Here is a 72,089-nt window from a genome sequence, read left to right as displayed (position 1 = left end):
AGTTTTTCTCTGTGAAGGACAGTCAGTCCTAAATGATCCAGCATGAGCTCTTGTCACCAGCTTCCTGGACACTGAACTTTCTGTCAGATCTAACAACTAATAATGGAGATTAAAAATGGAAAGGGCTGAGAAAGGGGGAACCCAAGGTCTCCCTGAACGTGTGAGCCACTCAACTGATTCTCCTCAGGGGAGTGGAACTCTGTCTCTGTGATTGCAGGAACCACGGGGAACTAAAGTACACCGGGTCAGAAAAGTGACGGGGCTCTCCTGGGACTTCAGGTGGCAAATAGGATTGAGAATCTTAGCTTTAATGAAGACAACAGAAATCACATAATTAACACGCACTGTTAACACCTCATTAGTCTCCCGGGGCTTAAGTTATGCTAAAAATAATCAACACATTTTGTTTAAATAAGGCTCTGCTACAGGTGGGCACGAAGTCCTCCTTGGCCATAGCAGATCAAGAACATTCCCCTGAATTTACTTCAAATGCTCCCAGAAGGCTTTGTCTTCGTTCCAAGGAGAGGATTATTTAAAATGAATGTGGAAGTATGGGGAGGAAATGAGTGAATTATCGTGAAGTCTCTGTAGCTTGGAGACTATGAAGTCTTACACAATCCAGCATCGAATCCCACAGGCCTGAAGGCAGTTGGTTCTTTCTACTGGAGGTTCGATGCCAGCCATAATGGAAGCTGGAAAGAGGCAGTTTTGTCCAGTACACTCTTGTTTTTGCTGGGGGACACTAAAACCCATGGCATCTGTTTTTCCATTGCCTTCCTCCTGGTCTGAGTTTGGCCTCTGATCAAGAGAATTGTTAGGAAGCGGGATGCTGTTTCTGGGTTTCTGAACTTGGGTATTAGAAGGCCTGGGACCTTTGCAGAACGTTAAGTTGCTAGAGGAGTCATATTTCTTGTTGGGCAGACCAGACCCCAGGAGAGTCTCAGAGGATGAGAGGGCACATGGGAGAGAGCCATGGCTTCTGTTTTCTGAGGCCACAGCCTCTAGCCTATACTCCAGCCTATACAAGACCAAAGCTAGATAAAATGAAGCAAGTGCCTGCTAGAATCTTGAAGAAAGGGGAAAGAATGACTGTTTAGAAGCTGCTGAGCTTGGGGTGACTGTTGTAAGACAAGATTCACCAAGGCACCTCTTCCCTGGCTATTCCCCCTCTTTGCCCTTCACTCACCCGTGACTATTCCCTCAGCTCCTAAGTTCCAAATGAAGGGATTTGGTAGTGAAAACTGTGGAAAGTTACCTGCCCCCCTCAACACCATGACAGAATGTGTCCTTGGGAAAAGAAGAACTACTTCTGTCTGTCACTCAATCACTCAGAAAATGGTACCTGTGAGCTGGAAGAGCCTGTGGTAACACCTTAATCTCAGGCTCAGGATTTTTGAGGAACGAGCATCTATTGCTTAGGCCATGTGGTCTGTGGCCTTGTCCTAGAGTTGGTTGAGCTAAGTCGTCATCTCAGTGCATACTTCCTGTTCCCACAGGATGGAAAACCCCTTCCATTTCTTGGAAAAGTCTGATGGTTACTGGTAGGGTTGGATGGCGGTCCAGACTTCTGTATTTGAGATAAGAGAGAAACGCAATGCTGTTTTAATATTTTCTTTCTTGTTCTTGTGTTCTCTCTGCATGAAATTAGAGACACCGCCCACCCTCCAGGGGGCTCAGCAGCAAAACCCTGTGCTTCAGTGCTGACTGTGCTGGTTAAAGGAAGGAGAGTCACAGTTTAACTATCCATCTCTGAACATCTCACTATCCTATAAGGTTAGAGCTAGCTTTAAAGAGAATTTCCCAAGTAACCCTCAATCAGAAAGCACTGTGCTCATGCGCAAACCACAGCAGATACAGAATGCCTCCACTCGGGTTGAGGACTGCAGCTGTTCGGAACAGAGAAACTACCACATACCCTGATGTAGGGAAAGAAAAATGTCCTTTTGCAAGTACACTGGAGGATGTTTACAAGGACCTGTGCCTTAGCAGTAGTCTAGCAAAAATAAAAAAGTAGTTGTAAGACTGTTGTTTGACTGAATTCAGAAAACTTAAATTGAATGAATAAAGGTGGGGGTTGGGTAGGTGAATGGATGGGTGGATGGATGGATGGATGGATGACTGGGATGGACAGAGAGAAGAGAGAATACAGTGTGCCCCTGTGTTTTGTATATGGCTGAGAACAAGAGGAAGTCTGTAAACGCTGAAGAAGCAGGAAGAATGACAAGGGAAGGTCCAGATAGAAACATTCCCTGGAGCTGCATCTTGCTAAGACTTTTCTCAATGCCTCTCAGAGATCAGGAACACGCACAGCCTGACTTCACTGTCACTGGTGGCACAGGCTGGAGTTTGGGACCTTTCTGTTCTTGGGTAATTATGAGCACTTTAATTCTGCAGGATAAGCTTGTCTATCCCAACTAATCTCACTATCTTTATATGCTCTCAAATTAGAGAACTTTCCAGAATACATTAAAGACCTAAAGGTAAACACCAGCACCAGTGTGGCAGACAGTGCTGGCTGCTTACTTAATATCCTCCCTCCTTCAATCTTAGCAAAGGAACCTCCATTTTGTTTGAGTTCCTGCCAGACCCCATTATTTGTATTGATGCCCTGTGATTAAGTTCTGGCCTTGAGACATCAAAACATCTGGGAAATAGGATATTTCCCTTCCTTTATCCTCCCAGAAATAGAATGCCATATAGGGAAGTGTAAAAGATAGTCACCCTACAGTTACAGGGCCACTCGAGAAAAGCTAAAAGTCTACCTGATGCCACAGTGAGTCCTGCTGGTACTACAGGGTTCACATACTGGCTCCAGACTTTGGTTTTTTTTTGTTTTTGTTTTTTTTGTTTTTTTTGTTTTTTTTTTTCAGTGACAACTGACCAAGTGTCTCAGAAATTTCTTGTCATATTTTCCATTATTTTCAGCCAAAAGCATTTCTGGCAGACATTCTGAGTTGATTCGACTACAGTCTGGGATCTGGTGCCCAGAGTGAGTAAAGAGAAAACCTTTCTGAACAATTCCCCTCCAAAGGCCAGTTCCTCCCAGGCTAAGAAAAATTGTATTCTTTTGGGCCTCAAATCCAGGCTGGAACCAAGTTTTTAAGTCAAATCATAGAGTAGGAAGACCAGAGGGTTAAAAAAAGAAGATACTCAGAAACATCTGGGCTCCAAGTACCTCCTTTCTTCCAGCTCTGGACTCAGGCATCCTACGGGACTGCCTTGTGCCAATTGAACTAGATTCATCAGGGACTTTCCTTGGGGACTCTCTCTACCTCAAGTCCAGTGGTAAAACACAGAGCCTGGAACAAAACATTAGGAGAGAAAGGCAAAGGAAGAACTGTTGAAGTCTGAATCACCCATGTTGTATAAATAATTTCCAAAATGTAAAATGTCCCCAAACATAACAATAATGATGGTGATGAAGTGATGGTGATGAAGATGGTGGTGGTGATGATGGTGATGATGGTGGTAGTGATGATGGTGATGATGATGGTGTTGATGGTGATGGTCCTGGCAAGAGTGGAAGCCGGGGACATTTTTTGGCTGCTGTTTGTGAAAAACAAGGCTTGTTTTTTTTTTTCTCTCTCTCTAGCCAGCTAGCATTTAAGTTTCCAAATGAATGGTTGAATTCATTCATCCTTTTCCACTGGTCTCATAACAGGAAGCAATTAAACCATTTCAAGTGACTCAACAGCCAATGTGAAAAAAATGAAATAGATCATCCGTCCCTGCCTGTGAGCCCTGGAAACCATCTTCGGTGTACCTGAGGGATGTGTTGAGGGAACCTCAAACTCTCAATGGATGGTAAGAAAGAGACTCCAATCTGCAAACTAACAAGATTAAGTTGTGGACCGTCGTCACGAATGGCCCCCTTATTTTCAGAGACGGTGCCTTGCTGAGAACAGCTATTAAAATGGTGGACAGGGCCGGGCGGTGGTGGCGTACGCTTTTAATCCCAGCACTTGGGAGGCAGAGACAGGCGGATTTCTTAGTTCGAGGCCAGCCTGGTCTACAGAGTGAGTTCCAGGACAGCCAGGGATACACAGAGAAACCCTGTCTCAAAAAACCAAAAAAAAAAAAAAAAAAAAAAAAAAAAAAAAAAAAAAAATGGTGGACAGGATCATGTGATCATCAGAGCCTCAGATAAATGAATCACAGTGCATCACAACAAGACAAGGAGAGCCTGGCAGGTCCTTGATACCCCACGAACCTGATTCACTATCAGGAGTGAATTCCCCCTGGGGACATCCATCTGCAGCCTCATAATACAATATGGGAGTCCATGTTGGATGCATAGAGACCACAGCCTGCAGTGTCAGAAGCCACCTGTCCGTCACACAGAAGACAGAGCTGAGCAGACTCTGCATCTTTCTTTGAGGGACATTTGCCATTCCCCTATCTCTGTATGGTCCCTGTGGCACTGGCCTCACAGTTTCCTGGTCAACGTGGTAAGCCTTTGACACACAGCCTAATTTCTTCTTCAGCGATACAAATAGCTTCCAAGACACTTGGCCTAGGGTTGTCAGAATGTGGAGGGTGCAGGGCTATTTAAATAGAAAACCCTAGAGTTTTCTATTATGCAAACCAATGAAATCTCTCTTTTTTGCTGAAGTTAGTATGAGTTTGCCTTTCTAACCCTTGCCCCTTAGCTAACAAAAAACCCCAAAGGTTTAGAGCCTGAAAAGAAGAAACAGACGTCTCTATGGGAATTCACTTTAGATTGTGATGGCCCAGTGGGTAACAGAGCTTGCTGTCTAAGTGAGTGGACCTCAGTTTGGATTTCCAAGCACCCCAAAATCTGGGTGTGGCTGTGCACACTATTACTCCAGCACTGGGCTTCTTTTCATTTGTTCAGAATTTTGGATTGCAGAGGACATTGTAACTCCATGCCTAACTCCATGTTCAGTGAGAGACATTGTCTCAAGGGAATAACAAGGAAAGTGACAGGGCAGGACCCCTGCTGTCCTCTCTGGCCTCCAGGTACCGGAAGTGAGCGCCTGCAGTCACTTTCTATCCCCTTATTTAAAAAAAAAATAAAAAGAAAGAAAAAGTACTGTAATTACACAATTGGTGGTTGCTATGTGCTGTATTTTCTTTTCTTACATACATTAGCTCACTTAATTATAAATTTCTCTCATTATGTTGGTTAATTTGATTACCATCCAGTGGTGGTTTTTTTTTTTTTTTAATGTGTGGGAACAATGTTGGGTGGAGCACATGGATGCTCTGGAGGAACCCACAGACTCGGTGTTGGAATGAGATGGCACCAATAAGTCTCTGGCTTTTGAATAATTGGTCCCCAGATGGTGGCTATTTGGGGAGGATTACACGGGAAGGTGTTGCCTCCTGGGAAGATGTTTGCCTACTGACATGCTTCCTGCCATTATAGGGATAGACTCTGACTCCCCTGGAACTGTAAACCCCAAATAAACCCTTCTAGATGTTTCCGTCATGATGTTTCATCACAACAGTAAAAAGGTAACTAAAACACTGTGTTAATATATGTGTGTATTTATGTATGTATGTGTTCATGAATGCAGGGGTATACCTATGTGATTAGTGTGTGTGCACATGTGTGTACACAGATATGAGGACCAGTGGCTAACCTTTGGTACCATCCTCTAGGATGCTACTCACCTTGTTTGTTTGAGACTGGGACTCCCCCTGGGACCCGGGGCTCACTGATTGGTTAGGCTAACTAGCCAGCAAGTCCCAGGCATCTGTCTATTTCTGCTTCCCCAAAGCAGGGATTTCGAGCATGCTCTATAACACACTGACATTTTATGTGAGCTCTGGGAATCAAACTCAGATCCCAATGCTTATATTGCAAGCACCTTAGTGACTGAGTCATCTCCCCAGCTCTTGATCCCAGACTTTTGTTATCTCTTCCAGAGACCTCTGAAGAGTGAGTCCAGTTGATGGCCTTGGGAACTGGCTAGGGACTCAGCCAGACAGCCATACCACTAATGAATTAGAAGGCTTTGCTCAGTCTAGAAAGAATCCTTCTTCATTGGAAGTCTGATCTCAAATTCTGCAAGACTGAATTTTAAGGGCCAATAGCATATAATGCGGAATTCAATTTGAATAACTTGCCCAGAAAGGATTTGAACTTGAGGTCATCTTCATACCAGTGAGGTCAGTCTAACATCTGCCAATCTTCCTGTTTGGATCATGTTTACAAGATGTCCTGCTCTTCAAATTTTTTGAGGTATAATTTATAAGCAGTGACTTGCATGATCTTTGAGGTGCAAACATTCAAAATGTGGAATACTTCCATATTTCTCTTGCTCCTTTACAACTTCAGACTTCAGACATTCATCTTCTCTCTCTCTCTCTCTCTCTCTCTCTCTCTCTCTCTCTCTCTCTCTCTCATCCATCTATCCATCCATCATCTATCTATCTATCTATCTATCTATCTATCTATCTATCTATCTATCTATCTCCCCCCCTCTCTGTCTCTGTCTCTCCTGCCTCTGTCTCCTTCCCCTAATCCCCTCTTTCTCAGCATCACTCAGAGTAACGTTTGGCCAAGCATTTGAGCACCATGGGCCAGCCAACTGAACATATAACATTAATCTTTACAACTTAGCGACTCTTTGGGAAAGTCCAGCTTCATCTTTCTGGAGTAAAAATGGTTCAGTTTTGTGGTCCCTGGGCCTTTGTGTTTCTCATTTGGTTATAAGAAGACTCACGCCAAAATGTCCCAGCTCCTCCAAATTTGTCATCCATAGCCTTGTTTTGGGTCCCACAGACTTCATTAAAATTAAGGACTACAAGAAGATTGTAAGTCCCATCAAGTAGATGGGCAAGCGTTTGTGGAAATTGTGAAGGTGAGGCAGAGGTTATGAAAATAGTCTCATTTTGCCAGCTACAAGTCAACTCACATTCAGACTGGCCCAGAAGCAGGAGGGCTGTACTTAAAATAAGTTAATCTTTTCTTTTCAGGTAAGGAAGATCTTGGCATTAAAAGGGGAGGCAGGGTATATAGACTTCCTCATTTATGGGCTGCATGGAGAAAGGCAGGCTGTGTGGGGTCTCTTCTCCTAGCTTCTTTGTTCGTGGAGGAGGCATGTAGACTGAGCTGTCCCAGCATGGAGACATGGAGATACCTGAGTTAAAGTGTGTTACTCTTCTATCCTCATCCTAGCTAAAGTTCTGGGGTTCCAGAGCTACAGAATACTTTTTAAGTCCTGTCAGGGGTGACAAGAAGAGGCCACCTGTGCAGACCATAGGTATGGCATGTGCAGGGATGTAGCATGTAGTTTTGTCTACACCACTTTGTGTTCCAGCTGATTGCATGCATGCACCTGCCCAGGAGCTATCTCAGATCCACGGATAAAAGACATACACATCAGCTGTTTTTTAAATAGCTTATTGACTCTGCTGCCAGGCTCTTCTAAGCCTTCTAAGCATGCCCTTACCTTCACTCCTAGCTTAACACTTTTAAATCTGCCCTCAACTTAGTTGCCCAGTTCACCTTCTGTGAAGCTCATTGGTTTTGCTGCCCAAGACTCTTTTGGAACCCTTTCCCTTTCCACTTATGGTTTGGAAGATCTCACCTGTAGCTCCGAGTTGGTTCTGTCCCTCTCCCCCTAAGTATTTTGAGTCTCTTCTAGCCCGAGGGAACCTAAAGTCCCTCCTCTTTCTTTCCGCCAGCCATGGTCACTGACATCTTTATTGAGACATCAAAAACTGATTGGGAATGAGGACCTTCAGCATCAGTAAACATAGATTCTAGATCAAAGCATCAGAACCACACCCCAACACAGGGAAGACCAGTATGTACCGGTATCCAGGTACTGTGCTTGGGGAGACATTGGCATATTTCTCTACCGGTTGGTAAATACTCATATTTATCATAACATAGTCTTGCTTTCCTCTCACCAGCTCTTTACCCCCTTGGGCATGCCACAGGCTTTCCCAGGATCTAGAATCTAAGAAGTTAATTCCTGGCATAGTAGGTCATTCAGAACGATCCTCTCTGTTGCCTTGACTAAGATCCTCAGATGCAAGACTCAAAGTTCAGAAAGATTGGTCACAAAAAGAGTTTTCTCACATTTGATAGAAAGGGATCCATAGCGGGCTGGAAAAGTGATGGACAACCAACCACCTTCTGCTTCTCTCCTTTACAAAAGGACTGTGGAAATTTCCCAGGTCATCAGCAAAGGGACTCAGCTTCAGCACCAGAGTCAGCTACACTATTTTGGATGGACTCTTAGCCTTCACATAGTGATCCTTGAATCTGTGCTCCATCAAGTTCCATCCCCAACTCTTCCTTGGGACATCCAGTGTCCCCCAGATATTTCTATCCTGAACCTGCCATCTCTCAAAGACTCGGGTTATGTCATATATACCTGTTCACCTTTCTGTCTGTACGCTGTGGCCTTCTGTTATGGATTGATGCCCACAATCTGTCTGACCTCCAAGAAAGGAGGGCTGGTCTCCTTATAACTATTTAATCCGAAACCATAGGCATGTCAATCTTCCCCATTCATCAGTTCAGTGAGATCCAGACCTGGGATCATGCAGGTACAGTGCAGATGATCCCTGAGTCCCACTTACCACAAGACTATGCGGTTTGTCCCATTGAGATCTAGATAATAGCTAGGTCATCGCTTAACTCAGTGCACCTAGCTTGAAAGTTCCAAAGCCTTGGGGCTAGACAACTAGAAAAATCCCCTAGCTGTTAATCATTACACAAAGCACTTTTCTCGGGGATTCTGGAAGGTTCTGAGAAACCTCAATCATGAACAAATACATTGGAAAAGAGCAAAAGGTGTGTGGAGCTTGTGAGTTGAGTACAAAGCTAAGTTTGGAGGGCCTTGAGGGCTCTCGTGCTGCATTAGACAGAGTTCTTTAGAAAAACAGACCAATGCAAATACACATGTATACGATGGAAGGGGATTTGTTGGACTCGTTTACATGACAGGATGATTGATAGACCAGCAGTGGCTGTGTGTATGCTGGAGACACAGGGATCATTGTAGAGGCTCATTTATGAAGCCATATGCATTAGCAGTTCTAATCCAGTGCTGAGACTCTTGGAAACTCCCTGGAGTGGTTCTGGCACTGAATCCATGTTGAAAGCCCAAAGGAGGTGGAATCCACAGCTGTTGTAGGCATGTCCAGAAGGAATTGGGGCTTGTACATTTGCTTAACACGTCCTTTCTCTTTCTCCAGCCCATTGGATGATGCCCCCCACCCCCCCACACACTGCTTAGGTCAGGTTTCTCCCCATGCTCAATCTTACATGTTATCTTAGTTCTATTGCTGTGATAAGACACCCCCGATCAAAGCAGCTTATAGAAGTAAGAATTATCTAGAACTTACAGTTTCAGAGGGTTAGAGTCCATGACTATTATGTCAGGGGGAATGGCAGCAAGCAGGTATGGCACTGAAACAGTAGCTGGGTACTTACATTTTGATCCACAAAGGGTTGGAGAGAGAGAGAGAGAGAGAGAGAGAGAGAGAGAGAGAGAGAGAGAGAGAGAGAGAAGGAACGGCATAAGCCTCAAATCCAGTCCCCAGTTTCACCAACTGGGGACCATTTATTCAAATAGATGAGCCTATGGGGGAGTTCGACATTCTCATTTCATTACACATGTTAATCTTCACAAACACTCACATTTCTAAATCAAAGGCTTAGTTGACAACCAAGACCAACCATCACACATATGAAGCAAGTCAGAGAGCAAAGAAGCCTGCAGAAGGATCCCTTGGAGCGATGCATTTGAACTTCCCCAGTCACCTTCTTTATTGTCTACTCTGCAGTGTCTAGACAGACAGCTTCAGGCCCAACACGAATGTGTCCAAGTTCTTCAATTGTAGGCTTCTGCTGACATTGCTTTCGTGTGGTACGGAAGGTCAGCAAGCCCAGATGTGATGGCCTTGGACCACTCAGTGTGTTTCTCAAGACTTCCAACTTCCCTGTTGCCTTTTTTTTTTTCTTTCTGCTGGATTTCATTTCTTTCACTTAATTATTTTCCCTGATGACCTTATTAAGTCAGATTTATCCTTTCGGAGTCATTTTGCTTTTCTCTGTTTAAATCTAGCCATTATATTCCTTTGGTGGCACATATATATTAACCTGGAATAATAAAGAGAACATCAACGTGGCCTCTTCCTAGGATGGCACACACAAATTTGTAAAGAACTGCATTTTATGTATCCATGTAAAAATTAATTAAAACACAAATCTAACCAACAGTTGAGTCAATAAACCAGTCCTCTGATTTACTTGCCAGCACCACAAAAAAAAAAAAAAAAAAAAAAAAAAAAAAAAAAAAAAAAAAAAAAAGCCTCTGCATGTTCTAAGTAATCTCTTTCACCTTCCTTATTGGTGAGAAGCTATTCCTGTGACAGATCCTTTGAGATCAGAGAACACGTGAGCATCATTGTTCCCTTGTCTACCAGCGTATGCCTCACTGCAGACATCCAGGGATTCCTCTACCATTCACTTTAAACCCACCCATGGCAACGCTGGACCATTCCCACTTATCTCTGCTGTGCAGAGACAGAGAGAAGCAAACCATTCTCACCCAAGAAACCAATCTTTATTTCTGTGAATTTCAATTATGAGTCTTTTCAATGCTTCTTTCAATGGGCAAGAATACAAAAGTGTCTTTTCAAAAACTTTCATCTTGCTACTCATAGAAGGCAGTGCTATACGGACTGAATACTGTCAACACATTCATGGGCTTGGAGGTTTACCTTTTCAAAGACAATCCATTGGTCTGCCTACCATGGCCAAGAAAGAATTGACTGTCATATAACGTCTGGTGCTAGAAAGCAGAGAAATGCTCTGTAGCTGCTGAGGGCATATCAAAGGAACAGCAGAGTGGCTTGGAGGGCTATGTAGGAGTCTGCTTGGGCTGCCATGACGAAACACTCGGACTGGATAGACGAAGCCAAGGGATTTATTTTGTCACAGCCATGGCAGATGGAAATCCAAATAAGATGTCAACAAAGTTGGTTTCTCCTGAGGCCTCTCTCCTCAGCCTGTAGAGGGCTACCTTCTAGTGTCCTTACATGGCCTGAATGTGTGCCTGAGAAAGACTGACAGACAGATATTTTGACTCTCTTTTTTGTAATTGTTTATATGAGCAGTAGGAGTTATTGGTGGGAGTAAGGATGGGAAGTTCCCATCCTCTGAGGGTTCAAAGCCAGCCCTTTCCAGGGCATCATTCTTAGGAGCCAGTATGGCCTTATAAACACAGACAACCCAGATCCATTCCTCAGAGCCCTGTCCTCTGTTGGCTTGCCTGTTTTGAGACAGAATCTAATCATCCATTCCAGGCTGACTCAGAAGTCACTATCCACCTATTCTCCTGTCTCCCAAGTGCTGACGTTACAAATGTGTACCACTAAGACCATGTAATCAATCGGCTGGCCTTTGTGGGCATCCTTGGTAAAACCCCATTTCAAGATGTGGGAACTTGAATCAGGCCCCTTGTGGAGCATCTGTCACATGCTCCTGCTCCTGTGGCTTTCTGTGGATAGCTGTGTGTTGGTGGAAACAGAGGTCATCATGCTCTCAGGCTTCCCAGAGGCATCCCAGTACCCTACATATCAGGCAGAGCTTCGATTAGGAACAGCATGAGATCAGATATGTGAGCACCCACTGGGAGGGGCTGTCTCCAAGGTGGGTTGGGACAACCTGCACAAGGAGCAGGGTGGTATATTGTTGAACAGGCTACTGTTTGCAGCTGTTGCACTCTTGGGTCCTACAAGAAAGACAGCCGGTATAAGAGTCTGTTGTCTTCCTCATCTTATAGTGATACCAGGGCTATAAGATTATGGTCCCAGGCATACAAGCACACTTATCCTTAATAACCTCTGAAAATGAATCATCTTTAAATAAGTCATATTAGGTTGAGGGTTCCAGCATGTAAACATGGGGCCCACGGTGCAGGCCATGATAGGCTTCTGTTCTGTGTTGTTACCCAAGGCTTGTTATATAAGCAAAAACAGGTCACTAAAGCACTCTGGATGTCACAGTATGGAGAGAAAAGTAGGTGACTGTTGGCATATATAATGACACACATAGCTGGCTTTGACTCCTTGTTGCCTCGGGGGGCTGAATGTAAGCACATTCTGTTCAGACAGGTTGGCCTTCCTGTCCAGTTTTATTGTTTGACCTATTTCTCCTGTTAATTGTTTCATAAAGCAAGCAGGGCTGGAGGGCAGCAGAGTGTGGTGGTGCTTTGCAGGTCCTGATCCTGCAGGCAAGTAGAGCCCACCTTTGGGCTTCTTCCTGACCCTTAAGGAGATAGTCCTTTCAAGTGTTGTGTCACAGCCTTCAGTCCCAAGGGGAATCCATTCCCATTAGGGACAGGGCTACCTCCATGTCCCAACATGTGAATTCTCAGTGCTTTGTGGCACTCCAAAAGCTGAATCCCCAAAGCTAACTTGAAAGGATTCAAATTCTGTGTTACTAAAGATAACACAGAAAATGGAGCCTGGGTGATAAATCAAAAATATAGAATCCCTAAGGCATGCATTTTCTTTGACCTTTCTTTTTCTTTTTTCTTTTCTTTTTTAATTATAAAACAAGCAGAGAAAATTATCCACAACAAAAATTTCTTTTTTTTCTCTCACTCTATTTTTTCCTCTCTCTCCCCCTCTCTCTACTTTCATTCCTTGTTCCCTATTCTCCTATCCATATGTATCATTTCAACAGAAGATACATAAGAATCTGTTCTGCTTCTGCTACTTAATCTTGGTTGTATGAATTCTTGAGAGATGATATTTATGCCCCTTACCCATGAAGCTAGGATGACTTGTGACAACTCTGTAACTAATACCACACAGCGGAGAGATGCCATTCAATTTTCAAAAGTAAGCCAGAAAATGCCACCAAGTTTCAATCTGATCTTTGGGGATGTTAGTTCCAGGGGAGACTAGCATTGTGGAAGAAGGCCAGTTGCTCTGAGACTGCCTAGCCACAGAGTCTGCATTCCGGCAGAGAGATGGGCAGCCCAGCCAGGCTCGTCACTGACAGCCAGCATCCAATCCTGACTGTAGGAGTGAGCCATCTCCCATTGCCAGTCCCATCAGCTCAGCTGATATTTGCAGTCCCAGCTGACATCTTGCTCCCACTGCATAAATGACCTCAACGGAGAGAGGCTTGGCTGAGCCCTTTGCAAATTTCTGAAGCTCAAAATTGCCAGCAAAATAAAATGGTTGTTTAAAGACACTTACATCTAGAGACAAATTTTTTTTTCACACAGCGATAATAACCAAAGTAAATTTTGGTGAACGCAAATGAGGGGTTGCTACAATAAAAATTTAAAGCACATGGCAGCGTCTTTGAGATCAGACTGCAGACAGCGGCTGAAAGAGCTGACATCTGAGAGCAGTTGGGGTGGTAGTCAGGGAGGAAATCTGGGAAAGCCAGAGAAACATCACAAGAGTTGTAGGCAAAGATCTTTGTTATATAATGGGGGAAAGCTCAACAAAAGTATCACCTGTAGTGTGGGAAGTAGAAAATGTACCAAATGAACTCTGTGAGCTCCTAAAGGAAATCTCCAGGCAGCATGTGGAAGATGCCAACAATAAAAGGAGAAAGGAGAGGCCAGCAAGATGGCTCAGTGGGGAGAGGGGCTTGCCACCAAGTCTGGTGACCTGAATGTGGTCCTCAGGACCCCTCTTGGTCCAAGGAAATAACTTTGAGTTTTGTCCTCTGACTTCCAGTGCCCGCGTGCACACACACACATGCACACGCACACGCACAAATGGCACATGCACATGCATGCAGGTTCCCTGCAGAGATCAGAAGAGGGTATTAATTTTTTTAGAGCTGAAGTTTCAGGAGGCTGTGAGCCTCTGGATGCAAATACTGGGTTACTATCTGGACATAGTCTTTTTGGGTTCAGCCTGCTCTCTAGTCCCACCTTAGCAATGATCGAAAAGGCCTTGTGTCCCCTTGCCAGTCTTCCCACTGGCCAGTGAAGTTTGCCCTCTTCTTGAGTTTTGGCCAGGCTTAGTGACACACCTGTGACTAGAAGAACATAATGTGACTAGAAGAACGATGTCCTTGCAGCAGCAGCTCTAGGAGAAACCTGGATAAGTAAAATCAGAAATTCTGGATAAGTGAGCACCCTGAAGCTGCCACATCAGAGAGGCTGACGGTAGGGGTTCTGACCCACATCTTAGCTAAGACTGCAGATAACAGCTATCCAGCTGAAACATGTGAGCCACTGTGAACCCGGAACCAGGTCAAGCCACTGATGACCTTAGCCATGTGACAATCTAAGCATGGTTCAAGACTGACTTCAAGCAGAAGCTTGGTATCTTAGTCATGGTTTCTACTCCTGCACAAACATCATGACCAAGAAGCAAGTTAGGGAGGAAAGGGTTTATTCAGTGTACACTTCCACATTGCTGTTCATCACCAAAGGAAGTCAGGACAGGAACTCACACAAGGTAGGAACTTGGAGGCAGGAGCTGACGCAGAGGCCATGGAGGGGTGCTGCCTACTGGCTTGCTTCCCCTGGCTTGCCCAGCTTGTTTTCTTATAGAACCAAGACTACCTGCCCAGGGATGGCACCACCCACAATGGTCCCTCCCACCCTTGATCACTAACTAAAAAAAGGCCTTACACCTGGTTCTCCTGGAGGCATTTCCTCAAGGGAGGCTCCTTCCTCTGTGATAACCACAGCTGTGTCAAGTTGACACACAAAATCAGCCAGTACCCTTGGACTCTTTCTGAGTTCTTGATTTTAAAAAAAAAAAAAAACTGTGAGCAAAGCAAAATGATTGTTTCAAGCTGCTATGTTTTGAGGTAATTTTGTTATGTACTGAGCAACTGGGACAAGTTGCTTCACAGACCTTCTTAAATATTCTTTAAGTTACTACAGCTGATTTCAGGGGAAGGGTTCCCCTCCAACATGGGTGATCAAAGCAACCATTTCCCTCCTTTTCCTTCAGTGAGGACAATCAGGACAAAGTGAAAAAGAACAAATATTTTTCTTACTTCTAATCCGCATGGCCAAATTACCTTTGAGAGAGATAGTACTGGAAGCTTATGGGCATAGCAGTTTGATTACGACTGTGCCAGCTTTGGGTATTGTAATTTTAAGCCGTACTTAAAAGCATCACAAATTCAAAACCCGTTCTTATGCAGCTGCTGTAAAATTCTATTACTCTGACCCTAGGAGGGAATCCATTCAAGCTAGAGGCGGAGCCTCTCCAGCTCAGGCTAACCCTGCCACTGCCCCCACCCCTCCCTTAAATCTGGTTAGCGCATTTGTTTCTTCCAACAACATTTTCCTGTTGCATTCCCTGCCTATTCTGAAAAGTCAGACAAAGCGACAGTGTTTTAATGTCCCCTACAAATAATCCTGACTTAGGTAGTTGGGCTTTGTCCATCCTGACACCAATTTACCATTGATGGCGAGCATGCTTTGTGACATCACAGATGACCTCGTTGACTCTCTTTACCACTGTGCAAGTTAGTTTTTGAAAATGTTCTCTCTCTCTCTCTCTCTCTCTCTCTCTCTGTCTCTCTCTCTGTTTCTCTCTCTGTCTCTGTCTCTCTCTCTCTCTCCCTCTCTTTCTCCCTTCCTCCCTCCCTCGCCCACCTTCCTTTCCTCTGTGTGTATATATGCATGCATGTGTGGTATATGGGCACAGGTATATGTAGTGTATGTTATAGGCCAGAGGTTGACTGTAGGTATTTCTCTCAATTGTTCTCTACCTTATGTTAGGCAGAGTCTGTCACTAAACCCAAAGCACCCTAATTCCAATTGCTACACTGAGTAGTCAGTGAGCCTTGGTGATCTTCCTGTCTCTGTTTCCCCAGCACTGGGATTCCAGACCCACTGTGTTGGCATTGGAGCCTACAGCCTCCAAATCCAGTGATGACATCAAGTCATCCATAGGTGACAAGGACTTGAGTGCCTGTTGCCATGGCAACTGCCATACATTCCCAGCATCCACCTGCCTGCACCTTACCTGTGTGAGGTGGTGCGTGTGATTACATCATGGCCCAAATAAAAGGCAGAGCCCCCTGACTTTCGCTCTCTCTTTTCTTCTTCTTCATCCCCCTCTTTGTCCTTTTCTCTTCTCCCCCAATAAACCTCTCCCATGGAGCTGTATTAGCCCGGTTTGATCTGTCCCCTGTACAAACCACCATTCTAACACAACATACACCATCTTGCCAGGCTTTCTTTAACAACATGGATACTGCAGATAGGACTCAGGTCAACATGCTTGTCTGGCAAGTAGCTTATCAACTGAGCCACCTCCCCAGCCCCACAAGGAAGATCCTTATCCCCTATTTTGCAATTAAGGTACTAAACCTTAGCGATATGAAGCAACTAGGCCAGTGACCTGCCTTGTGACTGATGCAAGGAGGATCTGGCTCTTGCTTTGACCCCTGGACTTCGCTCCTCTCCTAGATCATGAGTCCACAGTGTATTGAATTCCCACTTACTTAGATTCCCAAGAAGAAACTAGTAAGTGCAGGAAATCCCTGTTGGCTCCTTTCAGTTATTGCCTGCGTCTTCCAAACACTGTCCTGACTTCAGTTTTTTTTTTTAAACCACTGCAATTCAAGAATCAATGTCTAAGTTATGACTGCTTCCAGACTTCTATGTGACAGTAGCGTTAAAGTAGTCTTGATGGATACTTAGTTAGCAATTGTTTGGAAGAAATAAAAGTGACTATGTCTGAATTCACATAAAAACAGCATTAGAAAAAATGTAATCGTTTCAGAATTTTTGTTATATTTCTTAAATAACATGAGAAGAAAAATATTTTGAGTTTAAAGTTAAGTTCACTTTTCTCTGGTTCTTCTTAGGTCTTCTTCCTTGGGGGGGGGGCGGGAAATCAAAGTAAAAAGAAGATACCTTGGAGAGACTAGAGAGCAAGCTGTAAGCATGACTTCAGTTCTCTAAAATGGAAGAGAGGACTTTCTCCCTTGGTGTATGCTTAGTACTTCAACAGCCTCTGGAACACATATTTGTGGAATGAATGCATAAACTCTTTAGCTTCCTACCCACCCACCTCTGATTTCTACAGGTAAGATCATTTGTCCTGCAATTCAGACTCAGCTTCTTGTGGGACCAATTGTATGCTTTTATTTATTTATTTATTTATTTTAGTTTTATTTTTTTGTTTTTCCCCCCTTCCTTGTATGCTCTTAATAGTCAAAGCCTGGCTCCCAGGCTAGAGCTTGGGTACCTCAGACTGTACGCCACATCCATAGGACCAGATTCTTCATTTTAATAGACTCTCAACATTTAAGTTTTCACATGGCTGCCAAGGCTAGGGTGGACCCTGCATCAGCATCATCTGTACCCAGCATCGTTATCTGGGACCCTGCTAGAATATTGATTGCATCAAAGATTCTCGGCTCAGGTCCAGGGACATATACTTGTAGCCTCTAGGTGTTCTGATGCCTAGTAATGTTTGAAAACCACCTTTCCAAGTTCAACCACAACCTACTTGGCTCTTGGATTTGGGCTTTTGGTTGCAATAAGTGAGCTGTTTTCTTACCTCCTGTGACCTGAGCCTCTCCAGTATGGGGGAAATCACTTTCTCTTAAACCTTTATACTCAAAATTTGAGTAGCTCTGAAAATTCTTCCCTGCTAACTTTATGCTGTAGGATATACTCTAAGCATAATGGGTAGTCTCATCCTTCTGACGTAACCTTAAAGAGCCCAGATGTAGCATTCTGGTAATGAATTCCAGAACATATGAACAGATCCTGTCATTGTTATCAGTGGCTGTAAATATAGCTATCCCTCATCAAAGGTGCCCAGCAGCAGGAGCACAGAAATCTGAGAAGCAATGAGTTCTCTACTTCCCCAGCAGTTTATTCACAGAACTGCCTTTGGCAGGATTTTTCTAACTGACCTCTATGGTTTTATGAGTATATCTTGGAGTTTCAAGGGCTTCCCAGTACTCCAAACCTGTGAAATCAAACCTCTAAATATTCTTGAGGAAAGGAATGCTCAGAATTTACCTGGGCACTCTACAGTTAGGATTTGTGTTGTTGGCTTTTTCTGAATGGAAAACATGGATTTGTGATTACAGGTTACAACCTGGAAAAGAAGTGTTGAGTTTAATTTTTAAAATAGTAAGTGAGCAAATCCTTTCATATACATGCATGCAACTATCCAGCCATTACCATCCCACCACTTGCTGATATAAATGCTTGTAATTATCTCCACACTGATGCATCCTTTGACTGGGATTATAAGGCAATAGCCTATTTCCAGGCAACCTTTGGGAAACGTGTATGTTTTCTGTATCAGGATATGGAACTAAAATGTGTCTTCTTGTGGGTTTTCTCAGTTGACCCTAGACTCATCTCTGGGAGCAGAGAACAAACTTTATCCTTCTGCCATGCATATATCCTGCCGAAGTTTGTGTCTATATCCCTCGGCACCTCTGCTACTTCCTCTCTAAAGCTAATGTTCTCCCATTGTCAATCAAATGAGAGCATCCTTTGCCACCTTGACTGCTCTCTTGACAGCATGATTATAGCCTGTAAAATGTGGGGTGTAAAATCATGACATAATTAAAGATTTGTTTGTATTTGTGTGTGTGTGTGTGTGTGTGCGCGCGCGCTACACATGTATACAGGTACTCACATAGTCCAGAAGAGGTCCTAATCAGATACCCTAGGGCTGGAGTTTCAGGCAGTTGTAAACTACCTAATGTGGGTGCTGGGAACCAACTGTAGTCCTTTGTAACAGCAATGAGTGTTCTTAACCACTGAGCCATCTTTCCAACCCTGAGACATGATTGTTGAATGACTTGAAAAGATTGAAACACAGAAACCATGACTGCTTCCTTATGGTTTGGAGAAAATACGGACATGTTGAAGGCTTGGTCCCCAGCATGCAGCATTAAAAGGTGGGAGCTTTAACAGAAAGAGTTTCAGGTGAGGTCATTGGAGGGCTCCAGATTGTTCTCATTGGACCCTTGAATTTGTTCTCACATTGTTTATTGTTATAAACAGTGATCCAGGCCTTTGAATCTCTCTCTAGCTTCCTACCTAGCCAAGGACATTTTCCATCTCACATTATGCCCCTGTCCTTGTGATGCAACTTGTCTCAGTGACGTTATCCACCCTGAGACATGAGCAGAAGCCAGCAGCATATCCTTAAACACCTAGACTTGAACAAAATGAGACTTCTCCTTTGCCAACAGCCAGCTTTAAGTATTTTTGTTATAGCAACCAAAATGCACTAATACAGGGTTTCATTAAATACAGTCACATACTTAACAGCAGGGATGCGTCTATTAATGCTGCTTGGTAGGCCAGCTTGATGAGTTTATGAGTCGTGTCCTGTTGCTGGTCCAAAGCAAACAAAAGCCAAAAATTGTTGCGATACACAAATCAATAGAGAAGCCATTGCTACCCAGCTCTCTTTTGAATTGTCCTATGCACCACAGACTTCTGGGACTTCCCCTTTTAACCCCCTTTCTAGAAAAGATGGTCAGCAGCCACATCTCACCACGTCCACATTCCCAGGTCCTGTCACAATCCTTTTCCACGACAGTGCAGGACACCCTTTCTAGCTATTGCTGGCTGCTTATTTGCCAGCAGACTTGAAAACGGGATTTTTTTTAACAAGAGCTACAAAAAAGCCACGCTATGTATGAGGAAATCTGGTGATGATGATTTGTTATTATTACTACTATTCCCAGCCCAGATGGTTCTCCAGATGAAATGGATAAAAACTGGAGTCTCTTTGTGGCTGGTGACAGGTGCAGACTTGGCCCCTCCGGTGGGATTTCATCGGGAATGCAGCTCACCACTGGGGCAGGAGCTTCCCACAGGCCTGTGTGTGTGTGTTGTAGCAGTCCCGAAAACTGTCAAGTGAGTAATTGGCCTCTTATCTGTTGTCTTTAGAAGATTCCCTTCTGCACACCCTTTGAAAAGCCACATCCGTCAGTCCCTTTGTTTGCAAGCAACAGAAATAGGCTCTAGTTAACTTGAACAGGAAAGGCATTTATTGGGTAGACATGGGGGTCCTTCCAGAACTGATGAAAGACCAGAGAGCCAGGCTTTGAACACATAGAGAATCGGGAGAGCCCTTACAAGGGAGGAAGCAGGAGGACATTTAGAATCTTGCCAGGGGGCAGGGGGGGCGGGGGGGGGGGGGAGAAGTACAACCTCTTATTTTCTGTCTTGAATCATTCCCTAACAAGATTTTTAAGTTGTGGCAACAGGCACTTGATGGCTTAGCTTTGACTTAGGTTTGTTCTCAGGCTGCAACAGGATAGGGCCTGTGGTTGGCAGAGCTGCCAAATAGCATGAGAGAGAGTCTTAAGGATGAAACGACACTGAAGAAGGAAGACTTCCTAGAAAGTAGGGGAGGAGCTCGGCAAATGTGTCTCCAAAAACACAACTCCGAAACTGAGCAAGACTGACCAAGCCAATAATTTCAGAACACTGAAAATTAACCAAAGGCGTAAAACAACCTTTTCTTCAAGAAACCTGCGGACTCTTGCCTGAGAGTGGTGGGACTCTACAAAGCTCTAGCCCAGCGATTCTTCATCATGTCGGTTACATGAGCATGGTAGGTGTAGCAGGGCATGGTGTGCTATGAAACACAACAGCTTGGTGTGGGGAGATGGCTTCATGGTTAAAGTGCTTCAGATCCTTGGCACACACATAAGAGTGGGCATTGAGGTATATGATGCATCTGTAGCTCAGTTCTGGGGAAGTGGAGACAGACATCCAGGTTCAGCGAGAGATCGTCTCAAAAAAATAAGGTGGAGAGCAATAGAAAAAGATATTGTGTGTGTGTGTTGTGTGTACACATACCACACACATACTCACACACATAGCAGCAGATTTTCTACCTAAAGAGGCTGACTTGACTTGGAGTAGACCATAGAAGAAACCCATGCTTCCAGATATCAAACCCTCACACACTGCATAGACTGCCCTAGCAGCGAGCCACAATTGGGTAACAAAAACCAGTAGAAGTGGATCGCCCCATTGTCTCACTATTCTGGAGGGCAGAAGGCCAACATTAATGTGTTTTCTGGAAATTTCTTCCTAAAGAGTGTTCTGAAAAGAATGTGTTCCAGGCCTTTCTCTAAGTTTCTGGTTTGAGTAAGTTTTGGTTTTCCTCGGTGTTACAGCCATGTTATCTTAGCCCCTCCTTCTGACATCTCAGTCATGGGCCACCATGTCCAAATACTCCTTCTATAAGGACCTGAGTTATGTTGTCTTGAGAACATAGTCTGCTCTGGGAATGCCTCGCTTTAACTAAGTGTGTCAGTAATAAAGCCATCCCAAACAACATTAGGATTTCGAGCACCCAGCATTAGGACTTAAGTATATATTTTGGGAGGCACAGTCCAAACTCACAACACATCAAGGCAAATCAAGTGTCATGGTTAATTTTACATGACAATATAGGGGCCCCAAGATATTTAGCCAATCATTATCCTGGTGTTTCTGTCCAGTCTCTTTGGTCAAGATTGACATGTGAATAGTTACACCGAGATCTCGTATGGGAGGTCCTCATCCAATCAAAGACCTGATGACTAACTGACCTTCTCATGATGAAGAATCATTCTTATCTGCCTGTAAACGGGAACACTTGCTTTTTTTCCCCATCCATCTGACTCTGACTGGAACACGGACCCTCCAAGAGTCTAGAGGCTGCTGTTCTTGGATTTGGAGCTTTCCCTTCCAGCTTCCCTGACTCTCAGGCCTTCAATCAGAGACTGGGGGTAAAGCCACAACTCACCTGGGTCTCTTTGCTGATCTGAGAGTTTAACTTATTACCTTGCCAGTAGCCAATGTCAGGTAATACATACATACATACTGACAAACACATGTAAGCCGATATCACTCTCATGTAACATATACACAATACTCATACTTACACATACTCACAGAAAGCAATTCTCTCTCTCTCTCTCTCTCTCTCTCTCTCTCTCTCTCTCACACACACACACACACACACACACACACAGAGTCATGCCTTTGCTTGCTAAGGTCATCTGAGTATCTTTCACCTACTTTTTGTAAACATAAGAAAACCTGTATAAAAGGTATTCTAATTGGCCACATATGCAGAGTGAGTGAGATACAACAATTGTTTTAGAGCACGGGTTCACAACCTTCCTAATGCATAAACCCTTTAATACAGTTCCTCATGCTGTGGTGACCCCCCCCCAACTATAAAATTATTTTGTTGCTACTTCATAGCTGTACTTTTGCTGCTGTTATGAATCATAATGTAAATATCTGATATGCAGGATATCTGATATGTAATTCCCAAGGGGACCCACACTGCCTTAGCACAATCTGAATGTATCCAAGGAGATGTGGATCCAGGAACAAAATTAGGACTACTAGCATGGAAGAAGGGAGAAAGGGTCAGCAGTCACCTTGTGGCAGAGGGTGTGGTCTGGGGCTAGACTGCCAGGCAGGTAGCAGTGACAGGACTAGTGAGCTGGTGAGGCCTTTCCCTGAGTGGCTGGTGTGGCACTTGAGCCTTTTGGAATCTCTAGATGTGTGCATGGGGGGAGACGCCAAAGACAGATCCTGCCATTTAGTCCTAACAGAAACAGACATTTCTCCCCCCCCCACAGAAATAGAGGGGTGCCTAGGTTTTGCCTAATCATGTCAGTCCCACAATTCATTGCTCCCCTCCAAACAAGCCCAGAGGTGCTCTTGCTGTCTGGGAAGTGAAAGGCAGACACACTATTGGTCTCTACGAGACCTGAGAGATGGCTACAGAGCTGAGTTATCATAGGAGATAAATCCAGTGTCTAGGCTGGATTTGAGATCAATGGGAAACACACAGCCTTGTTCCCTCAGGACTTTATATTATGCTGTACCAGAAAAACAAGACTATAGGCAGGAAAACATCCTCAATGCTGGGTTCTGTGCTCACAGCCTGGCCTCTTGCTGTCCCTTATGCCTACAACGCAGTGACTGACATCGATATGCGTATTCTCTTGTTCTCCCCATCATCCCTCCCTCCCTCTCTCCCTCGTACTACAGTTCCTCCTTCCTTTCCCCTTCTTTCTCTTTCCCTCCCTCCCCCATAACTTATTCAAGCTAATGTAAATAGCCCTAGACTTACATCTGGCTCTATTGGACACCAAGCCCTGTGTCCTTGCCCTCAGTGTATGGGAAGGACACATCTGTTGGGCTGTGTGAGACAGACTTGTTGGAGAGAGGGGCAAACAGCAAAGATCTTCTGGAAGGAGACAGACGGCTCATGGAAGCTCACCTTGAGCCGTGCGTAGAATTTATTATACGCCTTCTTTCCTTTCTCAGAGCCAAATAGAGAGGCACAGGACAGGGACAATGAATCTTTCAAGGTCATGTACAAGTCACCAGTCAAGCCTGGCCTGTCACTCAAAGTTCTAAATTCCCCGTTACTGAGCTCAGCCAAGGAAGCATCATGGTGGAGCTTTGTCAGCACAGGTCTGGAATAAGGCTGCTACCTGCGGTCTTTCCCTTCTACCTCCCGCTGTGCCCCCTGTCCCCACTGCAAACAGCCCTCTCTTTACCCCTCCTGCCAATCCATAAACCGACCCTGGAAATGCCAGGATGGGAACATAACGTTGGCCATGAGGGACTCGGTCAACTTCTTTGCCTTCTGGCTGTTCTAAACAAACAAAGGGCAGTGCACAAGTTATTAGTAAATACCAAGGCTTAGTTTATTGTATAAAACTTCAATCCAACAAATAAATGAGCCATCAAGTTTGAATTTATGTAGCATTCAAAACACATTAAAGCCATTTGACCATGACAAAGGCCTTTTCCTGCTTTGAATGATGAAGCCAGCTCCGCAAATACCCTTTGGATGAGACATTAAGCAGGTCCTTTCAGTTTGTCTCCCGGGACTGTCAAGGTGGAAAGGAAAGGTCCTGGCATTCTTTCTAAAGGATTCTTTAGGGAAAATCCCATCCTGGCAACATCTCCTTTCTGCAGAAAAGGGTTTGTAAACCCGTAACAGTCAGAACAATGACAGCTACTTGACTAGGGGCATCCAGCTGGCCGCCACCTCCCTGCTATTAACCTTGAGATACCCCAGAAGTCACTAGAGATACCTGAATTCTCATGAAGCATGAAAAGAACTCATGCCAGGAGGTTCTGCATGCTTTTGTGGTCTATCTTCGAGCATTTTCTCCATCTGCAAATCGGCTATGATGATCCCTTGGAGGAGGCCGTGAGAAAGGAGGTGACAATACAGAAAAGAGCCCTGTTCAGTTCAAAGTGCACACTACCTACAAGGATAACACACAAGGATAACAGCTCCTCCCCACTTTTCTCATTTTTGCTACAAACTATACAAAGTTCCACATTTTGCTGATGCCACTCCTTGTTCCAGGAACTCTTGGGGGATGGAAGCTCCAGTGATGGAGGATAAGATCTGGCTCTCAGGAATCGAGCTCCATCTGATCAAGGACCAAGGCACAATCTAAACAGGAAATCCTTTAACAGGAATGCCTAGAGACACACAGAGCTTAAGAGAGAGATTTTGCTTGCTTCCCAGTGTGCCTCAAGTCCCCTACTTAAATGAAGAGCAAAGAAAACTGGTAAAAACTGTTCCTCTGAGAAACACCATCAGAAGTCAAGTGTAGGGCTGGCAAGATGGCTCAGTGGGTAAAGGCATTCACCACATGAGTATGGAAATCCTAAATTTGATCTCCACAATCCACATGAAGGTGGATAGAGAGAGCTGACTCCCGAAGTTGTCATCTGGCCTCCACAGTCTCAGTAGCACATACATCGTCACATATATTATGGAAACATACATGGTAATAAGAAATACATTTTTAGAAAGGAGATGTGCAATGAGTCTGAGAGGGGGTGGGGTTAGGAGGAATATATTCACTGACAAAAAGAGCGTCTGACTAGCCAATGCACTAGTGTGGTGTTAGCTACTGAGTACCAAAAATAGGTAACACTGGGCCCTTGTTCCCTCAGAGAGCCATAAACAGAGCAAGCATTGTGGTGAACAGTTTGATAGGCAAAGTCCAGTCTACTCCCTTTGTTTAAAGAGCTGCAGAGTTAGGACTGATCTGTGTGTCCAAGTTTCTGGTCATTTAAATAATGAATTCACTTGTGTATATAAGTGTAGTATACATATATGTGTGTATATTTATGCAGGTACAAATGCATGCATGTGTGAGAGTGGAGGCAGGAGGTTGACACTGAGTGTCTTCCTCAGCTGCCCTCCACTGTATACATCAGAACAGCTTATCCTAGTTGAGCCCAGAGCTCACCGGTTAGGCTAGTCTAGCTAACCAGCTTGCTCTGGGGATTCCCTGTCTCTGCTCATGAGCTGGAGTGCAGCTGGGCTGCCATTCCCACCCCAGCATTTATAGGGGTTTTGGGGATCCAAATTTTGGTCTTCGTGTTTGTACAGCAAATGTGTTACCCACTGCACCATCTCCCCAGCTCCTTTGGTCATATGTCTTCCTTCTACCTGGAGGACCCTAGGTCACAGCCTCCTCAACGTCAACTCTGATGACTGACCTCCATGGAGATGTACCATGTACCACAAGGGCACCACATGCAATTCTCTATTCTAAGGAACATTGGGTGACACGAGAGAGCTAAAGGGGCCAAGTGCTGGAGGAAGAAGATGGCAAAGTAAGAGAACAAATCTAGACCCTGGCTTCTGGTCTGGGCCAGAGCACTGAGCAGATCTTGGGTGGCAGCTCTGCCCCCAACCTCCAAGAACCCAGAGGAAGCGGGGATCCCAGGCGCTCTAACTTGGACAGTGTCTTAGGTAAGCAGACAGCAGGGCCCCCCCTAAACAGGGAGTAACTGGGACCCACAAGGACCCAGGAAGTCACTCCTGGCCCAGAACACTGGTTCCTTCCGGTCTGGGCCAGAGCACTGAGCAGATCTTGGGTGGCAGCTCTGTCCCCAACCTCCAAGAACCCAGAGGAAGCAGGGATCCCAGGCACTCTAACTTGGACAGTGTCTTAGAAACTAGTTCTCGGATTTGAGGCCTGGATCAGACCTCTGCCAGGTCTGCTGTTGTGTGGACCCCAGATTCCACCTGAAACATACTGGAAGGTCCACTCAACCCAGAGCCACAGAGAAACAACTGAACTCAGAGCGTCAGACAACATATCCTGAGATATTCTAGAGGAGACACTGCACCCAGAACAGCAGACACCTAGCTGGACTGCTACCTTGGAGGCACCATATCCTGAGGCATCCTAGAGGTACCACTGTAATCAGTACAGCTGGAAAAGATCACAGAGACATCTGGACCCCTAGGAGATCAGACACAAGCTAGATAACTGGAAAGGCAGGCTTCAGTCAGAGACAGCAAGTACAGGCAGCACTAGAGTTAACCAGATGGCAAAAGGCAAGAGCAAGAACGTAAGCAACAGAAACCAAAGTTACATGACATCATCAGAACCCAGCTCCCCCATCAGAGCAAGCCCTGAACACCCCATCACACTAGAAAAGCAGGATTCAGAATTAAAATCACTTTTCATGATAATGATAGAGGGCTTAAAGAAAGACATAAATAACACTCTCAAAGAACTTAAGGAGACCACTGGTAGACAGATAGAAACCCTTAAAGAGGAAACACAAAAATCCCTTAAGGAATTTCAAGAAAATGCAACCAAACGGGAGAAGGAATTAAACAAAACCATGCAGGATCTAAAAATGGAAGTAGAAACAATAAAGAAATCACAAAGGGACAATACCCTGGAGATAGAAAACCTAAAAAAAAGATCAGGAGTCATAAACACAAGTATCACCAACAGAATACAAGAGATGGAAGAGAGAATCTCATGTGCAGAAGATACCATGGAAAGCATTGACACAACTGTCAAAGAAAATGCAAAGTACAAAAAGCTACTAACCCAAAATATACAAGAAATCCAAGACACAATGAGAAGGCCAAACCTAAGGATAATAGGTATAGATGAGGGGGAAGACTCCCAACTTAAAGGACCAGTAAATATCCTCAACAAAATTATAGAGGAAAACTTCCCTAACCTAAAGAAAGAGATGTCCATAAATATACAAGAAGCCTACAGAACTCCAAATAGTTTAGACCAGAAAAGAAATACTTCCCGCCATATAATAGCCAAAACATCAAATGCACAAAACAAAGAAAAAATTACTAAAAGCAGTAAGGGAAAAAGGCAAAGTATCATATAAAGGCAGACCTATAAGAATTACACCAGACTTCTCACCAGAGACCATAAAAGCCAGAAGATCCTGGACCAATATCATACAGACCCTAAGAGAACACAAATGCCAGCCCAGACTACTATACCCAGCAAAACTGTCAATCATTATTGATGGAGAAACCAAAATATTTCATGACAAATCCAAATTTACACAGTATCTCAACACAAATCCAGCACTTCAAAGAATAATTGGTAGAAAACTCCAACACAAGGAGGGAAACTATAATTTAGAAAAAGCAAGAAAGTAATCTTCCAAAAACCCCAAAAGAAGATAGTTACACAAACATATCTCCACGGATGTTAGCCCAAAAGCTTGGATTAGTGAAGACTCAACCCGCAGACCACATGAAGCTCATGAAGAAGGAAGACCAAGAGGGGATGCCTCAGTTCTACTTAGAATGAGAAACAAAAATGCTCAAGGGAGCAAATAGGGAAACAAAACATGGAACAGAAACTGAAGGAGGGGCCTTCAGGAGACCATTCCACCTGGGTATTCATCCCATGTACAGCCACCTAAGCTAAACACTGTTGTGGATGGCTGGAAGTGCATAATGTGAGGAACATGATATAGCTGTCTCCTTAGAGGTCTGCCAAAGACTAACACACTCAGAGGACGATGCTCACAGTTAACCACTGATATGATCAGGAGTTTCCCAATGGAGAACTTAGTGAGAGGACTGAAGGAGCAGAAAGGGTTATTGACCCCAGGTGGAAAGCAACAATACCAAACAACCAGAGCCCCTCAGGGTCTAAACCACCAGCCTGGGAACACATAGGGAGGGACCCAAGACTCCAGAGGTATATGTAGGGGAGGATGGCCTTGTTGGACATAGGTGGGAGAGGAGTTTCTTGGTCCCATAAAAAATAAAAAAATAAAATAAAAAAAAAAATGAACACAGAGTGGGGGGGAATGTGAGGGCAGGGAGGGGATAGTGAGGGGGGTAGGTGCGGTCACTGCCTCATAGAAGCATGAGGAGGGGGATGGGATAGGAGGTTTCTGGGTGGTGGGAGGAAGTAGGGTAAGCGGATCTGAAACGTAAATACTACAACCAATTTTAACAAGCGGGGAAAAAAAAAAGTTGTCAGAACCAACATCTTTAAAAAAAAAGTCAGCCCCCTTGGGGGGGGGAGAATTTTTTTTTCTTGATACTAAAACTTGTTCTGAGAATTGCATATTGCAGAATACACAGCCTTGGTGTATCTACTCATCAAGCATACTGAGCAGGCCTGCCCAAACCTCCGATGTCCTGGAAATCCATCTGGATTCAGTGAAGACACAGCGTCAGAGGCTTATCAACTTACTCTTCCCCCCACCCCTCTTCTAATATCTCATCGCCCTTAATCAGCTTGAAGAAGTTAAAGAAGAGTCAGTGCTCCTATTCCCTGGGCTTGGGGACTAAGGTGGTTAATATTGGTCTGTCTTTCTAGGGAAAAGTAGTGGTTTTGTTGGAACAGGGGGGATTATCTAGGACTTATTGCATAGCCATAACCTATTGGTAGAAATCTGTATAATTATTATCAAGATGAAGTTATAATTTCTTAAATGGTACAAAATTTACTTTGATTTCAAATTTAAGGTTTTCATTGGTATGAGCCTCTTATTAATATAAAAATGAGATGAATATTGATACCCTCATGGGCATTGTGCCTGTATAACACATTTAGGAATACAAGGCCTAGACCCAGCCCTTTTTTAACTTTTTTAACTCATTTGGGATGGTTAACCTATGAGTTAAGGGACTATAGCAAATTCATGGTTTTGAGTTTATTGTTAGGGTGTTTTCCATATTTTATTTAGAAATAGCTGAGAGGAGTGAACAGACAACAGTCCAGGTTACCTTACATGGATAGTTGGTTTTCAAAACATCAGAAGTCCATAGAACTGACGCTACAAATATTTGTATATTAATGTTCATTTTGATTAGAGACCTGTCTGCTCCTGACAGCTTCCTGTCGTGGATTCTAAGAAGAAATTGAGCATCCTCGGAGTTACTCCTGTTGTGTGGTGATAGCCACTCGGCAAGAATTGCCTCTCTCCATCTACAGACAAATTACTGTCCAGAAAAGGACACACATGCAGAATAGTCGACTGATTATATCTGCCTAGACAGAGTAATCAGCCCTTAATAATCCTGCATCACTAAGGTCTGTCAGATGATTCTGGGCCAGAAGGCTGATGATTTGATGCTCCAACGTTCGGTAGTATAGGGGCTTTTCAGGTGTTCAGCGGTCTCTATAAATTGGCTAAGTTTTAGAAGTTATGTTTAGTGCTTCCCATAACTTCAGTTAACTCAGTCATTCTGGATTTCTGATGGGGTTGAAGACCTATAGTCTTATAGCCAATCCTGGCTATTTACTTTGAGAGAAAAGATCTGAGTAGGTGGTTTTCAGCTGACATTCATTCTAAAGCCAAAAAAGCCAGGATCAAAAGTAAGTGTTTTAGTTAGGATAGATGACAGAGGTTCTGGTTAGTCAACAAAATGATGGACTGGGTATTAGGACTATCTTGTACCTCACTGGTACAATTAGGAATAAGTATGCTCTAATTGTATTTTGAGAGAAAAGTTTTACTTTAACAGGAAGAGTGATATGTAGGAGGAGCTAAGTGGGAAGGAGTACTGAAAGGAAGAGATGGAGCAAGGAGAGAAGATGAAGAAGAGGAGAAGCTAGGTGATGAGAGAGAGAAAGAGAGAGGGGGCATGGAGGTAGATGTTCACATGTCTCTACCAGTCAAAGATAGTTTTTATTTCTAGGTTGGGTATTGGGTTATGCTTCTGATTGAGCATTACCAAACTTATAAATCCTTTGATTAACATTTTTAAAAAAATCATATAAAAGCAAAAAGGAAAGGGGGAGGGCATGGGACAGGGGTTTTCTAGGGAGGGGAAATGTGGAAAGGGGATGGCATCTTAAATGTAAATAAAATATAAGATAAAATTAAAAAAAAAAATCTAGACCCTGGTTTCCAGAGTCCTGAACCTCTAGGGGAAAGCTGAGAAAAATTATAGTTTTCTAAATTTGGGGGCTCACTATCAACTGTGTTTCACCATTACAACCACCCTGAGAAACAAACACTCACATCCTCAGTTTTCAATGCAAGTAAAGGAGGGTCAGAGTAAGCACCTTTTCCAAGATCCAGTACTTACAAAGTCAGGATTTAACACCAGACGTTGTCCATGCAGCAAAGCTTTCCAAGACATCACTTATGACGACTGGTGCTTAAAGTACTCATAAAAACTTAGAGAGGAAGGGTTAAAAAAGTAAAACATTTTAAGTGTGTAAAAGATGTTATCTTAGGTATATACAACATGGATGGAGGCGCCTTCTAGAGAGCAATCAAGGAAGGAGCCTGTTTGGTCCTAAATGGCCACAGAAAGCCGATCTGAAGAGAGACCAACTTAAAATATCCTTGAAGGAGCCATTGAGGTGGCTCAGCAGGAAAAGTACAAGTGACTCCCACAACTTTTCTTGTGACTTCCTCATGCACAGTTGGCACACACACACACACACACACACACACACACACGCGCGCGCGCACACACACACACAAGAGAAGGGACAGACTTAGAAGAGGGATTTGAGACCCACTATTCACAGAGCTCCCCTGTGGTGTCAGCAGTTAGGTCTCAACCAAAGCTGAGGAAAAGGATTAGTGAATGATTCTCCTTATGTTGTTGTTCAGAGTCTGCGTCTTTTGGCTCCTAACAGTAGCCCTAGAGAGATGTTACTCAAAGGAGATAGATCAAAAACAAGGATAGCCATAGGACCAGACAAGTGGCCACTGTCTATATTCTTCCCAAATTCCCCATGAAATGCATTACATGTAAACACTCAGAGTGGACCTGGAGACCTTGTAGGGACTGACCACCATGCAGTGACCTCCAGTTAGCCTGTTTCCCAAAGCCCCCAAAAAGAGTTCTACTGCTATTTACAGCTTAGTGTAAATCAAACTAGCTCCAACCAACAAGGCTGTGTAAACTTGTGTTTAATGTCAGTTTTATATTAATATTTACTTTAACAAGATTGATCGTTTACATAACAATGCATACGTAAAGTCTGGGCTACGTTTGGGTTTACACACATTTGCATAGTGTTTACAGATTGATTGATTAGCCCGACTGTGCATAAATCCGAGTAAACTGCTAGTTGTTTGTTTATTTTTCCCCCCACTGGGCTTGGTAGCCTATATCTTAATAAATGGCTAAACTGAGCCCAAGTCCTCTATTATAACCTTCACAGAAGATTAATAATTTTAAAAAGTAATTTTCCCTGAAAAAAAGAATGAGATGAAATGGGGGGGGGAGGGTATTTTTCCCCCTTAATCTTGAATAGTTCAAAAGGAGAATACCAGCTTAAACTGGATCTAACAGAGATAAAACCAGGCTAGAGGAAAATCTAGAGTCAAGGCTGACCTTGACCATGGCTGGGGGTTTCTCAGGGAAGATTGGCTTTGACCATGGCCATGACAAGAGCTCTGCATTGCTGAGGGAGGTGAAGCCAGGGGCTGCTGCTTTCTTCTGAAACACCCCCGTCACTTCCACTTGACTGCAGGTGAATCTCGAGACAGTTCGAGCACATGGCAGCCTGAAAACAGGAAAGAGTAGAAGAAAACTGGGAAGTAATGAAGACAGAAGCTCTGCTCTGAACACCTATGAGAGTTTGGTCAATCTCATGCTATGTGACACGTGACCCGCCTGGGTATATGCAGGACTCTGATCTCTGTTTTCCATTCCAGTTCCCTCCCATCCACCAAGGGGTGCCACCCATCTGTGCCCAACCCATCTTCGCAGAGAGGGTAGGGATAAACACTTACCAAATGAGAAGAAGAAATACTTTTTTGTTCAGAGCATGCTAGAGCAAGGGAGGCAGCTATTGTTGACTTTTTTAAGGCTCAAAGGCAGACAGAAGGTTGGAAATCTTCACAGTAGCGAAAGGGTCTTCTGACTGGGATTCTTGGGCTGGGGAGTTGCAGGCAGTCTTACCAGACACAGAACATCCTAGTCACCCACCTTCTTTCAGTTTTGTTAAAAAAAAAACAAAACTTTTATTATTGTATATAATAATATATGATTGGCTCTGAGGAGGTTTTTGGCCCTGAATGGGAAATAGGACAAAATCGTGAAAGTTGCCAGTGACTGATAGATCTGGATAGTTGGGGCCATTTGTTATCCAAGTTGCTCAGCTTCTTGGATCCATTGTGCGAACAGCAACTGGGTTTCCTGCAAGTCCAACATAGAACTATTTGGCATTCTGGGATGACTGTTGAAGTCCAGGGATTGGTTTACAGGTGACTGCAGGCTGAGAGTCATAGTTCTGTTTGTACCTCTACTTCAACCTTTGTTTGTGTGTGTACTCAATTTCTCAAGATAAGAAATGCCTTACCAAATATGTCATGTTTTCTGTGGGTGTATGTTTTAAGTTTACTGAACAGTATTGTGCTAAAAACATCTTGGCAGTCTCAGCTGGTATTTTTTTTTTCTTAACTCAGTTTTATTAGTTAAGAGTGCATCTGGAATATTGTATATAAACAGTGTGTTGCCTTTGGGGCTACATGTGCTTCATAGCATGCAGCACTGGCACCCATCTCTGTCCCCATGGGTCACATCAAGTTGTCTCCAGTTTCTAGTACTCCTAACAAGACTGAGGGAGGCATTCCCAGGTCTGTTTAATTAAAGGATATCTTGGCAGAGCTCTCCGTTCAGACAGTACCCACAGAGACCAGAAGAGGGCATCGGATCTCCTAGAGCTGAAGTCACACACTCACAGTTGTGAGTCACTCAGCGTGAGTGCTGAGACCCAAACCCAGGTCCTTTGCAAGAGTAACAAGAGCTCTTAACCACTAAGCCACCTCTCCAGCCCTTATTTTTAACATTAAAGTTTATTATTTTATGTATATGAGTGTTTTGCCTGTATATGTCCGTGCAGTGTGTTCATGGAGGTCCTAAAGAGGTCAAAAAAAGGGTTTTGTGTCCCTTAGAGCTAAAGTTAATGACATTCATGAGCTGCTACATGAATGCTGGGAATGGCACCCAGGTCATCCACTCAAACACAGCAAACGCTCAGAATGGCTGATCCATCTCTCCAGCCCCCAAACTTCTAAAATTTAATATAGTTATTTTCATCGATTCTTTGAGTATTCGAATGCCACTATGTTAAGAGATTCTCCTTTAGCTTTAAGAAGCCAAAAACAATCCTCTCAACCTCTATAACCTTTATCAGAAGGTTGTTTTGTTTATCTAACTGGACGGCATTGACCTAGAAGCGAAGGGGGTCAGTCAACTTGGGCTGACAAACAATTACATTTCAGTTTTAACCAAGTTCCAGTAGACATTATTTCTTTTTTAGTATACAGACAGGCACCAAATCATAGCAGTATTAACAGACTGTTGAATTTGTCACCCAAACAAGCTAAGTGTATTTATACTTTAGGTCTACGGTTCGTGGCGATATCTTACATTGTTTGTTTTGGCTCGTCATGATTTTTAAACTGCTGTAGTTTTTTTTTTTTTTTTTTTTTTTCAGATTTCATAGTAGGTCTTATCAGTTCATGTTTTAGTTTAAAGAGCATATATTTTGCCCAGCATTAAAATTTCTACATAATTGGTTTCCTTGGTAATCGTGTTTCCTTTTACGCATTTACGAGTTACTCTGAGAAGGAGTATGTAGGTGTCTTTAGATTGTCAAAGAGAACCCTGATGTGGAGCTGTATCTGCTCACTTGGGTCTATATCTGCATTCACCTCTGTGGGTGGCTTGAATCGGATCCCCGACTCACCATAGCCCAACACCTTTTACAGAATAACGTTATCTCTTCCTTGCTGGGTTTGACAGTCATTATTACAACATAGTTTTATACATGCCACAACTTCTTTTGAGTTTATGTTTACTCCATCAATCTTCAATCCAAGGTAAGAGTTTAAAATATAAGATCAGGAGTCAGAACAAGTGTGCTATGTCCCAGGAAGTTTTGTTTTTGAGGTTTTAGCTTAATTTTTTCTTTTTTATTATCACATGCTAATTCACCCTAGAGCAGTGTCTCTCAACCTTCCTAATGCTGTGACCCTTTAATACAGTTTCTCATGGTGTGGTGACCCTCAACCATAAAACTCTGTCATTGCTACTTCATGTCTGTAATTATACTACCTTTATGAATCATTGGGAAATATCTGATATGCAGCCACCAAAAGGGTCATGACATACAGGCTGAGAACCTTTGCCCTAGAGTTTAGTCTAGTATGCTAATATTATTTTACTATTTAAGTAAGGCTACTGTCCTCATTTGATAGCCCAGTGTTAATTATATGACTTGCTAATTTTTTTTACTCTGAATAGCCAGTGGCAAAGGATAACATTAGGAAAACCATGGCAAATCCAATAATGCAACTGTGGATGAAAAGACGTGCCTAAGGCTGTCGGGTTTGGCTGAGATCCTTTGCCTTCTTTACCAGGAATTGACAAAGTTATTTCTGTAAGCTTTGTTCATTGTTTGTTTTTAGACAGGGCTTCTCTGTGGAGCCCTGGCTGCCCTGGAACTCGCTCTGTAGACTAGGCTGGCCTCCAACTCAAATCTGCCTGCCTCTGCCTCCCAAGTGCCAGGATTAAAGGGCATGCACTATCACTGCTGGACTCCACAAAGTATTTTTAATAAAGGGTCAGATAGCAAAGAAAGGTTTCACAGACCTGACCCGCACAGTTCTGTCCATGAAGGAAAGCAGTCATTGATGACATAGGAGCAAGAGAATGTAGCTGCATTCCAGTAACGTTTACTTCCCAAAACAGGCTGGCCACTTAGCCAGCCTCTGTTCTGTGCCACTCGGAGTCTTCCTCACCCTGTATAAGAATGAGAAACTAAATAAAATTAGATTCTTTCAATAAGTGATCTGAACACACTGTTCTCATTTGATAGCCCAGTGCTAATTATAATATACGACTCGCTAAATTTTTTTTTTTTTTTTTTACTCTAAAGAGCCGGTGGTAAAGGATATCATTAGGAAAGCCACGGCAAATCCAATAATGCAATATGGCACAGCCACTTAAGATGTGAATGGAAATTATTAACGATGCACACATGCTTGTAATATAATTGTGACTTAAAATTAGAATAAACGTAATGCACGTAAGGTATGACGTGTAGAGTTATGGATGGATAGAGATGCGGGCATGGCCGTGTACGCCTGGAATCTCGACAGTCAGGGTGTGACTTGGAGGCTAGCCTGGGCTACACAGTGAGACTCTGTCTAAAACACTGAACCGAACTGAAATAAGGGCCTAAGAGGGAATGAACTGCTGCTGTTGTGTGTCAACACACTTGAGCAAACACAGGTTAAAGTGGTTTTTATTTTCCCCTGAATACTTGTCCATGTTCTCTATAATTTCTCCAATGGGACTGTGTTGTTTTCTGTTGGAAATGGATCTAGGGTCTCAAAAAGTGGCCACCCAGTCTACAGTATTTATGCAAAGCAAAAAGGTTTATTTCTGCAGAAGACTGCATAGCTCTGCTAAATAAAGCAAATCGACACGCCCAGTGGGAGTTTCTGTTGGGTTTTTATTCCTAAAGCAGAGAGGTCCTGTGCCTCTCTCTGAGTGGTCAGAGCTCAACCCCACATTCTCATAGGACTGCCTAATGCAGAGGTACAGTGTCCAGGGAGAAATGAAACTTGCGAATTTATTTTGATTTCAGGAAGTGCTGACCCTGGAGGAATTTGAATTTTTGCCAAGTGCCTTCCCTCCGAATTTTTTTTTTAAAGAATGGAATTTTGTGTTATTTAACCCTTTGATATACAAAAAGTATAGATGTTTAAATTTCCCACAGTTTTAACTAAAAAACAAAGTCTAAAATTGTTTAAAGAATCGCATTTTTGGAACAGTCTGCAACTGTCCCCTTAACCTAGGGAAGCATCCAGGAGATAGGACAGCGGAAGCTGTCACTTCCTTGTGATTCAAAACCCAGGATAATTGGGGATAAAGCAAAGTCATTTGTGACTTTAATCTCTGAATGGAAAACAGCAGATTATCATTAACGGATAAATATCCTGCAGACTAGGCTCTTGTCAGGACAGTGCATAGGATGTAAGAATTTGCCAGGAGCTCTCCAGATAAGCTCTATAATAGCTAAATGTATACCACCGTCGTCGATATCCCCATTTTATAGATCAGAAAACCAAGGCTCACAGTTCCTTAGGAGGTTGTTCAAGCTCCACATATCCAGGAAATAATGAAGACTCAATGCAAAGCTGAGACACTTCTCTTGCCTGAAAATCACTGGGTAGGATCTTTCGGTTTCCATTTGCTGATGCTCTAGCATTCATGAGGTCTTAGGTTCAAGCTCCAGGACTGAATGAAGAGAGAGAGAGAGAGAGAGAGAGAGAGAGAGAGAGAGAGAGAGAGAAGTGGTTATGCTCATTCACTGAAGCAGTTCTCAGGAAATCCTCTATCAGTCAGAGTCCATGTGTCTCGGCTTCTACCCAGTTCTGAATGGGCTGTGTTTCCTTTAAACAGTCTCACGGTACGTATTTCACTAGCATAGACAACCCTGTCCTTCCTCTGTGGAGAGGGGGCCCTCTCTGCCTAATTCTCCATTCCTGAGCTTGTATCTTCCTGCAAAGCACTGTGATGGTTGTCTGGGAGCTTTGACCTTGAGAGGGCTTCCTGTAGAAGGTACCTGCTGTCCCTAAGGTGTATGAGTGGTCCCCGTCTTTCTCTTCAGCATCACTGATCGCTTTCAGGTTCCTCCAACATGGCTCCTTAGCCCTCACCTTACGTCATTTGCACTGACTGTTTTCTCCTAGAATATTCCAAAGGCTGAGTTCTCATGTTTCAGACTTCCTAACCCGATAACATTCCCACCTCAACAGGCCCCACCAATAATCATATCTACCTTTGTTCTGACTAGTTTTAAATCAGCTTGACACAAGCTAAAGTCAGCTGAAAGGAGGAAACTTCAATTGAGAAAATGCCTTCCTAAGATCCGGCTGTGGGGCATTTTCTTAATTAGTGACCAATGGAGGATGGCCCAGCCCACTGTGGGTGGTGCCATCCCCTGGGAGTTGGACCTGGCTTCTATAAGAGAGCAGGCCGAGTAAGCCAATAAACAGCACTCCTCCATGGCCTCTGTATCAGCTCCTGCCTCCGGGTTCCTACCCTGTTGGAGTTCCTGTCCTGACTTCCTTTGATGATGGACTACAATGTGAAATTATAAACCAATTAAACTTATCTTTCCTCTCCCAAATTGCTTTTTGGTTGTGGTGTTTCATAGCAGCAATAGAAACTCTCAGGCAGGTTGGTACCAGTGTGGGGTCAGAAAGCCATGTGACTGGGGAGTGGGTCAGGAGTAAGAGGTTAAGACATGTCCAAACCCCGAAAATCTCATCCTGAGACTGGCAGAAGTAGGACTGCTTCCTCCCTGCTCTGGGCCTGCATGCCCTAGCACATATAAGCCTTACTATCCCCGACGCCCACCACCCTTGAGGTAGTCACATAGCCAGATTACAGGTTAAACTTCCTGTCTCATTACAAGGACATGTCCAGCAAGCACTCAAAATTCCTCTTTATGTAAATGAAGCATTCTCAGCACCTCAGCTCCTCCCCCCCCACCAATGATGTACGCTCACCTTGAAAACCCCTACCCACTTCCCAAAGTTTGTATAGCCCTTGTTCCCCCCAAATAAAGAGAGCAGTTTCACTGAAAACCATCTCTGGACAAGGCTGTTTCTCACGAATTTACACTGGCTAAGATTCATTCTCTCTCTCTTTCTCTCTCTCTCTCTCTCTCTCTCTCTCTCTCTCTCTCTCCTGAAAGCTAAACAATGAACCCCAAGTCCCACATCTAAAACCTGGGGAGTGTAGACGGGGTTTGTTGTTTGCCTATATTATTTAATGACCTCCAACTGAATTTGTTGGTGAGGGAAAAATTCTCCACCTACATGGGGCAGTGGACTGGACCATGCCACCAGACAATACAACCAGCAAGGTAGTAGCAAGTTCAGAACCCTGGTAAATCTCATAATTGAGAACAGCTGAAGTTCAAACTAGCTCCCTGTCCTGGAGCATGTGACCATGACACCCCACCAAGAGGACCATGACAACTGGTCTTGTAGCACAGAGCCTAGAGTTCTCCATACTAACGAGATATCTAGATAGACCTCTGAGTGTTTAGCCAATGAGCCTCCCTTCCTGGGCATCCCTTCCTGCAAAAAGGTATTTAATCTCTGGTTCACCCTAAGTAAGTTGTATGCACCCTCATCCTCCATGAATAAAGTAGTTTGGGCAAGCAAAGACTGCCTCCTTCATCAAGGACCCCTGGGGTGGGAGGCCTTCATCATACAGAGCAGCGCCTAAGTCTCCCATAGAAGAAGCCCCTCTGTACTCTTGGCACTCACTAAGCAGTGCCCCCCTCCACCCCTGCCCCACAATCCAGGGTCATGGTTGGTTCCCAGAGTTACCTGGGTTCCCAGGGATTTGAGTACCACAGCCTTTCTACCCCAGACTGTGTTCTGCCTTCCCTGAGCAACAATTTAACACACTCTGGTCCACAGCAGCAAGGTAGGTATGCAGCCCGGTGCCTCTGCGTTTCACCTCCCTGAGCCACACATATCAGTGGAGTTCTGACAACCCAGCAGCGAGGCAGAAACACAGACCCACATACCTAGGGCTTAGGGACTGGGAGATACTTGATACCTGATACTGAACCGAGTGGTTTATTATCAAAGGCGGGTGTTTAAAGGGAGGAAGAACTTACTGCCTGTGATAGTTGACATTCTCTTGTCTAAATTTGGAATCACCTATGTAGGAGACACAGCCCTCTGAGGGAAATCCAGCGTAGCTTAACTAAGGACCCTTCTGGAATGTGGGTAAAACCATCCCATGAGCAAGGGTCTCAGACTGAATAAAAGGGCAGAGAGGTTAAAGAGAAGCCAGAACAGCGTTCATCTGCTTCCTTACTGCAGACTGGTGGCAGCTAGGCCTTCTTATCAACATGGTAAGAAGCACTGGACCACACAACCCTTCCTTAAGCCTTTTTTGGTAGGTATTTTGTGACAGCGGCAGGTACAGATACACTGCCCTGTACCAGTTTCCATAAGGACTGCAACGTAAAACAGTGAGCTACCGGATTTACCGCATGAGGATAAGGTGGTGCCCTCATTCTCATGAGATGATATGGTCGGCTTGTTTAGATAATTCTGCAGACTAATAAGAGAAGGAAACTTGAGATTCAGGGACAAGCCAGAACTCTACTTGCTTTATTTCATGAGAAAGTTGCTAGGGGGGACCTTATCAGTGGAAGCGGGATACCAAGGGGAACCTGTCGTTTGGTTTGAGGCCCTTTGTATTTCACCAGCCACCACAAGACACACTGTGTTGGGGCTCAATTTTGGGCCTCACACCACTCATTAAACACTATTGAATGGAGGACATAAAAACCAGTAGCCTGAGATTCGGTAGGCAAGTTGACCAAGATGACCTGAAGTGAAAAGGGTTAGCCAGCATCCTTTGAATGAAGAGCCTGCCTCTGTCCAAACCGCTTGGCAATCCTCAGGAGAGGCCTTCTTATTCCAAGGCACTGCAGGGCTGACAGAGCCAGCTTGTCTAGGAAGAGCCTCAAGGGCAGTGTTTTAGGGCAGTCAAGCTGATGAGGAAAATGAATGTTGGCAGCCTGGTGTCCTGCAGTCACGTCAGCACCTCCCTACAAAGGCAGTGTGTTTTGCTAGTGTGATTTTAAACGCCCATAAAAATCACACTGTGATAGGGAGAATATAATATTCTCTTGGAAGGGGGCCCTGTTTAGGGCAAAGAGCATTGAGACAGTGTTCCAACCAGAGATGACTGACACAGGAGTCCTCCAAGATCATGTGCCCTTGAATAACAACTCGGCTGAAGAGTTCATTGAAAACAGTGTGCTCACATCTTTAATTCTAGTATGGAGGAAACCAACGCAGGAGGACTGATGAAGTTACAGAGTGGCATCCTTTCTCAAAAACAACAAACCCCAGCATGTTTGGCCTCTGGCATCTAAGTCGAGCCTTATGTGTCTTTGCTTAGATTTGTGGTTGTGCCAAACATTAAGTCCTTCTTTTTTTTTTTTTTTTTTTGCAACACGTTTATTGTCATTGGTATTTCTTAATTTCCATGTTCTTGAGGTTCAATGCCTTCTGTTTTCTTACCTGACCCTGTAAGAGAGAGGACAGTACTCTCAGAGCTACCTGGCTGGGGAAGTATGTAGATCAACTCCCCCTCTGTCAGAAAGCATCTCCTGTAATAGTTTTCTCCTCCCTTGCTTGTTTGTACAACACTGACATTTGCAGGAGGCTCCTTTTACTGCTGGCCCCTCCTTCCTCACATCAATCTTGTGGAGCCCACACAGGCTGGTTCACCACAATTCCTTCACGGCCTTCGTTTCCTCCTGTTTGGCTTTATCCTTGTGCTTTCTCCTCTCCCCATTCCACACTGGCCTTCTCAGCTGGCTCACCTACACTCAACACGGAACACTGCCCTTCCTCTTCTAATGTCCTCCAAGCTTGAGGGCTCCCTGAACCTGAGCAGACAGCAGGACAGACAGCAGGACAGACTGCAGCACTGAGAGGGCCACACCTGTCTATTTCGTTTCTTGCTTGTTTTAATATCTCTCCCTTCAACCTCATCCCCTTCACCTACGTTCAGACTAGCTCTGGGACTCCACCACATCTCTTCTGTCTAGTCTAATCAGGGAACAGGGAGCATCCTGGCCTTGAGTTCTTTGATGGTTAATTTTGATTGTCACCTTGATTGAATTGAGAAGAGCTTGGGAGACTGGAAAAGCACACATCTGTATGTGTCCTTGGGGGACATTTCTAGGATGGATTGATTAAAGAAAGGAGAATAGGGGCCCAATATCATAGAGGCTGAGGCTCTCTCTGTATGAAAGAGCTGGCTAGGCAGGCAGTTGTTTTCTCTAGTCACTGTGGCGTGAGCTGCTCCATTTGGATCTGTCCTTCTCCGTGATGTACTGACACCTCTGAAACTGTGAGATGAAGTTAGTGTTTCCTCTCTTTAAGTTGTTTATGCTATGTAACCGGCCATGAAAAAACCCACACAGCTTCTTTTCTGGTTTCTGCACTGGAAAGGAAACAGTTCTGACTCCCTGGAGCTACATGTCTGCTCATAAGACCCTAAGTTGATCCATTGAGTGGCTGCTCCCACCCAAGCCCATTGATGACCCTTCCTTCTCACCTGACCCTCCTTCAGACAATTCTAGACCAGGATCTAGACATACTGGATCCTGCATCTCTCTGTGCCTTCTAGCCCTGTACAGGTCTCTTCTGAAGATGGAGCTTTGGCCAGGCCTGCAATGTTGTCAAAGGATGGCCTCTCACCTAAGAATGGGACTTAGACAAAGCTGGCTGGAGGCTGAGGAGATGTATACACACAGTCAGGAAGTCGAGAGATAAATGCTGGTCCTTGTCTCAATGTTTTCTTTTTATCCAGTCTGAGACCCTAGTCCATAAAACTGTACAGTCCACATTCAGTGGTGATCTCAGTCAATCTACTCTGGAAACATCAGTACATATACCCAGAGGTGTATCTCCTAGGTAACTTTAAATCAAGTCAACTTGACAATAAAGATTGATCAATACTGGGGGTTGGCGGGGGGGTGGGGTGGGGGTGGGGAGGGAATTAGAGCAGATGACTGGCTATAGGTCCTGGAGGTAGAGGGCAGGCCTGAGATCGATCCCAGTCTCACCTCAAAGGACCTCACATTGCCATCTGATCTCCTGAGCCTGTACTGTGGAACACAGGAAGATCCCTCCCTGTGCTTTGGCTTCAGTGTGTCTCCTTGGTTCCCATATTTGAATTATGGACTTACTAAATAATACATCCCTTTAGTGGATAACACTCCACACTTTCTTGCTGTCTCTTTGTCTTTTTGATCCGTGTTACTCATTAGACAATTATGCTGCCACTTACAGGAGGCAACATAACTTGCCTCTTATTCTTTTCACTCCTGGGATCAGACCTGGCACAGAGTAGACACTTGGGAGAAATGGGCAGGAGCAGGCGAGCTGTGTTTCTGCTGGTGGGACTGGTAGCACCTCTGAGAGCAATCTTGCCTCCACTGTGCTGCTCTGAAAAAAGCTTCTGAGAGGTCTCTGACCTGGCTGGGTTTGAGAAAAAAGAACAGTACACAGTGAGTAGCCAGGAACACTAGCCTGGAAAAAAAAACAAGAACAAGCCCAGGTTGCAGGTTTCTGCGGAGTTGGAAGCTGTAGATAAGGATGCAAAGGCAGGCTGTAGATTGATTTTCAAACACGCAGAGAAACATCTTTAGAGCTCCCTGTCTATGGGTTTCCACTAGGCCTTTTTCTATCAAGAGAAAAATATGACCCCAGTGTGAACCCAAGCTAAGGCATCAACAGAGATGAACAACCTGGCTCCACCTCTGATGACCCATACCACAGGTTAGCAAGCATTCTCTGCTTAGGAGCAGAAAGTAAACATTTTAGCCTTCAAAAGCATCCACAACTCGACTTGGCTTTTGCAGCACAAGAGGGGCCACAAGCAATGTGGAACCCAGTGGCCGTGGCTGTGAGCCCGTAAATATTTACAGATAGGCCAGGTGTGGCTGCACAACACATCTTTAACGCTTGCATAAAGGAGAAAGAGGCAGGTGGATCTCTGTAGATTCAAGGCCAGCCTGGTCTACATAACAAGTTCAAACCAGCTAGAACTACATAGTGAGACTCTGTCTCACAAAAAAAAAAAAAAAAAAAAAAAACTAATTAAAAAATTTATTGACAAAAACAAATAGTAGGGCCAAATGGGTCCATAGGCCGTATTTTTTACCATTTCTTAACATCTGTCATTTCCTTTTGAAAAAATGGGAATTCTAGTGTATACCTCAATATCAACAGAAAAATGTTACATGAAGTTGCCTTAAGAAACAAAAGCACTGGAGGTGTGTATATGAGGAATAGCCGCTCCCATTGGCACAGCACATTCATTAAGCGCCCATGATATACTGATTAGCTAATTTTCTCATGTCCATGACAGTACCTGACAGAAGCAACTTGAAGGACGGGTTTATGTTAACTCACTTGGCACATTCAGTCCATCATGGCTGAGGAGGCACAGATGCAGGAGTTCGCTTGGGGCAGCTGCTCACACCGCCTCAGAGTTAAGGAGGAGAGGGAGATGCAGGCTGCTGCTTGAACTCACTCTTTCCCTTTATATCCAGTCCAGGACCCCACCCTATGGAATAGCGCTGCCCACAGTGAGAGTGGATCTTCCTACCTCAGTTAATGTAATCTTAGGAATCCCTCACAGAAGTTTGTCTCCTAGGTGATGCTAGATCTTGTAAACTGACAACCAATATTACCATAGTTTACAATTGCCTGTAACTCTAGCTCAAGAGGATCCAATGCCTCTCTCTCTCTCTCTCTCTCTCTCTCTCTCTCTCTCTGTCTCTGTCTCTCTCTCTCTCTGTCTGTCTTACACACACACACACACACACACTTTGAAAATCAAATAAACATTAAACTAAAAAAAAAAATTACTTACTAATGTACTGCTGTGGTCCACAGGTTACACAGACAGGCAAGGGGTGACTGATGTCCATGTCTTCCAGCAGCTTCTGGATCTAAATGAGCAGCCTCACAGAAACCACACAAGTGCAGGCAGGGTAGAAATAAAAGAAACAATGAACATTTGGGTATAAACAGATTGGCCCCAGGGTGTTCAGACAATAAGCAGGACCAACACAATCCTCTCTTTACTCTGTTAGCTTTGGTATCTGGTGACTCTTTGCTGGAAGAGATGGGCTTTTCCTGGGTGAATGCCCAAATCTAAGTCCTAAACAAGACCAGCCCTCAACAACAGGCTCTGCCAGAGGTGGAAGGAGGACATTCTCTACAAGAGAGTGCCTGAGTCATGCGGCAACCTTCCAGAACTTTCTGGGCCTGCCTAAAAACAGGCCTCAGGCCCACAGAGTGACTGGAGCAGCCAGCACTACTTCATCTGAGAATTTCCTGCCTCTAGGAGGCCAGATTTAGCAATCTGTCATCCGCAGCTGGCCTCACAGTGACACTGGGCTCAGAGAGGCAGGCAACATGGCAAGCAGCAAAGCATCTGCCCATGTTGCTGTGTGGACAGAGATTAGAGAGGGTTCGGGGGATAATGGCAGGCAGTGGCTTTCCTGTAAAGTTCACGCCAGGAGGAAAGGATTAAGGTAATTGCAGAAATCCCTGGCACTCCATCAGAGGGGTAGTGAGCAATTGCTTTGTCTTGCATGTCACTGGTTTTGGACAGCCCAGTAGAGGTGACCTGCCCACGACTTTACTCTATCCATCTGCAGCAACTCTGCCACCCTGCAGAATTGAGGGAGAGGAACCGAAAAACAAGAGCATGTAAGGGGTGATCCGGCAGTACCTGTCATTTTCAACGCTTACATAAAGTCTCCATGCAAGACAATGCACGGAGCTTCTCCATGCAAGAGAAAGACAGCTGATTCTTTTCAAGGTTTCCTATAATTGTACATGTGCAGCGTGACAGATGAGATAAAGGACACCTAGCTCAAGTACTGCCCTGGGACAGGTGGCGGGCACATGCTCACAAGCTCACCTGTCTTTTTTCTTTATCTCTCAGGAACATCAGCTGGCACTCCCCAAGCACACAAGGTATGCAAAAAAAAAAAAAAAAAAAAAAAGGACCAGCTCCAGGTCATTTGTTACCATTTCTCCTGTACGCAGCACTGCCCTGTCTGTGCCCCAAACACCTCCCAAACTAAAACCAAATAGAAAGACAGACCTTTGTCTTCACCCATACATGAAAGCTGTACTTTCTTATCAATTTTGTGAGATCCCCAATGACAGATATTGGAATTATTGTGGACAGACTTAGAAAAGAAGTAAAAAAAAAAATCAGAACGGTTGTCCTCATCATACATCAAAGCATTCTATTACATATGCCCAACGAGTAGACATTTGTTTCTATCCAGAGAAAATATCATATCTGCAAATGGTGACCAGCTGTGGAATCTTTGCCACAATGAGCGAGCTCTCCAGCTGCTTGCAAGATGGATGGCCACAGGAAGTCTAGAAATATTTGGTCCAGCTTAGGGCTGGAAACCTGGCTACATTCTCTGTCCCTTCCTAAAAGCGTTCCCACACTGGTAATTAACACACCAAAATTTCCTCATCTGTGTGATAAGGAACAAAGCTCCATACAGCATAGTGTGTTTGCGGTGTGTCCCACTACACGAGACACATCCAAGGGCAGTGTCTACCAGGCAGTTGGCACACCATGTAGACACCAGCACCAACTCCACTTTGTTAGCACTTTCGTCATCTACCAGGAAGGCATCAGATAGGACCTTAGTCAGCATTCTCCAGGGAAACTTCAATAGGACATGTGTGTATTTGCTATTACTAATGACATAGATCCACAAAGAAAGATTCACTTTAAGGAACTGGCCCACAGAATTATGGAAGTCAGTGAGTGTAAAATACTGACAACTGACCTAACTCATCCAACTCTTGGATCCAAAGTCTGTCTGAAGGGAGAATTCCTTCGCCTCTAGAAGAGCTCTCGCTCTCTCTCTCTTTCTCTCCCTCCCTCCCTCCCTCCCTCCTTCCCTCCCTCTGTTTGTATGTGTGTATGTATGATGTATACATGTATATATGTTTTTTGTTGGTGTGTCCACATGTGTATGAGAGGTGTACATGTGTGTGTGCACATGTGTAAAAGCCAGACATTGTCTTCCTCATTTCTCTCTACCTCACTTTTTAAAGAAAAGTTCTCTTGCTGAACCTGGATCTCCTGGATTCAGCTAGACTGGCTGGCTGCTAAACTCCAGGGATCCACCTGTTGCTGCTTCCTGTACTCTGGGCCTAGAAATTCTTGGCATGGTTCAAAAATCAAGTTCCCATGCTTACATGGCATTATTGGGGTTGGGTACAAAATGTCCACCACTGGCTCTTGTGTTTGTGTCTTGTGATCACTTGGTGCCCAGTTGGTGGCGCCACATGAGAAGGTTGTGGAACCTTTAGGAAGAGCCTTATTTAGGAAGTGGATGGCTGGGGGTGGTCTTAGAACCTTTATAGTCCTGACCCCCTATTCATGCTCTGCTTCCTGACCTCTCATGCAATGTAACCAACTAGCCTTCTACTCCCCATACCATCCCCTCCCTGTCGTGATAGACCCCCCTAGGAACCAGAAACCAAAAGAAAGCCTTCCCTATTTTGTTGTTTGGTCAAATATTTTTGTCACATGAAGAAGGAAAATAACTAACATACAACATGGTAAGTGTGTGACTGACTGGGTCTCCTCCCCACACCCTCTGTCTTTTTTTCCTTAAGGCTTTCCACTGATTAGTTTGAGATTAGGAAAGGCTGAAAGTCTGCTGATTTAAATGTTAATCCCAGATAATAGGCACTATCACCACAACATCTGCACTGGTAATTGACAGAACAGCTGGCACCATGGCCTTGACAAGATGACACATAAAATTAACCTTCTCTTACTATAGGGAAAATCTGCTTTGCCAAGACAATGAGTGCAGAATAACTCTTAAATTAACTGTACACTATTAAGCCCTCTCCTGCTAGGTTCATGAGGTAGCTTAGTGGGTAAGGCTGCTTGTCACCAAGCCTGAGGACCTGGGTTCTATCCCCAGAACTCATGTAGGAAACAAGAAGACCTAAATTGTTCTCTGACCTTCTCAAGTGCACTGTGGTATACAAACACACACACACACACACACACACACACACACACAAACACACGCATATGCACACGCACTCCTACACCAAATTAAACGTTCAATAAAATCTCCAAAAGATGTTTTTAAAGACCAAAAACAACCTAACACCACAAAAAAAAAAAAAAAAAAAAAAAAAAAAAAAAAAAAGGCACAACTACCTGTGTAACCCCTCAGAACCTACCAGAATCACAAGGAGGAGACATGATGAGAAACATTCCCTGCTAAAAGCTGGAATCCCAGGTTCAACTCCCCACTGCTCTTCTGTTAGTATGTGGCTTTTGGCAGAACCTGAAGAGGTACAAGCTTCCTCAGTTACACCTCACAGTAAATGTGTCCGCCTTTGGGCAGCACAGGGGAAATATGAGGGTCTCAGAAAAACCATTGTTGAAGGGTTTTGAGAGTAAACTTTGAAGCATCTTCACAAAAGGCATTATCTAGAGGCACGCAATGCTTTACACAGACTGAATTCAATTATTCCTACCAAAGCAAAGAGAAGGAAACTCCACTATCCCTTAAGTTTGACCTTACCCTGATCGCACAATCATTAATATTTTCAATTAGAATTAATTTTCTAGCCTGCTTGGGATTTAGAGTGGCTTTTTAAGATGTGAATTAAATGACTAAGTTGTCTGAACACTAACCCTTTTTTCCCCTTTCTATCAATATAACTCACATACAAATCATTTTGTTTCATTTGCGCAGGGCTCAGCACAGCAGGCCCAGCTAATATTTGCTGCAAATAATTCATTTGTTACAGGAATATCCATGGAGCCCTTGCCACACAGTTAGTATTGCTCCAGCCATGGAAGGGAAGGGCAGTGGTGGGGTTTGATGCAAAATGTCCTTCATGTGCTCATGTGTTTGTACACTTGGCCCACTGTTAGTGACACTGTTTGGGAAGGTTCTGGAGCCTTGCTAGAGGAAGTAAGGCACCAGGGGCAGGTGTTGAGACTTGATATTATGTTTCTACTTTGTGATCTTTCTCTACTTCCTCACTGTGAGTACAAAGGTGAACAGCCAGCCTCCAGCTCAAGCTGCTGTGCCTTCCCCACCATACTCGAACGAGCCCCTCAAACTGTGAGCCAGAATAAACCCTACTCCCATAGAATGCTTTTTTGAGGTTATTACAGCAGCCACAAAAACATTACTAACACAAATGGGGACCTTCAGCTCTGAACCTGGACAGAGGAAGTGTGTAACAGATGCTCAATGTTTAGCATATGGTCACACTATTAAGGAACCATGTATGGCCAGGTGTGGCGTACATTTTAGTCTCCCAAGACTTGGGAGACAGAGACAGGAAGATCTTCATGGGTTCAAAGACAGCCTGGCCTACATAGTAAGTTCTGGGACAGCTAGGCCTACCTAGAGTGACTCTGTCTCTGAAAACAAAACAGATAAACTATTGCTGTTGTTGTTTTTGCTGCTTATTGATTTATTTTTGCATGTAATACAGATAAACCCTGGGATAATCCAAACAGAAAGTCAACTAGAAATGGTGGCAGAATGCTTACTTTTAAAAATTAGTATGTGGGGGCAGAACGGGTGCTCCAGTCCCCCTACCCACACCTAGAGACAGCTTGATTCCCAGGAGGTCTGCCACAACCAGACTCAAGTGAGACCCCTACCCAACCCCAATGACTGGCCTAACTAGGATCCTCATGGGGCCCAGAGGACACAGAACCTATCTGCCCTTCCAATCTACAACTGTGCCTGGGGGCAGATTAGGTGCTCCAGCACCCCTCTGCCCACATTTCCTACCCACACTCAGAGATAGCTTGACTTCCAGGAGGTCCATCATAACCAGGCTCACAGGAAGGACAGGCTCCAGTCAGAGATAGCAAGGCCAGTTACCACCAGAGATAACCAGATGTTGAGATGCAAGAACAAGAACATAAGCAATGAAACCAATGCCACTTGGCATCATCAGAACCCAGTTCTCCCTCCATAGCAGCCCTAGATATCCTAGATACACTTGAAAAGCAAGATTCTGACCTAAAATCCCATCTCATGAACATGATAGAGGACCTTAAGGAGGGCATAAATAACTCCCTTTAAAAATTACAAGAGAACACAGGTTAACAAGTAGAAGCCCTTAGAGAGAAAACACACAGATCCTTTAAAGAAATACAGAAAAACACAATCAAACAGGTGACGGAATCTAACAAAACAATTCAGGATCTAAAAGTGGAAATAGAAACAATAAAGAAATTACAAAGGGAGGCAACCCTGGAGATGGAAAACCTAGGAAAGAGATCAGGAATTACAGATGCAAGTATCACCAACAGAATAAGAGAGAAAAGATACCAAAGAAGATATTGACACAACAGTCAAAGAAAATACAAAGTGCAAAAAGCTCCTCATCCAAAACAACCAGGAAATTCAGGACACAATGAAAAGACCAAACCTAAGGATAATAGGAATAGAAGAGAGTGAAGATTTCCAATTCAAAGGGCCAGAAAACATCTTCAACAAAATCATAGAATGAAACTTTCCTAATCTAAAGAAAGGGATGGCCATACATGTACAAGAAACCTATAGAACGCAAATAGATTGGACCAGAAAAGAAATTCCTTCTGTCACATCATAATCAAAACATTAAATACACAGAACAAAGAAAGAATATTAAAAGCAGTAAGGGAAAAGGGCCAAATAACATATAAAGGCAGACCTATCAGAATTACAACAGACTTCTCAACACAGACTTTTAAAACCAAAAGATGTTGGACAGATGTCACGCAGAACCTGAGAGAACACAAATGTCAGCCCAGGCTATTATACCCAGCAAAACTCTCAATCACTATAGATGGAGAAACCAATATATTCCATGACAAAACCAAATTTACACAATACATTCCCACTAATCCAGCCCTACAGAGGATACTAGAAGGAAAACTCCAACACAAGGAGAGAAACTATACCCAAGAAAAACCAAGAAATTAATCATCTCACAACAAACCCAAAATAAGAGAACCACACAAACATACTACCACCTCTAACAACAAAGATAACAAGAACCAACAACCACTGGTCTTTAATATCTCTGAACATTAATGAACTCATTTCCCCAATAAAAAGACATAGGCTATCAGAGTGGATACATAAACACAACCCAGCATTTTGCTGCATACAGGAAACACACATCAGTGACAAAGACAAATACTACCTCAGAGTAAAAGGCTGGAAAAAAAAATTTCCAAGCAAATGGCCCCAAGAAACAAGCTGGAGTAGCCATTCTAATATTTAATAAAATAGACTTTGAACCAAGGTTAAATTAGGCCCCAATAAACTATCTAAACAGTCCCATAACCCCTAAGGAAATAGAAGCAGTCATTAAAAGTCTCCCAACAACAACAACAACAACAAAAAGCAAGCCCAGGGCCAGATGTTTTTAGTGCAGAATTCTATCAAACCTTCAAAGAAGACCTACTATCAATACCATGTGGTGTAGGAGGAAGCTTCTCTGATGATGGCTGAACAAGGCACTGTTCTATGAGTAAAGAAGAATCTCACTGGGAGTCATTTTATCACTATATTTGTGTTTGTTTTTTTTTTTTTTTTAGACCAACAGTATTTGGTTTTAGCCTAGGCCCCTGTGTTATCTAATCTTGGGTTCTTGGTCACCTAAGCAGTGTCTCGTATGGTTCCATCTCATGGAGTAGGCCTCAAGTTAAAATTTGGTTGGTTACTCCCACAAGTTTTGTGCCACCATTGCCCGAGGATTTCTCAGGCAGGACACCATTGTTGACCTAGGGGTTTGTGGCTCCGTTGGTGTTTATATTTCTCTTTTGGTAGTGTGCAGAGTTCATCCTTACTGAAGATGCTAGAACAGAGGGGTGAAGGCTGTGTGGAGACACCAGCTCTACTTCTCCATGTTCAATGAGTTGTGTAGGTGTTGTCTTCAGCAATGGGGTCTTACCATCAGTTTATAGAGAATAACCTATAGTCCTGGCAACTGTCTGGGTTGTTCAGGATTTCCACGGGACCCCTTTGGCCAACAAGTCAGTTAAATGTATCCCAGGACCCAAAGCTGCATTTGGTGAAAAGAGATGGCCAGTTATTAATTAGTTATAAATTAGTTTACCTTCATATATGAATATACTTTGGGAAGCTTCTGCTATATTAGGTTTTTATAGTACCTGACCTACTGGCCTCAATTTTAGCTGACTTTTCCTGTATTCCCTCTCTCATTCCAATCTCCCCACACTTGATCTTCTCACTCCAGGTCACTCCACCCCCACCCCACCCCCATTCATTCATCCATAACATCTGCATTCTTCCTTCTAATGAGATCTGTCTCCGCTAGGGTCTTATTCTATACCTAGCCGCTGTGCTTCTATTCATTGCAGCCGAGCTATCATTGACTTCGCAAGTAATACCCACATATGTGCTAATACATACCACACTTGTCTTTCTGGGTCTGGAATACCTCTCACTTTGGATGACTCTTTTTCTAATTACAGCCATTTACCCGCAAATTTCATGAGTTTGGTTTTTTAAGGGTTGAGTTACTCTGTTGTTTAAATGTACCCCATTTTCTTTATTCATTCATCTGTTGAGGGACACCTAGGTTGTTTGCACTTCTGGCTATCATGAATAGAGCAGCAATGATCATGATTGAGCAAGTGTCTCTGTGGGAGGAGGAAGTGTCCTTCAGGCATATGCCCAAGTGTGGTAGAGCTGGATCAATTTTTTGAGGAGCAACCACACTGCTTTCTATACTGGCTGTACATGTTTGCACTCCAGCCATCAGTGTATGAGTGTTCACCTTGATACACATTCTTGCCAGCATAAGCAGTCACATTGTGTTATTAATCTTAGCCATTCTGACAGGTGTGATATGACATCTCAAAGCAGTTTTGATTTGTATTTCTCTGATAACTGAGGATGTTGAACATTTCTTCCTGGCCGTGTGAGTTTCCTGTATTGAGAATTCTCTGTGTAGATCTGGACTCTGTTTAAATTGGGTTATTTGTTTTCTTGGTGTCCAGTTTTTTGAGTTCTTTATATATTTTGAACATTAGTCCTCTATCAAAAGTGTAGTTGGTAAAAAAAAAAAAAATACTTTTCCCATTCTATTGGCTGCTGCAGTGTCTGAATGATGATATCCCTTGCCATGCAAAAGCTTTTCAGTTTTATGAGGTCCCATTTATTAATTGTTGATCTTAGTGCCTGTGTTAATGATATTCTGTTCAGAAAGTATTCTCCTGTGCCAATGAATTCAAGGCTACTTCACACTTTCTTTTCTATCAGGTTCAGTGTATTGAGTTTTATGTTGTGGTTTATCCATTTGGAGTTGAGTTTCCTGCAGGATGGTAAGAATGGATTTATTCAGGTTCTTTTACATGTTGTCATGCTGTTGACAAGCACTATGTGTTGAAGATGCACATTTTTTTTGTCCAGTGTGTATTTCTGTCTTCTTTATCAAAAGTCAGGTGTCCATAGGTGTGAACTTATGTCTGGATCTTCAGTTTGACTCCCTTGATCAACATGTCGGTTTTAGTGCCACTACTGTTAGCATTCTGTCTAAACTCCACCCCACAGTTACCTGGCAACAGCCAGGTAGGCCTGACCCACTATAAAAGGGGCTGCTTGCCCCTCCTCTTTCTCTTGTTCTCTTGTTCTTTTTCTTCCCTTCTTGCTTCCCTTCTCCCCTCTTTCCCCAGTCCCTTCCCACATCTCTCTTCATGTGCTCATGGCAGGCCTCTACTCCTTTATTCATTCTCTCTCTCTCTCTCTCTCTCTCTCTCTCTCTCTCTCTCTCTCTCTCTCTCTCTGCCTTTCTCTGCTTCTACTGCCCTCTTAACTCCCCTCCCCATGGTCTGAATAAACTGTTTTTATTACTATAGCTCTGTAGTACAATGTGAAGTTGGGGATAATGATATATCCAGCAGCTCTTTCATTATTTAGAATTATTTTAGCTATGCTGGTGTGTGCGTGTGTGTGTGTGTGCGTGTGTGTTTCATAGGAAGCTGAAAAGTATCCTTCCAAAATCTGTGAAGAACTGTGTTGGGATTTTTATGGGGATTTCACTGAATCTATAGATTGCTTTTTGTAGAATGGACTATGCTAATCTTATAGATCCATGAGCAAGGGGATCTTTCATTTTCTGCTATCTTCTTAAATTCTGTCCCATAAGTTTGCAGTATGTTATGTATTCATTTCCATTCACTTCCATTCATTTTTTTTTCAAATCCATTCTGTTAGTCTGTGTTGTCGTCTTCTTCTTCTTCTTCTTCTTCTTCTTCTTCTTCTTCTTCTTCTTCTTCTTCTTCTTCTTCTTCTTCTTCTTCTTCTTCTTCTTCTTCTTCTTCTACTCCTTCTCCTCCTCCTCCTCCTCCTCCTCCTCCTCCTACTTCTCCTTCTCCTTTTCTTCTTCTTCTTGAGACAGGGTTTCTTTGTATAGCTTTGGCTGTCCTGGAACTCACTCTGTAGACCAAGCTAGGCTTGAACTCAAAAATCCGCCTGCCTCTGCCTCCCAAGTGCTGGGATTAAAGGCGAGCGCCACCACTGCCCGGCGTCTGTGTCTTCTTATTAGAGAATTGAGACTTTTGTTGTTGAGCCATATTGATGAGTGGTGTTAAATTCCTGTTATTTTGTTTTGGTGTGGTGTATGTGTGTTCCCCTCTTTGGATTTTCTGGTCTAGAATTATTTATTCCTTGTGTTTTCTTGGGTGCAGTTAACTGCTTTTGTAGTTTTTCTTCTAGTAACTTCAGTAGGGCTGAATTTTAAATTTGATTTTACCATGGAATTTTTTTTTCTCCATCTATTGTGATTGAAAGTTTTTCTGGGTTTAGTAGTCTGGGTCCTTAACATCTGTGGTTCTTTAGAGTCTTTAGGCCCTCTATTCAGACCCTCATGGCTTCTAGTGTCTCCGCTGAGAAGTCAAGATTTACTCTGATAAGTCTACCTTCATATATTACTTGCTCATTTTCCCTTGCAACTTTTAATATTCTTTCCTTGTTCTGTACATTTAATACTCCTATTATTATGTGCCATGGGAACGTTCTTCTCTGGTCCAATATATTTGGTGTCCTGTATGCTTCTTATACCTTAACCAGCATTTCCTCCTTTTCATTACAGAAATGTTCTTCTACGATTTTGTTGAAAATATTTTCTGTGCCTTTGACCTGGGTGTCTTCTCCTTCCTCTACTTTTATTATTCTTAGGTTTGGTCTTTGCATACTGTCCCAGATTTCCTGGATGTTTTTCAGCAGGAGTTTTTTTTTTTAGAATTTTATTGGACCAAGGTATCCATTTCTTCTTATTAGGTCTTCAGTGACTGAGATTCTCTCTTTCATCTCTTGTATTCTGTTGATGAGACCTTCCTCTCATGTTTCTGTTGGATTCCCTAAATTTTTCATTTCTAGATTTCCCCCAGTTTGGTTTTCTGTTATTGATTTTATTTCAACTCTCAGATCTTAAACTGTTTTATCCATTTTCTTCAATTGTTTGTGTTTTCCTAGATTTCTTTATGGGATTTATTCCTTTCCTCTTTAAGTAGCTCTATTGCATTCACTAAAGGCTATTTTAAGGTGGTTGTCTCATGCTCCAGCTCTGTTGGAATTCTCAGGGCCTACTGCTGTAGGGTTTCTGGGCTGTAGTGGAGACATATTGTTCTAGCTATTATTGATTGTGTTTTTATGCTGGAGTCTAGGCATCTGGGTTTGGGAAGATTGTTATTATAGATGCTGATATCTTATCTTGTCCTTGCTGGGTGGGTGTTTTATTCCTTGATTTCTGTTTTCCTCTCTCTTTCTTGGAGAGTGTGGTAGATGTGTGTTTTGAGATCATGATAAGTGTGGCCACTAGGGGTTCCAGATAAAATATGTTTCTACATATTAGGAGCTGACACTTAGGGAATGGGGGGCAGGGGATATGGGGTGCAGGAGGGAGAAAAGCAGTGTGTTCTACCAGGATCTGCTTAGTCTTCTATGGAATGGGGGCAGAGAGTGAGGAGAGGCACTACCAATATTCTGCTACAAAGCTGAGGATGTGACTGGATGACTGGATTATGAAGAGCAGAGGGACAGGTAAAGGCCTGTGGTTAGCCTTCCTGCTTCTCCAGCTTGAGTGTTTGTTTGTTTTAAGGATATGATTTATGCTTTAAAATAAAAAGGGGGGGCTGGAGAAATAGCTTGATAGTTAAGAGCACTGGGTTCTTTTCAGAAGACCCAGGTTTAATTTCCACATAGAGGCTCCCAACTGTTCCTAATTCCAGTTCCAGGGGAATTTGATGCCCTTTTCTGGCCTCCTTAGGCACCCAGCACATATGTGGTACACAGATGTAAAGGCAGGCAAAACACCCATACATACCAAACAAACAAATTGTAAAAGAATAATAAAGACCAGGATGAGCCAGTATCATCCCTAATTTCTGCAGTTTTTCTGAAGTACCAGCCAGCCAGTCAGTTCAATAGCTGGGAAATGTGAGGCAGCCACTCTGGAAAACTTAACATCAAGGGAAATTGTCTTGTATCTTCTCTTCCAACACTTCACACTTCATTGGGAAGCAATAAAAGCAATTACCAGGTCATTAGTAAAGGTTATTGTTTTTCTGAATTTCCAAAATCACCTCCCCAGAGTGACCTCAACATTTTAGCAGAGATGGTGGCCTAAAGAAGGAGGAAGGGCTTTAGGGTAGAAATAGAAGGACCTTGCTGGAGGCAAAGGGGTTTTCCTAGTTTTGAACCTTGGTTTCTTCAAACCTAAGTGGAAGCTGAAAGTCTCTATCTATCTCATTGGCAGGGGGATACCAAGGGATCATAGCCTAGAAATAAATACTAGAGCACAGAAAATGCAGCATAAATAAATACACCAATGCCTTCCTTTTCCTGGTCCCACTGTATGTGTCTAAGATTGGAAATGTGAATGGAGAATGCAGAAAAGATGAACGTGGCCCCTGTCCATCAGGATAATGGCGAGTGGCACTCACTAACAGCCAGAAGTCTTAGAGCTGAACAACCATGTTCACTTCTTATCATCAACCTGTGCCTGTCATGGGCTGACTAGTGAGCTCCGTGGACCACAGTCACCTGGAAACTCATGTTGGCAGAGGCTCTGTCTTGATTCCAACTTAATCACAGAAGAAAGAAGAAAAAAAGATAAACCTTACACTAATACTCATGTTTGACTCAGAAGTGATATACATTTCATCCACCTACTCATGTTTGACCCAGAAGTGATATATATTTCATCCACCACTGCATTGCCATCCATACCTGAGACCAATGGGTTTTTATGCAGCTTCCCACCATTGCAGCAAAGTCTGCATTAAGGAAGGAGATGAAGTTTAAGAACCCAGCTCCAACCTAACGTCACACACAATAAACTAAAAGTACCTCTAGCAAACATTCAGATATAACGTCCCACCCATTCAGATCAGTTCCTTTAACGTTCTCTCTAAAACAATTCATTCTTTACTTATTCATGTATGCAGCTGTGGGTCTCCGGTGTGGCACACACCCTCATAGCCCAGTGAACATGACCTAACACCTACTTCGGGGTTTCCTTTCTAGAAGGAAGACAGACAAAAGCCAAGCTCAACACATCAACTGTCATTTCAAGGCAGAAGTGTAAACTTTAATCAAAGAAACCTCTCTCTGCAAGGAATGGCTGTAAATGCAAGAGACTCAGAGTGGCTAAAGATGCAGACAATAAGGAACAGCTGTGGGCTCAGAGCTAAACAAGACTTTCATACCACCCCCTCCCCTAGGACTCAAGAAACACTATGGCAGAAAGTATGGGAGGGATGGGAGGTAAAAGGCTCTGAAATGCCTCCTGCTAGATATGATACAGCCGGTGCAATCATCAACTCACAACTGATTACCTGCACTGGGCCCTGCCAACAATCAGTCAAGGAAGTAGGAGGAGCTTACAAGACTCTACTCCTTAGCTCTGCACTGTACTGTTTTCAGTTGTGTTTCCACTGCTGAGTCCATTACACTCCAAACTCATGCTCACAAACAGTGCTGGTTAATCTCCGTGGGTCTCCAAACCAAATAAAGTCACACATGTGAGAGAGGGGGTGTGACAAGGGCAGTGGGGAGGAGGTGGCTGACAGTAGCCTGAATATGTTGTGTGCACGTGCAAAACTGTCTAAAAGTGCACATAATTAATAGAAAGTAAACAAAAATAAAATGCAATAAAAAACAAATAAAATAATACAAAAATGAGATACTGGCGACTAGAATGAAATGGGGTTTGAGATGCACTTCTGTAATGGTGAAGGAATTATTTTCCCCAGTTTTTGTTTCATTCTCCACCAGCTCCCTGACCCACTCTCTTAAAGCAATCTGGAAAGTGGTATGACTACCCCGGAGCAACGCCAGTGGTGAAGCAGCAACTGCAAACGCAGAATCTGTCCTGGCTCCCTGACAAACACCTCTCTGAGCAGCTCCCTCCACACAGTGGAGGCAGACCAGATGAGAACCAAGAAGCTCCAGGCATGACAGACAAGAGCAAGCCTTCACCAGCACCTTACACTGTAACCAAAGGCTTCCATCTTCCTGTGTCTGCTCTGAGCTAGAACATTCTATGTAATCACCAACAACATCTAGGTCACTGGTTAGGGGCAAAGACAGGACTTGGGTGAGGCAGGTGGCCTGAGGAATGAGAGGCCTGACTCATCTGCTAGCTACTGCCCATCACCTGTCACCCCAGGCCCCCCTTCCTGATCCCCCTTTTCTATATCCTTTGAAGGAGACACTAGCTGGGGACCAAATGCTCAAACACACAAAATGGGATACTTCTTATTCAGCCACACCAAGGATAGTTGTTTGAGACAACAATGGTGTTGAGTGGTGTTGATTAGGGAGCCATGACAGAGTCTGCTTTTGCAGATGCTACCTTATTATTGACGTTAAACCTGCTGACTAGACAGACAGTTGTCTCTCAGATTCTTCTCTACAAGCTGGGGTGGCAGTGTATATAGAGTGTACACTCTAAGTGCACAGGAGGCAGAAGGAGTAGGATTTCAAGTCCAACAGGGGCCCCATATTTAATAATACTAATGATGATGATAATAATAATAATAATACCACTTGAATTGCTAGACTCTGCTGAAGCCAGAGCTAGAGGTCATGGAGAGTCATGATGTCATGCCACAGACTTCTGCCTCCTCCTGCTTAATTTCCCTGTCCCTTGCTCTAAAAGTCTTCTCACCTCAAGGATTCCTTGGAACCCCTTCATTTCCTTCTCTTAAATACATACTTTTAAACAAGTATCTCTCGAATACACACCCAATCCATCCTTGTGCTTGGATGGAAAATCTATATAGAGCCTAACCTTCTTTAGACAGTTTGAAGCCCACCCCCCACCTCCCACCCCCCACCCCACTCACTTTCTCTTGTTTCCCTAATATCTATGGAGACAAGTCATAACTCAGTTTCCCTTGCCCATGGGGGCACTGATAGAGGCCAAGAAAGAAAACCCAGAATCACAGAGCTGTATTAAGTCCCCTTTAAGAGTTGCGATGGAAAATGTTGCTGCCTGCCTTTCTGCATCCCCTGGTTTCCCTCCGGTTCACTCTTGTGATAAGCGCAATCTAGATGCTGGTGTTTCCAGATACAATTGCTTCTTGCTGAATCCCCAAAAAGCCAGTGGCAGAGATATTTTTCAAAAATCTGGCCACTTTGATATTAACGGTGACTTGGGCCCAGTGGAGAGTGTTACCTCCTACTGCCAAATTGCAAAGATGCCTCTTGAGTTTCCAAAAATACCACCATGCAGAGAAGTTTTCTGCCTCAGAGGAGAAGGGTGATGGGTCACATCAAGCACTAAGGAGAAGGCAGCAGGCATTAGTCACGCTGGAGGAAGTTGCAGATAAATTTTAAAGAGTCACTGCGAACATGGGACCATATGGTGTCCCGGGGCATTTTTGTTTTAGCAGACATATCTGGGGATCTCTGAAAGAATAGTTGCATTGCTGACTCGTCAATTAATCAACCCTCCCAAGATCACTAGGGACGGGGTGGATTGGGTCTGGGCAATGGGGGCCTGGAGGAACAGGCTTTAATTAAAGGATTTGTGCAGTAATGGAATCCTCAAATCCTTTGAGCAATGTTGCATGAACTGAGCCTTTCAATCCCTGGGTGCATTTCCCATGGCTGCAGAAATGCGACAGATCTCCTGACCCAGCACTCAAAGGGAGGATGATGTTAACTCCATTGGAAACCCCTCCAAAGGGCACACCAATGAAAAATAAGTGCAAGGAATTGAGGCCAGAGACTCTCTGCATCTTAGGGAAAGAGGTTTCTCTCCAAACTTGTATCACAAAGTCCTGGTAGAGTCATGTATCTTCCGATGAAGAATTGTCCTAAAAGCCTGCTAAGCTTAATACTATAGCTTGGTGGGGTCTAGAACCTCCTAGGCATGCCCGTGAGGGAACTCTAGGTTGTGTTCACTAATGTGGGAAGACCCACCCTAACGATGGACCACATCATTATTCCCAGGCTGGGGTCCTAGACTGCACTGAAAGGACAAGATGGGTTGAACACTTCTATTTGTCACTCTGCTTCCTGACTGCAGAAGTGACCAGCTGCCTCAAGTATCAGCCACCACACCCTTTCCCTGTGATGAACTGTACCCTCAAATTGTGAGCCCAAGTAAACTTTTCCTCCTTTATATCACCTTTGTCAGCTACGCAGTCACACCAACAAGAAAACTAACAATTGCAAAGCTGTAAGTGTTCCAGCATCGCCCGAAGCATCGCATCACCCGGCTTTCCTTGGGTTCACACCCTTGATAAAAACACAATCTAGATGCTGCTGTTTCTGGATACAATTACTTTGTGTTGAATCCCCAGGAAACCAGAGCAGAGCTATTTCAGCCCTTTTCTTCATTGAAATGGTTTCTTATGGTTTGTGTGAGGTCACTGGTAGCTGAAAGATCCCAGCTTGCATTTTGTGAGCCTCTGCTAGGAATTCTGTTCTTAGACATTTTCTGACATGCAAAACACTCTTGCAAAGCATCTGTTGGATTTTGAAAAGGTCAGATTCCCCACTACCAGCCCAGGTGTGCAATCTCTGAGCTCCATCCTCACACAGCATCACGGAGGACCCTTGAAGATATGCTGAGTTTGTGACACTGATCAGATACCCCTATGAAGCTACACCCTGTCATTCAGAGTGAATGAAAAATGGCATGTATTCTCATATTGTCCCAAGGTATGAGCTACAGCTCAGAAAAAAAGAAGCGAGTTGAGGGACATGCCAGCCCCTGGTCATGCACAGAAATGCACCTGGCTGGTAATCTCTCCATGTCTTTCATCAAGTCCTGCAACAGGAAGTTCAGAGCCTCCAAGACAGGAAGTCTTTTCAAAACCCCTGTGATTCAACTTGCAGACATCAGCTTTTTTATCAGGAACTGATATAAGGTCATCTTTACATATTCTGAGAAACTGCTTTCCAATTCAAATGTATTGCACCATGTTTCTTTATCAAAACAACCTACAGGCTGGGTTACCATGAAAGCTAGGAGCTAAGATAGCAGTCTGCTCTCTGAATAACCAGATCTGTTCAGACTCAGGTCATAGTCAGCTCAGGCTGCTTTAACAAACTCCATTGGCCTAAGGCTGGTGCCACAGACACTTATTTTCTACATTCTGGAGTCTGGATATCTGAAATTGTGATGCCAGCCTAGTCAGTTTCTGCAGAGAGCTCACAAGCCTGGCTTGCAAATGGCCACTTCCTTAGTGTGTCCTCAAGGGTTAGAGACACAGAACACACAGAAGGCTCTTATGTGGACACTTGTGACATTTCTAATTTCGTTATTTTTGTAGGGCTATAATTTAATACTTTTTCAGGATCTCTGCATGTCACCTGCAGTCTTGTTTTGTAACAATAATTTTAAAAGAGCACACATGAAATATTCTGAGTGATACCAGTTGATTTTAAGCTGACAACTTTTTCCAAAAAAAAGTTACACATCTCTCTACAGTTTCTCTTCCTCCATCTTATGTTAATGATGTTAACATTTGCAGTCTTTATATTATATAAAAGATACTGTATGTATAGTTTTTATATACTATCTTTAATTTTCATACTGCAGCTAGTCATGATTTACATATATTCATTACAGTATTAGAGTATTCTGAGTTCAACTATATTCTTAAATGTACAGAGATATTTATATTTCTATGTTTTTGGTTGTTAATTTTTTTTTTTGAAACTAAGTGTGAGGGTACATAACTTTAATCCCAGCACTCTGGAGACAGAGGCAGGCAGATCTCTGTGAGTTCAAAGTCAGCCTGGTCTACATAGAGAGTTTCAGGCCAGCCAGGGCTACATACTAAGACACTCTTTAAAAAATAAAATAAAATTTCCACCTTAGAGGACTTCTGATTTTTTTTCTTGTATAGTGATAATGAGCTGCTCCTGAAGTGTCCCTGCAAGCTACAAGAAAGGCTTCTCCCTGGGCAAAATAACCAGAACAGGAAAGCCAAACAAGACAGAAATGATTGTCTTTATCTAGTTACACACACACACACACACACACTCCTCCAACCCTGTAAGACAGGGCTGAGATAACCCTCTGGCCACGGTGCTGTATAGTGTCTCAAATTCCCTCCTGGGGTAATATAGAGAAGGCCAACGAGGAATTGGGACCTCCATGGTCACCAGCACCAGGCATTTATGCATCCTCTTTTCCTATAGGATTATCAAAAGCCTAGGGGAGCCCACAGAAGGTTGGAGTTTTCACCCCTATCAGCTTTAAGGATGTGAACCTCCCCAGGCAGGAAAGACGGCTTGGGGGTTCAGGCATCTCATAAACCTGAGGAGCTGAGTTCCATCCCCAGTACCACTTGATGGAAGGAGACAACCTCTGCAAGTTGTTATAGGACTTTCAAATATGTGTGTGTGTGTGTGTTGGAATGTGCGAGCGTGTACACACACATGTGTACACACACATAGCAAATAAATAGATTCATTTTAAAATACTTTTAAAAGCAATACCAAACTTATAAAGCCTATGATTAACATTTTTAAAAAAATGTATATGTGCAAAAAGGGGGCATGGAATAGGGGTTTTCTAAAGGGGGGAATGGGGAAAGGGGATGGCATCTGAAGTGTAAATAAAATATCTAATTAAAAAATAAATAAAATTTAAAAATACTTTTAAAAAAGTGCAATTTTATTGAGAATAAAAAAATTTAACTACACATAACTAAAACTCAAAATCTCAAATATAAGTTATGTTGAATGGGTGAATTGAAAATGTAACTAGACAAGTCCACAATTATAGTTGGAGATTTCAGTATCTCTCTCAATGCCTGATAGGAGTCAGACACAGAGCCAGCCAGTTTCTAGAACTCCATAGCTGCATCGGGCCACAGGTGTGATTGATGTCTGCGGAACCTTTTATCCACAGGCAGCAGAGTACGTGGTATTTTCAGTTACCCATAGAATATCTCCCAAAGCAGGTCAATAACCCACACTGTTACAAACAAAATACTGAAAATCAAGTGTTTACCTTGTTACAAGTCTGAGGCAAAGACTAGCAGGACTGGTTTCTATGAAGATGGTTCCCTTTGACTCATAGATGACAATCTTCTCCAAGTTCTTTATGATCTTCCCTGTGTGCTTGTCTGCATCCTCAAATTCTCTTCTTAAAAGTATATTGGCCATATTGGCTTAGGGTCCTCCCAAATAATTTCATTACAATTTCAGGTTATCTTTAAAGACATATTTCCAATTTTAGTTACATCCTGTGTCCTAAGAATGAAAACATCAACATGAAAACTTTGTTGACCTATTAAAGGCAAATATCTGTGGAACCTGCTAAAGCAGAATAAGAGGAAAATTCATAGCACTAAATGTTTAATACTAAAACAAAAGGAAGAAAATCAGAATTGATAACCTCTGCCCCCACTTCAAGAAGTAAGGGGCCAGTAATAGAAGAAAATAATTCTCAAATAACCAAAAGAAAGGAAACAAGAATAGAAATCAGTAAAAATGATCAGAGAAATGATATTTTTTAAAAATCAATGAAAAGAAACAATCAGAAAATTAAGAAATCCTTAGCTAGATTGCCAATAGAAAAAAGATACAAATGAACCTCCTAGAAATAGAACTAGATTACTAGAGAGTCAGCAGTGAAAATAATAAGCAATCAAACAAACAACAAAGACAAGAGGGACTGGAGTTAAGAGTGCTTGTTCTTGCAAACACCAGGTTCAGTGCCTACCACCCACATGGTGGCTCACACCATCTGAACTCCAGTTCTGAGGAATTCAACATCCTCTCTGACCCCTGTTGGCACCAGGTACACATGTGGTGCACAGGCATACATGCAGGCAACACACACACGTAAAACAAATGAACCCATTTTTAAAAAAAAAAGATGCTAAGGGGGTACTCTGAACAACTTCATACATGTAAACTTGACTTTAGACAAAATGCAAAAGCAATTCAGTACACTCAGTACAATGATCTCAATAAGGGGTGCACGGGAAACTGGATAGTCATAAGCCAGCAAGAGAAAAGGAAACCCAATCGAAATGTCTAATTTTATATGAAATTAATACAAATGTCTCATCTATTTACTTTAATGCTAAACAATGAGACTTTGAAAGAAGAATGCAGAAATAGGTGTTTAGTACTTAGGTCTTGTTAAAGACTTCTCGAATCTGACTCTGAAACCACAACCTATATTTTAAAAAGAATTCACACACATTGGGGTTATCAGAATTAAACTGTGTGCTCTAAACAAGACCATTTTAAAATGAGAGAGAGAGAGAGAGAGAGAGAGAGAGAGAGAGAGAGAGAGAGAGAAGCTACAGGCTGAGAGAAAATTTATGACCCACATATCTGACAAAAGGCTCACCTCTGGAAAATAATGCTCCTAATTTTACAGTGCAAATAAATCCTGATAAATCAACTGTATATCAAAATATTTCAATACTTACTCTACCAAGATTTTGACTGGACGTACCATACCTTAATCATGTGCAAAACATTCATATTTTCCTACCATTGGGCAAGATCTTCAAACACAAAACCAATAATAGTAGTTTAAAATTTTGTATTTGTTCAGTCGTGAGACAAGGGGTAGACTTGAGTGGAGGTCAGAACAATTTTCAGAGTTGGGTCTCTTCATCTACTTGGAGGATCAAACTGGGGTCACTGGGCTTGGTGGCAAGTGCCTTTACCTGCTGATGCATCTCAGTGTTTCATAGACACAGTAGGTAGTAAATACAGGGTATCAGCCTGCCTAGGGTAAGGGCCCAGAGCCTCTAGAGTGTCAGTTATTTGTCTCATGAGCACGAGGCTGTCTAGGAGCTGCAGCTCACAGCACAGTGCAGCACATGGGATTATCCCACAGTTATCCAAAGCCCAGGAAAAGGAACCCAAAATGGAAAAATCTAGTTTCAACTGAATGTATATCCCTTTCACGCCGTCATAAGTCTGAAATACTGCCAAGTGGAACCACTGCAAGGCAGACACCATCTGTGTATAGAGAATGCTTAAAAGTCAGCATTAAAAAAAAATCCAAGAGCCCATGAGATGGCTCAGCAGATAAAAGCACTTGTCAGACAGGCCTGACAACCTGAGGCCTAACCCCAGAACCCACAGTGGAAGGAAGGAACCAATTTCTGAAAGTTGTAGTCTGACCTCCACATGCCCAAAGTCTCACATCATTCCCCTATGAACACACAGATATCATTATTTTATTGAGAGAGAGAGAGAGAGAGAGAGAGAGAGAGAGAGAGAGAGAGAGAGAGAGAGAATATAAGCAAATACATCATTTTAACCAGACAATTTACAAAAACCATTGACACCACACTGAAGGATATAGAGGTGGTAAATAATATTAAAGCTATTTGAGATCACTGACTATTAGAAAACTTCAAATTAAACATTGACTTAGCACCTATGAAAGGAGCTAAAATAAAGGATGGTGACATCAAATACTGGGGAAGAATTTAGGAAGAGTCAGAGAGATGGCAACCCCCATACAGGGATGTGTATGTAAACAGGGCAGCTACACCAGAAAGTGGGTGGGCGTGGTGGTGCATATCCTTAATTCCAGCATTCAAGGACAGACACGGGTAGATCTTTGTAAATTCAAGTCTAGCCTGGTCTACATATTGAGTTACAGGCCAGCAATGGCTGCATAGATGAGAAGCTTGTCTCAATAAAATAAAATAAAATAAAATAAAATACAATAAAATTTAGGAAAAGTTTGTCTGAGGGCTGGCGAGATGGCTCAGCACTTAAGAGTATTTATTGCTCTTACAGGGGACATGGGTTTGGTTCCCATCGCTCATAGAGTGACTCACAATCTTCTCTGTCTCCAATTCCAAAAGATCTGATGCCCTTTTCTGACCTCAAAGGGCACCAGGCACACATATGGTACACAGACATAAATGTAAAACAGGCATATATATTAAATAAGCAAGTAAGTGTTAGTGTCGGGGTTGTGAAGCCTGTACCTGCACACAATCTGATCATTCATAATGACACCACCAAAAGAACTAACAGCTGGGAGCAACCGAAGCGCCCTCCAATAGAACAGTCTGACAACCTGTGGCGTGTCTAGCCTGTGAAGTGAAGGGAGCACATGAGATTCTGTGTAGATGCTGAGAATGGCAAAGCAGCTGAGGTGGAAGAGGGATGAGGGGCTCTCAGAATTCGGGGAGAGTGAGGAGGGTCAATGACATAAAAGTGTGCACGCTCATCGCCACTGTCATTTTCCTAGCTCTTACTGTCATTAGGCTCTGGCTCCTGAAATGCTAGAGAGCTCCGAGTGGCCCCGCAAGGAGAGCTTTTTTGGGGGTGGGGGTGTTGAGGGTGGGATGAAGATGCGAACCCTAAAGTGCAGCCCCAGCCAGAAAGAGAGTTGTTACCTTTACGTTGGATATGGATGGCATTTTATATCAAGGCTTTTTCAGTGCCTTTGTAAGAGAGAGGGAGATGGAGACAGAGCTGGAGAGACATAGACAGACAGAGGAAGGGGAGGAGGGAGGCAAGAAAGGAGGGAGAGAGAGAGAGAAAGGAAGAGAGGGAGGAAAGAGAGGGGGAAGAAAGAGAAGCAGAAGAAGGAGGGAGAGGAGGAGGGGAGGAGGAGGAGCATGAAGAAAATAATAATAATAATAATAATAATAATAATAATAATAATAAAAGATAAAAATAATAAAAGAAAACTACAAGCCTGGCAATCACACAGAGATTGGAAGCTAGGGTCACATATCCAAGCCTCAATTGCAGGAAGCTGCGAAGATGAACATCCATCTGTTCACTTCTGTGTTGCGAGACAGCCTCTGTTTTGAGTGACTATCTGCAGGATGAGAAATCCTTCCAGTGGAATGAAAAGTGTATCTGAGGCTAGGTGGGGAAAGTGAATGGCCACTGTTTACACGGAGCTCTGACAGATGTGGTCCTTGTCCAGTTTCTAGAAGTTTCGAGTAGGCCTCCCTCTGCCTACTCTGCACCCTGCCCTTGAGACCTTGACCTGCTGAATTCGCTTCCTGCATTTCCAAGTGAGAGCCAACTACTTAGCTCAGCACAGGCTCCTTAGGACCTTCCAGCACTGACATTGTGACCCCTCTCTTCCTTTTTCTCATCTCTACAGACTTGAGCTGGACTCCAGCTGAACAGACACCAAGTCCTTACAGTCCTTTAACGTGGTCGTGTTACTGTGAATCTTCCTATAGGGCTCCCCCTGGCCTGGATGGGTGATCCCTTAGTGTTCCACGGGTTTCCTGTGAAACAGACAGCCACTCACTTCAGAGGCAACTCATCAGAAACCATCTATTGCCCATGCCCTGTGAGGTCTGGCTCTGTTTTCTACCTTTAGGTTCTAGCAAATTCTCCCCTTCTGAAAGAAATATTCCCTTTTAATTCTATCAAGTTTAATTAATTCCATACCCAATTTATCCTGGTCAGAACAAAACAAACAAACAAAAATCCACTTGACACACGTATGAATAGCTGAAATGTCACTGTCGATGTTTCTGAAACAATCCACATACCTCCCACTCAGCCTTCCTTCCTCCAAGCCAGCGTCCCCTCTTCAGATGTCTCGCCTATACCAATGATACAGGCCACACTCTCATCCCCTCTACTCTCCCCTATGGCTCTCAGCACCATAAGTAACTGTCTGTTCCTTGGGGCCGTTTTCCTGGCTCTCTAGTTCATCTTCGATGATGTTTGTTCATCACCCATAATCCAACAAGACATAAAACACAATTGGAGGTCAAGAAGCAGCACTGGAGAGAAGAAATCTCTGAAACAGGGCAGACCACCAGCCCTACCCTTACTTTATTCCCTACCCCTAACCCACCCTTATACCTGAGGTTGCCTACATAATCACAGGTTGCTACTGCCCTTCCTGGGGACCTCCCAGAAGCAGGGAACTGCCTGACATTCCTGCCCGCTTGTCTTAGGTTTGGATTCCTGTCCTACATTAGTGTGCTGGGGAAGAACCTCAGATAACCTGCCGCCTTTAACTTCATGTCTCTGCCAAGGCAATGCTCTCTGGCCTGCAGAATCTGAAGTATCTGTGATTTTCAAATAGGCCACATATGGAGCATTGAGTGTATGGAGGCTGCTGTTTTCAAGTGGCCGAAAGATGCTGTTGAGCAGGGAAGACACTAGCCTCTGGCTGCCTGAAGCAAATATTCAGGTCACATTACCATCCCCTATCATCACTGATAGACTATCTGAATATGGTGCATGATATATTTTTATTACATTAATTTACACACACACACACACACACACACTTCAACCTTGTGGTGGTATATATTTAGATTTTCTGAGTTTGTTTTGTTTTAGGACAAAAACTGCAACTTGACATGTAGACCAGGCTAGCCTAGAGCTTAGGTGTTCCTCATGCCTCTACCGTCTGAGTGCTAGGAAGACAGGTGTGCACCAGCACACTCAGCCTGTGACTTTCCCTGATATGGTGGAACTGCATGGCTTCACACCTATGAACAGGCCAGGAAGGAAAACAGGTCATACTGTATGAAAGTCATTGGCTGAAGTCGATGAGAGCTGTGTTCTAGGCAGCATTGAATTGAACATGGAAGAGGACTTCTCTGTGATGATCCAGTATCCTCAGGGACACTCGAAACCCAATCTAAACCCCTGGGATTCATTCCCCCAGCAGGGAGAGCATCAGCTGTGACTGCTGGTGAAGTGATTAAAGTAAAAACCTGGACTCTGGCAGCTCAGGCAGGCTAGGCTTGGCCATTGTCCCCAGATAGAGGAAAGCAGACATTTATTCAAGGTGGCTACATTGAGAAGAAAGACAGAGTAACGGGTCGAGTGGCTGTCTCTCCAGTTCATCTTTAGGATGCTGACCTGAGGTTTTGATTTAAACAGAGGGCATGCAGCCTTGGTTAAGGCGTGTAGTCCTACCTATCACTAGTCTGTCATTGCCTTAGCTTCGGTAACTTGTTGATCTGTTAGCGGCTGGTGGTGCCTCTCATCCTCCTGGATGACTGTCCTCATCTGGGGGTGTGGTCTCTCTTGGCTTATCCTTCCATGCAAAATGATTCAAGAGAAAGGGCTAAGGACAACCACTTCCCCCAAAGTACAGACACAGGGAGGCAGAAATAGACATCAGGCCTCATCCTTTGTCTAGTCTGGAGTCAGGACTCTGGCACAGGCCACTCCTCCAAGTGTTTTGCCACCATGAACTGCAACTTTCAGAACACAGCAGTGAGGCCTCGGGGAACTGGGGCCTTGATTTGTAATTCTTTACAACTTTCTCCAGGCTCTGACTGGAAGACACGTGGCTAATATTTAACACCGGCAATGAGCCCCATCTTAGCTCTCCAGCAATATATGTGATCTGAGATTGTTGGGTTTTGGGGGGGGAGAGGTCTGCAGCTCTGTTCTAAAAGACTTGATTATTTTATGCTGTCTTTAGGCTCCTTAATGGCCACTCACGGCCCACCTCTGTAACTGACTCAAGATTCTTGTGATCATCGCCTGAAACCTTTTGGGTTGTATCACCTTAGCAGGCTTCTAGCTTCCTCCAACTCCAAAGCTAAGAATATCACCAGACAGCATCGGAGGCCGATAGTCGAGATGTCTGCTCTGCAGCACTCATCTACCTTGTGTCTTCACTGCTGTACCTGAAAAAAAAAAAAGCCTTATCTTATGGTTTTTCTTTTGTTCTGTAACTCTAAAAATCTCATGAAAGTGTTCTGTGCTAAATCATGTTGTCCAGGGCAACCGGAACCTGTGTTTCCATACTCACACTCTCCCCTGAATAAATCCTTACTGCCTTTGAGGTGGGAGCTAAGTTCAATGGTCACAAGTCTGAACTGTTAATCCTGACACAAATGCTACCTAGGGTTCAGCATTAGGGGAGGGAGGAACACGAGTTAACTTGTACATGTTATTTTAAGTATTTATTTCCATATTCTAAGCATGATTTGATTATATGGTTCAGAAATTAAGATATGTTCACCCAAGGGACTCTTTTAACAGATTTGGAAGTTTATGTAGCAAAGGAGGATGTGTCTACCTTCAACGTTTAAGACCAGGACATATTACACACACACACAGCAGAATCACAGCCAGCTACACCACACGGTCAGGGCAGTAAAGGCACACAGCCCACGGTATCAAGGCTACAACTCTGAGAGCCTCCTTTATCTATAAATGTTTTCCAACTTGAAACTTCCCAGGACTTTGGTTTGGTTCTTGTATTTCATTTTTTGAGCAAAATGTAAAGAAATGTAAAACATGTCTCCAAAATACAGCCTGACTTACTGCTGTGAGCCTAGCATTTGGGGAACCACCAAGAAACAACAATTTTAACAAAAGAAGGTGGGGGGGAAACCATAGAAACAGCTCATATTTTTTCATTTTCATTGTGCTAAAACTTCAAGGAATTTGTCTTTATTATTCTAATAAAAAATAGGGTGGCTCCTGGGAGATTTAGGAAGAGGAATGGAGGGGCGAATATGAACAAAATACACTGCATGTGTGTATGAAACTCTCAAAGAATTAATAAAAATATTATATTACAAAACAAACTTGTTACTTCCCCACACCACAGAAGAAGGGAAGGAGAGAGTATCTGAGGGACTCGGGGTAAATTTTGTCATACAGCAGAGACATCTATTTTTAATTGATTTTTTTAGACAGGGCCTTGTATAATCCAGGCTGATCTTAAACTCTTGGTCCTCCTGCCTCCACCTCTGCAGGACTGGATTTACATGCTGTCTTAGTTTGCTTTTCTGTTGCTGTGATGAAACACTCTGATCCAAAGCAATTTAGGGGAGGAAAGGGGTTTACTTGGTTACAATTCCAACACTGAGAGAATTTAGGACCAGAAGTGGAAACTGCAGAAAGAGGAAGGATGCTTACTGGCTCTCTCTCCAGCCTATGCTCAGTAGTTTTCATATATGTCCATCCCAGTCTTACCTAGGGATAGTGCTTCCCATAATGCACTGGAACCTTCTACATCAATTATCAATCAAGATAATTTCTCACAGACTCAACCTCAGGCCAATCTTACCTAGGTGACCCTCCAATTAAGGCTCCTTCTGATAACTCTGGGCTGTGTTGACAGCTTAAGCTAACCATGAGACAGCAGAGTGCCACCATGGTTCTGTAGTGCTGGGATTGAGCCCAGGGTCTCATGCATGTGAGGCAAATACTTTACCCACAGAGCCACATCCCCAGGTCAGAAGATTTAATTTTATTGATTTGTTTGGGAAATACTTAACAAGTCCACAAACTCAAATTTCTAGGTAATTAAAATAGTGTAAATGTCACTGTTACAATCTCTGATGTTTGGTTTGGGTCCTGACAGGAGTGATGACTTGTAGGGAAGGAATTATCCCACCTCAAGCACCTGGGTTAATGATTTCAGCACAAGATGCAACATCCCTCTGCACACTTGAATCGATGTGTGTGCTGGACGGACACTCTTACCACCACCCTGCTTCATCCTCAAAGCCTGGCAGGCTCTCCGGACACTACCTCTATTGTCTCTGGTGTGCACTGTGGAGGTAATGAGCTCAGAATGTTTCGAGTCCCAGGGTTAGCAATCTGGGCTGACTAGGACACTGCGTCCTCCCTGAGGATGTAGATCCTGTGCTGTGGCTCACTCACACTCTAAAGAAAGCCAACCATATGTGGCTCCTGGAGAGATGGCTCAGTCAGTAAAGCACTTCCCAAGTAATCATGAAGACTCCGATCCTCAGCACGCATATAAAGCCAAGTGCCTCCGACTCCCGATGGAGACAGGCAGATACCTGGAGCTTGTTGCCTGCTAGCCAATCCAGGAGCTCTAGGTTCAGTAGGAGACCGCTTCAAAAGAAAAGCTATCTCAGCAGTTATGAGCACTGGCTGCTCTTCCAGAGGACCTGGGTTCAATTTCCAGCAACCATACACAGGCTCACTGCCATTTATACCTTCAGTTCCAGGGGATTTGATGCCTCTGTTGACACAGCTTGAATGTAGTGCACAGACATACAGGAAGACAAAACACCAATATGTTAAAAAAAAAAAATTAAGTGGAAAGTAAGATACCAGTGTCTTACTGTCTTAACACTGGTTATGGGGACACTAGTGTCAACCTCCAGCCTATATTTGTGTATACATACATGTACACACACACACACACACACACACACACACAATCATCTGACTATGTACTTCACTAGGAAGCAGTGCACACAGTAGTTATAGCATACAGCCAGTCGTCCTAATTCCAAACCCAGTTGACAGGTCTATAGCCTCTGATGGATTGCTTAGCCTCTCTGTTCCTCATTCAATACTGAAATAATGGTACTTTATTTCTTTAGATTATTTCAGAATTAAATGAGCTACAGGCTTGTAAACATTAGCCCGTTATGAAGTCGGAACCTTGCCTTGACTGTTCAGCGAGTGTAACTGACCACTGGCTCGCTCATTCTTATACGCAGAGCTTAATTCAGCTTCATTGTCCCATCCTGACTCAATCCTTGTCTGAGTCTCTTTGGACCTCCCTATTTTCAACAATGCCCTCCCAAGCCCTCATTCCTGTGCATGTCACAACTCCCAGCAGCACACACCAAACTCTCTTCACCCTGCATGTTCATCTACATCTTACCTAGGATCCCCAACAATACAGAGCCAGCCTAGGAGATACCACCACCTCATAGGTGATACTTACCTGTTGTCATAGTAGAACCAGCATAATGGAGATGTTTGATAACTACTATCCAATCCACAGAGACTCTTTAGA

At 43.5% G+C, this 72,089-nt stretch overlaps 1 long non-coding RNA gene and 1 other non-coding gene across 5 annotated transcripts; both read right to left on the bottom strand.

Annotated features, from left to right (window-relative positions):
- Nucleotides 1–11,628: 11,628 nt before the first annotated feature.
- LOC117713278 (small nucleolar RNA SNORA70) lies at nucleotides 11,629–11,757 on the bottom strand. The gene has a single exon (XR_004607442.1). It is a non-coding gene; the product is annotated as a small nucleolar RNA SNORA70 (small nucleolar RNA).
- Nucleotides 11,758–31,076: 19,319 nt separating this feature from the next.
- On the bottom strand, nucleotides 31,077–44,017 carry LOC143443101 (uncharacterized). Of its 4 annotated transcripts, none has more exons than XR_013111839.1 (4): nucleotides 43,696–44,017; nucleotides 42,155–42,296; nucleotides 36,337–36,498; nucleotides 31,077–34,995 (listed from the first exon to the last, which is right to left on the bottom strand). It is a non-coding gene; the product is annotated as an uncharacterized LOC143443101 (long non-coding RNA). The 4 variants fall into 4 exon arrangements; XR_013111841.1 differs by lacking the exon at nucleotides 42,155–42,296 and having other exon boundaries at nucleotides 31,077–31,750; nucleotides 31,980–34,995; XR_013111840.1 differs by lacking the exon at nucleotides 42,155–42,296 and having other exon boundaries at nucleotides 31,084–32,385; nucleotides 34,846–34,995; nucleotides 43,696–44,016.
- Between the last annotated feature and the right edge of the window lie 28,072 nt (nucleotides 44,018–72,089).

Source organism: Arvicanthis niloticus, chromosome 7, assembly GCF_011762505.2.
Source record: "Arvicanthis niloticus isolate mArvNil1 chromosome 7, mArvNil1.pat.X, whole genome shotgun sequence".
NCBI classification, from domain to species: domain Eukaryota; kingdom Metazoa; phylum Chordata; class Mammalia; order Rodentia; family Muridae; genus Arvicanthis; species Arvicanthis niloticus.
Note: the sequence above shows the minus strand (reverse complement) of the source record. Positions and strands in the feature narration are given on the sequence as shown.